This window comes from Gorilla gorilla, chromosome 14 (genome assembly GCF_029281585.2).
Source record: "Gorilla gorilla gorilla isolate KB3781 chromosome 14, NHGRI_mGorGor1-v2.1_pri, whole genome shotgun sequence".
Taxonomy (NCBI): Eukaryota; Metazoa; Chordata; class Mammalia; order Primates; family Hominidae; genus Gorilla; species Gorilla gorilla.
In genome coordinates this window covers 127,496,375-127,557,322 of record NC_073238.2, presented here as the reverse complement: position 1 = coordinate 127,557,322, position 60,948 = coordinate 127,496,375, and the positions used below count along the sequence as shown (strand labels likewise).

General features: G+C 47.4%; 1 long non-coding RNA gene across 1 annotated transcript; it reads right to left on the bottom strand.

Annotated features, from left to right (window-relative positions):
• Positions 1 to 1,054: 1,054 nt before the first annotated feature.
• Positions 1,055 to 38,386, bottom strand: LOC134757025 (uncharacterized). Its single transcript, XR_010130634.1, has 3 exons — positions 37,832 to 38,386; positions 5,960 to 6,421; positions 1,055 to 2,315 (listed from the first exon to the last, which is right to left on the bottom strand). It is a non-coding gene; the product is annotated as an uncharacterized lncRNA (long non-coding RNA).
• Positions 38,387 to 60,948: the final 22,562 nt, after the last annotated feature.

Sequence of the window (60,948 nt, the reverse complement as noted above, 5' to 3'; positions counted from 1 at the left end):
CCACAGGCCATTCTCTAACCTCCCTGGTCCCTTGGTCTGGAATCTTCTGCCCCACCCCATGTTTGGCCCCCTCTTAGTCATTCTCAGATGCCATCTCTCCCTATACCTGCCTGGGTTCCGGCTCGGTTATCATTAATCACTCCCCCACTTAGCATTCCTAATGGCACCACTTAGTAAAGCTTAGTTATTTTTCCACAGCAGTATTTCTCAACCCCGGTTACAGATTAAACTCACTTAGGGAATTTTTTTTTAACCAATAGCACTTCCCCAGGCTGGGCGTGGTGGCTCACGCCTGTACTTCCAGCACTTTGAGAAGCCAAGGTGAGACGATTAGGCAACATAGCAAGACCCCATCTCTACAAAAAAACACAAAAAAATAAAATTAGGTGGGCATGGTGGCCCACACCTGTAGTCCCAGCTACTCAGGAAGCTGAGGTAGGAGGATTGCTTGAGCCCGGGAGGTTGAGGCTGCAATGAGTTCTGATCATGCCACTGCACTGCAGCCTGGGTGACAGAGTGAGACTGTCTCAAATAATAATACTAATAAAATAGCACTTCCCAGGCAGTTTTTCTCCAGACACTTTGACTCAGTTGGTTTGGAGTGGGGTCCAAGCTTTTGTAAAAGCTCCCAGTGTAGCAGGTTTCTGACTCGTTCATCTCAATGTCTGTCTCCCACCTGAACGTGAACCTGTTGGATGATCAGTTATCATCAGTTATCAACCCTTCTCTCCTCAGGCATAGCGTGGCGCTCAGCAGATGCTGAAAGAATTAGTTAAACTGCTATTGTAGCTGATAAGCATTAACAAAATGAAGAGCATAAGGCGTGAGCACTCGCAGAGTGAAAAGTGCCTCGTGCAAGGCCGTCCATCCCGCATGATTCCTGTCACCGGGAAGGAGAGCTGTGGACAGTGAGGTCCTGCTCAAACACCCCCTGAGATCATCTGCCATGCTCTGCCAGGCCATTTGTCCTGGAACGTGACGTAGAACATTGTCTCCTGTTCCGGGAAAGGGCCACATAGACAACATGGCCCTCGAACGCCGAAGGAGCTGAGAAACCAAAGAATAAGCCAGACCAATGAAATCTGTCAGTAAAGGGTGTTTTATTGGGGGAACTTACAGACAGAAGCATGGTCTTGGGTGGCTAGAGGACAGGCAGGTCTCTGCCCCTGTCACCCCAGACCCAGGGCTTCTGTGCCGTAGGGAAGAGGTATAAGTGCTCCTTGCAAGACAACTAAAGGCAGCCCTTCAGAACGGGCAAGAGTGGTAGATGCGTCATGGCCCATAATTTGTGTGATCACATCAAGGCTGACATGTTCATACACTAGGGACAGGAAATCACATAGGAATTGGGAGGCGCTCAGGGGACTGGCGCCGGTCTGAATTCAGCATGGTGGATCAGCACCCAAGAGGAGTCACTACTGACTGGCCCCACATCTTCCTGTGCCCAGGAGGAGTTTGCGGGGCAGGGCCTCTGATTATTTTTGAAAATCTAGTTTAATTTGGTCATTACATTGGTGTCAAAACGGAATAAGTTAAATTTCATTGTACTTCTTAATAAAAAAATTTGAATGGCATGAGTGCCAATCTCAAAGCATAACAACATTTAATCTTCCAGACAATGCCGGTGTGAGCTCCGCTGAGAAAACTTTCACGGCATCTGGGGATTCCTGTGAGCTCCACTGTGAAAACTTTCACCGCATCCTGGGATTCCTGGACATGCCTGGGTTTAGTTGTCAGGGGATCTCATATTTGTTACTTTCACACCCATCCTGAGACACCATGAGTTTTTGAATTCTGCACCTTTGAGACTTTCGTCTCCTCTGTCACTTGAAGTCTTTTTCTTCTTAAAGTTTCTTCCTTCAGGTGTTCAGATGCAGGTCAGGAGCGAGACTGGATAAGCTGTGGTCTCCAGGTCTTTTCTCCTCGACAATGAGCGATCATTGGCTCCGTTTCACACCTAACAGTGGGTAATCATGCAAAGTGGTTGCTTGTCCCAAAGCGAGCCTAATCAGGATTAATTTTGCTTCTCAATGTCCCATTTGCTTTTTATTTATCAGTGAGAATACAGGAAAGGAAAGTATGCTAAGAATTCTTTTCTTATTTATTTTGTACACTCCCTTCTCCTTTGTTTTATTTCTCTAAAGGATCAATGATTTTAATTCCAGTTTTCTTCCAGAAAAAAACAACTAAGTTCTGTAGTGCTTAAAATTACCAATAAAGTAATGAAAGCAATTTGTTGGAATCATCTGTCTGAACAGTAACTTTAATATAGACTATTATAGCTCCTCTCTAACAGAGTAAAGATGATAGGGTATCTGAAATAAGAGGTGGATGATAATTAGAAATTTAGCATTATTCAAAGTAATTCGTACTTTGCTCAAGCAAGTTGCTTGGATATTACATAACATCACTTTAATGAATGTTCAATTTATAAAAACCAAACTTTTTACTTTTAAAGGTAAAACTAAACTGTTTACTTTCTACAAAACTGAAAACTCACCCCTTTGCTTTTTTTTTTTTTTTTTTTTTTTGAGAGAGTCTTGCTCTGTTCCCAGTATGGGGTGCAATGACGCGATCTCGGCTCACTGCAATCTCTGCCTCCCAGGTTCAAGCAATTTTCCTGCCTCGGCCTCCCGAGTAGCTGGGATTACAGGCACCCACCACCACACCTGGCTAATTTTTGTATTTTTAGTAGAGACAGGGTTTCACCGTGTTGGCCAGGCTGGTCTTGAATTCCTGACCTCGTGATCCACGTGCCTCGGCCTCCCAAAGTGCTGGGATTACAGCTGTGAGCCACCGCGCCTGGCCACCCCTTTACTTTTTTAAACAGAAAGATAAAATGGTTTCCCTTAAAATATTTTTCATCTATTGTAACTTGTAAGAATACTTAAATATTCTTAGATAACTGAAAATTATCTCAGTCTACTCAAAAAGCCAAAAAAGTATGAAAAAAAATGTAATGGTTTTGAATATATGCTGCTAAGTGAAGCCAGACTCAAGGGGCAAATATTGTAAGATTACACTGATATGAGATCCCCAGAGATATAAAATCCATAGAGACAGAAAGTATAATAGAATGGGGCTTGACAGGGGCTGGGGTAAGGGAGGATTGGACAGTAAGTATTTAATAGGCACAGAGTTTCAGTTTGGGATGATGTAAAAGTCATGGAATGGATGGTGGTGCTTGTACAACAATGTGAGTGTCTAATACTTCATGCCACTGAACTGTGCACTTAAAATGGTTAAAATGGCAAATTGTGTGTTATGTTTATTTTACCAAATTAAAAAAAAAAAAAACAAAAAATGCTGTTTTCAGAACCAGAGAGAACCTTTTTTTTTTTGAGACGGAGTCTTGCTGTGTTGCCCAGGCTGGGGTGCAGTGGCACAATCTGAGCTCACTGCAAGCTCCGTCTCCCAGGTTCACGCCATTCTCCTGCCTCAGCCTCCTGAGTAGCTGGGACTACAGGCGCCCGCCACCATGCCCGGCTCATTTTTTGTATTTTTAGTAGAGACGGGTTTCACTGTGTTAGCCGGGATGGTCTCGATCTCCTGACCTCGTGATCCACCTGCCTTGGCCTCCCAAAGTGCTAGGATTACAGGCGTGAGCCACTGCGCCCGGCCCAGAGATGACTTTTTATGTTAATGTTCAATTATTCTGAGTTCCACTTCAGAAGACAGAGCTCAAGAAGAAAGACTCCCAAAACCAGTCAGGAGTTCAAGACCAGCCTGATCAACATAGTGAAACCCCATCTATACTAAAAGTACACATATATATATTTTTTAGCCGGGTGTGGTGGCATGTGCCTGTAATCCCAGCTACTCAGGAGGCTAAGGCATGAGAATCGCTTTGAACCTGAGAGGCAGAGGTTGCAGTGAGCCGAGATTGCCCCACTGCACTCCAGCCTGGACGACAGAGTGAGACTCTGTCTCAAAAAAACAACAACAACAACAACAGCCAGTCACAGTAGCTCACATCTGAAATCCCAGCACTTTGCAAGGCCGAGGCAGGCAGATCACTTGAACCCAGGAATTCGAAACCAGCCTAGGCAGCATAGGAAGACCGTGGTCTCTACAAAAAATAAAAAATTAGGTGGGCGTGGTGGCTCACACCTGTGGCACCAGCCAGGAAGCAGGCTGAAGTGGGAGGATCACCTGAGCCTGGAAGGTTGAGGCTGCAGTGAGCTGTGATCACGCCACTACACTCCAGCCTGGGCCACAGAGCAAGACCCTGTCTCAAAACAACCACAAAAACAAAACAACATCAACGAGACCGATTTCTGCCTTAGTAACACACGTGAAGAAAAACTCTGATGCCGCCGTAGTTGTGTTGGCAGCCCACAACCTCACCACGTTGAATGTCGTGATACAGGCTGCACCGGTACATGCTTCAGCTTGGATAACTTTAAGGAGGAGACGGAAGCTGGCGCTGGAGACCTGGCCATGTGCCAGGAATCTCACACCCACCTTTGTGCACTTCTGTAAAAGGATGGCAACACGAGTGGTGGGCTCCACTGCTCCAGTTTTTCTGATGAGGAAACCTAAGTCCAAAATCCCACTGCTTGAAGACAGTGAAGACAGGAATCACCCCTGGGCCAGCTGGATCCTAAGGCCACCACAGGCTTGTGGCTGGATCACCTGTCCCCTAATCACGGCCATTCCCAGCCCGGTCCCTGCGGTCCGCTGGGCTGACCCACCTCAGGACAGCTGGGACCCACAGTGGGTGTTGTTGGTCTATGGCACACACCTGCTTCTCCCTCACTCCCCCACTTCCCTCCAAGGCCCATCTTGCTAAGATGGAACAAGAGGGAATTGAGAACATCAGCTGTGCACTCAGGGGAGGGCCCATTGCATCCTGCAGCAATGCCTCAGCCTGCCGAGGCCCCTGCTTGCCTGTCTGTAAACTGGGCACAATCATGCCACCTACTTCTTGGATCCACAGAAAAAGACTTTGCCTGAGGCCGGGCACTAGGGGCCACCTTCCCCAAGCGCACTCCTCTCACCCGTCCTGCTGGGTCTCCCTGGCTTTCCCCACCTTGTCCACGGAAGGCCCTGGCCCAGGTCCATATCTTCCTTCAGGTCCAGGGCGGGACACTCTCCTGCCCTGCTGCCCTCCTGTGGATGTGGAAAGCAGGATGGCAGTGGCTCCCGGCCTGGGTCCCAGGGCCCTGCATTTCCCCACCACTCAATGACTCCTGACGCCCACGAGCACTGGTCTTGCCTCCAGGGCACCTCTCCTGTGACCCTGGCCCACCCACCCTTTGCTGCAGTGAGCAGGGCAGATGCAGGAGGGGAGGAGGGCATCGCCCACCCCTGCTGTTCCTCCACACTTGGCAGCATCAGTCTGGCAAAAACGGAGAGAGGTTTAAGCAGGTCCGGGAGAGAGGCCTCCCCTTCCACGTGTCTCCGCCCTTGCCTTTTATTAAGCACTGCCGCGGCTCTCCATCCAGTGGAAGGTGTTGAGAGGCAGGGCTGGGTTGAGAAGTGCATGGACTGAGGACAAACGGGCTTGGGCTTGGTCCCACCTGAGATGCTGGCACCCTGTGGGAGAGGGGAGCCCGGCACCCACCTCACTGCCTTCAAGCATGAAACAGGAGTGATGGGCCTGGCCCAGGGTGATGAGGAGAGCCAGAAGGGCCGAGGCTCTGGAAGGTAAAGGGCTCTGTGGCACGTTTCCCCAGCTGGAGGGAAGATGGTCTGGTGGGTGTGGTTAGTATCAGGGGGCAGAGAGACCCCAGCTGAATGACAGAATCTGTATAAAGTGGCCGGCAGGCTGCCCAATGCACAGTCTGCTCAGCGAGGGTTTTTCCTTTCTGCTTGGTCCCCCAAATCGGATGTACAGAACCCGTATTCTCCTGGTCGCTGTAGTCCAGCGGCAGGTTCCTGATAGCTCACACCCCTGCTGAGGTTCCGCACAGTTTTCAAATTGCAGCCACAGCTCGGAGCCCTCCCCAGCCCCTACCTGGCAGCTGTAACTGCTTCTGTCTCCCTGAGGCACTCCTGTGACCTTTATAGGTCAGGCAACCTTGTGGCTGGTCCCATGACGCAGCCCGAGCTCGGATCAGCGGCTCATCACGGGATTCATCACAGGGGCCTCCCTCCAGACCTGCCAGGTCCATCTTCAGGTAAGAGGCCCAGGCACGTGTATCATTCAGAGGCTGACACCCTGGGTAAGAGTCTCTGCATTGAGCAACGCAGAGCCTCACCTCCGGTGAGTTCATCCTAACAAGGTCCCAGGATGCACGGATATTCAGGACCACCTGGAGATGGGCCTCAAACCTTGGTTCAGCTCTCACATCACTAGAGGCTGCTGCAGGAGGCTCCCGTCTTCTTTGTAGGTAATATTTCAATGGGTCAGAAACAGCCTTCTGATTGGGAATGGAAGAAGAAAGGCATCGAATGGTTGTTTTTCTTCTGTGTAATTCTACAAGGGTACACCAAGAGTTTATTTTCTGTATTACAATGAAACTTTGTAAAAACTTTACCTCTCCCTCTCCCTCTCCCCGGTCTCCCTCTCCCCCGTCTCCCTCTCCCCCGTCTCCCTCTCCCCCGTCTCCCTCTCCCCCGTCTCCGTTTCCCTGTCCCCCGTCTCCGTCTCCCTCTCCCTCTCCCTCCACGGTCTCCCTCTGATGCCGAGCCGAGGCTGGACTGTACTGCCGCCATCTTGGCTCACTGCAACCTCCCTGCCTGATTCTCCTGCCTCAGCCTGCTGAGTGCCTGCGATTACAGGCGCGCGCCGCCACGCCTGACTGGTTTTTGTATTTGTTGGTGGAGACGGGGTTTCGCCGTGTTGGCTGGGCTGGTCTCCAGCTCCTGACCGCGAGTGATCTGCTGCCTCGGCCTCCCGAGGTGCCGGGATTGCAGACGGAGTCTCGTTCACTCAGTGCTCAATGGTGCCCAGGCTGGAGTGCAGTGGCCTGATCTCGGCTCGCTACAACCTCCACCTCCCAGCCGCCTGCCTTGGCCTCCCAAAGTGCCGAGATTGCAGCCTCTGCCCGGCCGCCACCCCGCCTGGGAAGTGAGGAGCGTCTCTGCCTGGCTGCCCAGCGTCTGGGATGTGAGGAGCGTCTCAGCCGGGCCGCCCATCGTCTGGGATGTGGGGAGTGCCTCTGCCCGGCCGTGACCCCGTCTGGGAACTGAGGAGTGTCTCTGCCCCACCGCCACCCCGTCTGGGAGGTGAGGAGCTCCTCCGCCCGGCAGCCACCCCGTCCGGGAAGTGAGGAGCGTCTCCGCCCGGCAGCCACCCCGTCCGGGAGGGAGGTGGGGGGCCCCTCTGCCCGGCCGCCGCGTCTGGGAAGTGAGGAGCGTCTCCGCCCGGCAGCCACCCTGTCCAGGAGGTGGGGCGCAGCCCCCGCCCAGCCAGCCGCCCCGTCCGGGAGGTGAGGGGCACCTCTGCCCGGCCGCCGCGTCTGGGAAGTGAGGAGCCCCTCTGCCCGGCCGCCACCCCATCTGGGAGGTGTACGCAACAGCTCATTGAGAACGGGCCATGATGACGATGGCAGTTTTGTCGAATAGAAAAGGGGGAAACGTGGGGAAAAGAAAGAGAGATCAGATTGTTACTGTGTCTGTGTAGAAAGAAGTAGACATAGGAAACTCCATTTTGTTCTGTACTAAGAAAAATTCTTCTGCCTTGGGATGCTGTTAATCTATAACCTTACCCCCAACCCTGTGCTCTCTGAAACATGTGCTGTGTCCACTCAGGGGTAAATGGATTTAGGGCGGTGCAAGATGTGCTTTGTTAAACAGATGCTTGAAGGCAGCATGCTCGTTAAGAGCCATCACCACTCCCTAATCTCAAGTACCCAAGGACACAAACACTCTGCCTAGGAAAACCAGAGACCCTTGTTCACATGTTTATCTGCTGACCTTCCCTCCACTATTGTCCTGTAACCCTGCCAAATCCCCCTCTCCGAGAAACACCCAAGAATGATCAATAAATACTAAAAAATAAAAATAAAAATAAAAATTAAAATTAAAAAAAAACTTTATTTTAATTTTAGCCAAATAAATGCTTTTTTTTTTTTTTGGAGTTGGAGTCTTGCTCTGTCGCTCAGGCTGGAATGCAGTGGCGTGATCTTGACTCACTGCAACCTCTGCTTCCCGGGTTTAAGTGATTCTCCTGCCTCAGCCTCTAGAGTAGCTGGGATTACAGGCATGTGCCACCACACCCAGCTAATTTTTATATTTTTAGTAGAGACAGGGTTTCACCATGTTGTCAGGCTGGTCTCGAACTCCTGACCTCAGGTGATCCACACGCCTCGGGCTCTCAAAGTGCTGAGATTACAGGCATGAGCCAGTGCGCCTGGCTGCATTTGCATAGTTTTAAAAGAAAATGGTGCTACCCGGCCTGTAAGAATAACCCGATGTCCTTGTCATCACCTACTCCAGAGCCCCCTGCAGAGACAATCACTCATAGCTCTTTGCTCCTCTACCTTTATTGTGTCCAGATTTCCAAATTATGTGCTTATAGCACGATTTTGAAAATTTCAACAGCACCAGTTACATAGGAAGATAAATATTTAGCTCATTCGTGCTCCTACCTCTACCTCTCTCTACTGCACGTGTCCCCACAGAGGCCACACCGGTCTCCATTCAATCTCTGCCTGTGATGGTAACAAGATTACATGATCATAGCTGCATGTCGGTGCATGTGCTACAAGCCGCCCCTGTGTTGTTCATGCATTTTCACTGCATCTTCTTTCTTATACCACCTTTTTTCCTTGAAGATAATCATTGCCTCCATCTTTCATTTTCTTAGGTTTCTTTTTTTTCTTTTTTTTTGAGACAGAGTCTCACTTTGTTGTCTAGGCTGGAGTGCAGTGGCACAATCTCAGCTCACAGCAACCTCCACCTCCCTGGTTCAAACGATTCTCCTGCCTCAGCCTCCCAAGTAACTGGGATTACAGGGGCCCGCCACCATGCCTGGTTAATTTTTGTATTTTTAGTAGAGATGGGGTTTCACCATGTTGGCCAGGCTGGTCTCGAACTCCTAACCTCAAGTGATCCCCCTGCCTCGGCCTCCCAAAGTGCTGGGATTACATGTGTGAGCCACTGTGCTCGGCCTCATGTTCTTAGTTTTCTGTATAGTTTCTACTAGTTCACAGCCATACGCCCGTATTTGTCAGTGCAATTTGACTTTTTTTCTGCAGACATCCCTCCTGTCACCCTTTGGCATCCTGCTGCAATCTGACGGTGACTTTCTAAACTTGCTGCATACTTCTATACTCCGGTCACAGCCATACACTCGTATTTGTCAGTGCCATTCTATTTTTTTCTGGAGGCATCCCTCGTGTCACCCTTTGGCATCCTGCTGCAATCTGACGGTGACTTTCTAAACTTGCTGCGTACTTCTATACTCCGGTCACAGCCATACACTCATATTTGTCAGTGCCATTTTATTTTTTTCTGGAGACATCCCTCCTGTCACCCTTTGGCATCCTGCTGCAATCTGACGGTGACTTTCTAAACTTGCTGCATAGTTCTATACTCCGGTCACAGCCATACACTCATATTTGTCAGTGCCATTTTATTTTTTTCTGGAGACATCCCTCCTGTCACCCTTTGGCATCCTGCTGCAATCTGACGGTGACTTTCTAAACTTGCTGCATATTTCTATACTCCGGTCACAGCCATACACTCGTATTTTACAGTACCATTCTATTTTTTTCTGGAGACATCCCTCCTGTCACCCTTTGGCATCCTGCTGCAATCTGACGGTGACTTTCTAAACTTGCTGCGTACTTCTATACTCCGGTCACAGCCATACACTCGTATTTGTCAGTGCCATTCTATTTTTTTCTGGAGACATCCCTCCTGTCACCCTTTGGCATCCTGCTGCAATCGACAGTGACTTTGTAAACTTACTGCGGACTTCTATACTCCGGTCACAGCCATACACTCGTATTTGTCAGTGCCATTCTATTTTTTTCTGGAGACATCCCTCCTGTCACCCTTTGGCATCCTGCTGCAATCTGACGGTGACTTTCTAAACTTGCTGCGTACTTCTATACTCCGGTCACAGCCAGAGACTCGTATTTGTCAGTGCCATTCTATTTTTTTCTGGAGACATCCCTCCTGTCACCCTTTGGCATCCTGCTGCAATCGATGGTGAGTTTCTAAACTTACTGCGGACTTCTATACTCTGGCTACACTTCACAGGTATCAGGAATTCCCTCCACTTCTCTCATAAGCCCTTATTTTCTGCATTCCATGATGTCTTCCTCCTTGATTTATCAGTTTAATTTAGTGGACTGTATTCTCTAGTAGCTTCCTGGGAAAGGGTGCATGAAACATCAACAGTTAAAATATTTTTCTGACCTTATAGTGATGGATAATTTGGGTGGATATGTTAGTCACAGGTAGGAAATACTTGTCTTCAAAATGTTCAAAGTGAAACGTGGTGGTGGCATAGTGTTTAATCTTTCTAAATCCCAAAATTAAAACAGAACAAGTAGATAGCAAAACCAAAAACCTATGAATCACATTGACAACAAAATTAGATAACAAAGCATCCCCGTGAAGCTTTGCATTGGGGGTGTGAGTACAAGTGGGTGTGTGAGGAGATGTTGTGAGGGAGTCTTCAGAAGGACTAGACTTTGCATTTTACTAAATACAAGACTTTAAGAAAGCAAAACGCAGTATGAAAATTTCTTAAAATGATGTTTTACACAGAGAATTTCACTTTAACTAAAAGAACTTGTTTCAAATAGCAAGTAGATTAAGTTTAAACCAGTGCCTTTCCACTATAAATCATTTTCTGAAAGTTTTCTCCTGTTCTTCAATCTGAAATATAAAGGAAGGGAGGCTTGCCAGTTCTGGATAGAAATGCTCAATCTCTGGACTAGCTTAGCAGGAGGTAGTAAAATTATAGTGCTTGGGTTAGTGTGACATCTCACATGAAAAGCAAATGCCTGGAGAATCTCTGCACCATGGAGGCTACGGTGGGGAGTGCTTTCTTCAATCTACTTTCAGAAGCTGTAAGAAATGAGCTTTAGAGCAAACATCGTCAGCCAGAACCCAACACCCGGAGCAAACCCTACTGCAGTCTGTGCACCTGATGCGCCTTCAGGCTTTGAAGATAAAAATAAAAAGTCTTTTACCTCCTGTCCGATAAAATCAAACAATTAAAATGTCATTGAGTTCCATGTGCCCACTTTGAAATATTATTAATAATAATAACAGCATTTGCATTCATTTCTATCTTCAAGGGCTTTCCTAAACACCAATTTTTTCCAGCTCTTCAAGGGGAGCATCTGCTGAACAGGACGGGTGGAGTGATGGGAAGCAGGAGCAGGCCTGCGATCGCGGTGAGTACATCACATTGCGTGATAGGGAATGGGGAGTGTCTGTGGGAGACTGGCCAGAGGTCGTGTCTTTCACAGATGTAAGTGCGAGAGGGATTCTGGATGTGCTCTCAGTTTCGCAAGGCTCTTAATGAACTTCTTTGTCACCTGTTTGGGCTCTGATTTTCCATTGTTCAGAATTCCATATAAATTACAATGGAAAAATAAAAAAAATTAACTCTTGTTGTTGTTGTTATTCCTGAGGACTTGGAACTGTGACTGATGCGAGGCTGGTGAGGCCGTGTGAGCCGGGGTCAGCGGCGGCCAGGGCTGAGAACCTCTTGCCACTCCGTGAGCCCTAGCATGACAGGATGCCCCACCTTTCCCTTAAGCTTGCCTTTCTCCGCCTCCCTCCCTCCCCCCTTCCTTTCCTCCCACCTGCTCCCACCTCTCCCTGTCTGCCCATTTTCCTCCATTTATTGGCACTGGATGCCCACACCCAGGACACACTAGGAAGCTGCTGAGGGTGAGCAGGCCTCGTGACAATGTCATCAGATCAGCGTTTGCTTTAGAGGCAGGTGGGGAAGAAGAGGTACAAGATGTTTGTCTTGATCTCTGCTGTATGAGAATCGATACCACCAAGACTTCCTCAGCAGAAAGAAAATGTCAATAGCTTTGTGGCTTTCGGGCCCAAATGAGTATTAAGTGGCTGCTTATTTTTAAGGCTCATTTTTAAGGGACCATTTTTAAACCCTGTTGTTTGCTATAATACAATTATAAAATAATTTTACTTTTGTAAGCTTTACTGTAAAGAATCTGATCCTATTACCCAACTTAGGGTATATTGACTAGATTTGGTTGCTTTTTATAGCATGAAATACAAACTTCTCCAACTGGTCGTCACAGTCTATCATAATGTGGCCAACCTCTACATATTTACCCAGATTTCCTTCCTTTCTCAGCATTGCTGTCTCATCCCCCTGGAACACCTTCCTTCCGTGCTGGGCAAACTGCATCCACCCTGTAGACTCCGTGCTGCAGTGCTCCCCTTGTTCCTGAGCCGCTTCTGTCTCTGGGACTTCGGGAGGCACAGTTCTGATAGGGCTCACAATGTTCCCACCCCATGCTCGGGGGCTCCGTGCAGTCCCCTCTCCTTGGTGGGAATGGAGGCTGATGTTTCTACCCTGATCAGGCTACATTCTCTTGTAAATATGAAGGAATTCTGCAGTGGAATTAAGATCCCTAATCAGTCAATTTTGAGCTAGTCAAAGGGAAGGTTATCTTGGGTGGACCTGGATAAAAGATAGGGAAAGTTAGAGCGATTCGAGGCGGCAGAGATGTGCTCCTGTTGGCCTTGAGGGAGGAAACTGCCATGCTTTGTGGCGAGCCACATGAGAGGGAGCAGAGGGGCCTCTAGGAACTGAGAGCAGTTCCCAGCAGGCAGCAGCAGGAAACAGGGGCCTCAATCCCACAAGCACAAGGACCTGGATGCTGCCAACAGCCAGTAAGCTTGAAGGTGACCTTGACCTTCGGATGAGCACCTGGCCCCAGCAGCACCTTGACTTCAGCCTCGTGAGGCCCCGATCAGAGGACCCAGCTGGTCACATGCAGACTCTTGACCCATGGAAACGAAGAGTGAGAAACGTGTGTGGTTTTAAGCACCTAAACCTGGGATCATTTGCTATACAGCAAGAAGATACTAATACAGGGGCCGGGCGCGGTGACTCATGCCTGTAATCCCAGCACTTTGGGAGGCCAAGGCGGGGAAGATCACCTGAGCTCAGAAGTTTGAGACTAGCCTGCGCAACATGGTGAACCCCATTTGTACTAAAAATAGAAAAATTAGTTGGGCATGGTGGCAGGTGCCTGTAATCCCAGCTACTCCAGAGGCTGAGACAGGAGAATAGCTTGAACCCGGCAGGTGGAGGTTGCAGTGAGTCGAGATTGCGCCACTGCACTCCAGCCTGAGTGACAGAGCAAGACTCTGTCTCAAAAAAGAAGAAAGAAGAAGGAAGGAAGGAAGGAAACTCCATCTCAAAAAGGAGAAAGAAAGAAAAAAGCAAGAAAGAAAGAAGGAAAGAAAGTCCATCTCAAAAAGGAGAAAGAAAGAAAAAGAGAAAGAGAGAAAGGAAAGAGAGAGAAAGAAAGAAAAAGAAAGAAAAAGAAACTCCATCTCAAAAAGGAGAAAGAAAGAGAGAGAAAGGAAAGAAAGGGAGAAAGAAAGAAAGAAAGAAAGAAAGAAAGAGACTCCATCTCAAAAGAAAAAAAAAGAGAAAGAAACAGAGAGGTATCCTGTGGCACATGGTGTGGCCTTCTCTGCTAGAGAGAGGGCTAGAACTGTAATTCTCTGATGCTATGATGGCCTCTTGCACTGCTTTTGTGAATTCCTTCGGTGGAGGGACGTTCACATTGCCACCGTTTTTTGCAAAGCCCCACCCTGACAGTCATCCCTGTTGCAGGTGTGAGCCCCCCAGGCTGTGGGGCACTGGGACACGTCTTTTGGTGTCTTCCATGCCCTCCCTGTTCACCCCAGCTGCTCCCCTGACACGTCAACTGTGTATCACGTTCCCTCTGCCTGTGGAGGCTGGACTCAGCTTCCTCCTCTTGGTGGGGCCTGCTGGGGGATGTGGGATGGTTTCTGGGCTTCCATTTTTCCCAGCAGGCACCCATGCCTGCCTCTACAGCCTTGCTCTCCCTCCTGGAGGTGCCACTGTGCATGGCCTCAGATGGAGGATCGTTCCAACAGCCACTCGCCCCTTACTGCTTCAGGTGAGCGGCTTTCCCTCACGCACCCCTTCTTCGGCACCTGATACGGGAGGGGACCATTTGGTGTGGAACGGGCAAGGTATGGTCTTTGACTACAAGGAATGTGAGGAGAGAGGCTCCTCTTTCTGTTCCCTGGGACAGCCAGTGTGTGGTGTTGGACCAAAGTGCACGGATGTTATTCTTGGACCAGGGACCCAAAGGAATGTTTGCAGCTCAGACTCAGCCAGACTTGCCTGCAGCTCCGGCCCCTCCATCTCTCTCGGTAATTTTCGGAGCCATTTCTAATCCTGGCTTTCTGGCCTCCTTCAATTCTGTGAGCTCCTGTATCCTTTCAGTTAATTCCCTCTGACTCTTAGATAGCATGATTTGGCCGGGCGCAGTAGCTCACACCTGTAATCCCAGCACTTTGGGAGGCCAAGATGGGCAGATCACCTGAGGTCAGGAGTTTGAGACCAGCCTGGCCAACAAGATGAAACCCCATCTCTACTAAAAATACAAAAATCAGCTGGCGTGGTGGCAGGCGCCTGTAATCCCAGCTACTGGGGAGGTTGAGGCAGGAGAATCGTTTGAACCCAGGAGGCGGAGGTTGCAGTGAGCCAAGATTGCACCACTGCACTCCAGCGTGGGCGACAGAGTGAGACTCCGTCTCCATCAAAAAAAAAAAAAAAAAAAAAAAAAGCAATAGCATGATTTGTTTCAGTTGCTTATAACTGGGACCCCGATGGATTCAGCTCTCCAGTGATAATATATAACAGCCACCGCCACGTGTGTCTCATAAACATCTGTAGCATCCCTTGTGCACATAACGACTTGGACACGGGTCAGTGCCGCAGACCCGAGCCACACTGCTGGGGCTCAAGCACTGGGTTTGCACGTACCAGCTGTGAGGCATGGGAAAGCTAGAGGAGCCCGCGGCCCCTTGTCTGTGAAACAGGGACAATGACAGTCCTCGCCTCATTGGATGACGGTGGGATTGCATGAATTCATATACACAATGCTCTCGGAACTGTGTCAGAGGAGTGTTTGCTGTTATTTCTTCCTATTCTGTTTGACTATGGAAAATGATATTTTATTATTTCTCCAACTAAATTTTAAGAGGTTCTTTATTTTCATTCCCTCCAGTGCACCAAGCCTGGGCGGGGAGTACATGGTTCTGCACAGGTATCGGGGTCTGTGGCCTTGGTACCTCCCCAGCCAGAAGATCACATGCACCCCCGGATCTCACAGCCTCTTCAGGAGCGAGCCCCGGACAGCACTGTCAACAAGACGGGTGCTCTGTGGTTTCCCTGTTTTCTGTCAGAGAATGTTCTGGTTTCTGATGACTCCAACCTGCATGCAGATTACATCCCAGCAGGGAGTTGACGGCAACTGGAATCGTGCCAGCTTCACTTCCTACTGTGACCCGACAACGCTTGGCCTGCCCTCTAACCCTCTCCACTCCAAGGTCGTCTCTCAGCCTCAGTGGAGCAATCACGGCTTCTCCTCACAGCACAGGGCAACCTGGACCCGGTCTTGCGGCTCTCCTATCTGATCTGGGAACGAGGACTGTTAATCTATTAAGACTACGTTCAGGGGGCTGGGTGCAGTGGCTCACTCCTGTGATCCCAGCACTTTGGGAGGCCGAGGCGGGTGGATCACCTAAGGTCAGGAGTTCGAGACCAGCCTGGCCAACATGGTGAAACCCTGTATCTACCAAAAATACAAAATGAGCTGGGCATGGTGGTGCGTGCCTGTAATCTCAGCTACTTGGGAGGCTGAGGCAGGAGAATCGCTTGAACCCATGAAGCGGAGGTTGCAGTGAGCCTAGATCGTGCCACTACACTCCAGCCTGGGTGACAGAGCGAGACTCTGTCTCAAAAAAAAAAAAAAAAAGAAAAAACTTGGCAATGACAGCACGAGGGCCTTCTCTGACAGGAGCCTGGAAGGAGAGTGAATTACCCAAGAAATGCAGCAGAGGCCGGTGTAGAACAAGGGCACCCAGGCAGGAGCCAGGGTGACCCCATCCACTCTCATGTCACTGGGAGCTGGGACAGTGGTGGCGCTGTCTTCAAAGCAAGGTGAGCTGGACGGAGGCTGGGATCCTCAGGACTTCCAGCCTGGGCTGCTGGCCTTTGCACTGTCTGTATGAGCGTGGATTTCATGTTCTTCTCTTAGTTTGGTCACATTGTTTTGAGTCATGTCACTCTCACCTGAAACTACAGTTAATAATAAACTGACCTGTTCTCCACACCCAAACCGGTAACTTAGACTGCGTGAAATGGATTGTGTTTTCTGATCTCTCCTGTCATACAACTCGTATGGGCTGCAGACAAACGTGAATACATTATTAACAAACCAGCAGACTGCGTAGGGGAGAGCACAGATGGCTGCATATGTTAAGAGCTGGAGGCATTAATTATGCAGCATCCTCATCTTCTGGGGCTCACTCACATAATGACAGTACAAGTGTTTTTCCTGGTAAATTTACTGACATTCTGTAAGTAAAGTAAAGCTTCAGTGAGGATTTCTTAAATTCGAACCAATTTAACAAAATAAATACAACAAGTGAGGATTTTCTTTAAGGTTCTATTAAATGTTTTAATAAGCTTCCTTTTGGAAGGGGCCAATTAAATTAATTAATTACACCATGACATTAAAAAAAACCTGATAATAGTTCTGGCCAAGTAGAATTTTACTTTCTTTTTTTTTTTTTTTTTTTGACACGGAGTCTCACTCTGTCACCCAAGCTGCAGTGCAATGGCACGGTCTCCGGTTCAAGAGATTCTCCTGCCTCAGCCTCCTGAGTAGTTGGGATTACAGGAACCCACCACCACACCTGGCTAATTTTTGTATTTTTAGTAGAGATGGGGTTTCGCCATGTTAGTCAGGCTGGTATCGAACTCCTGGCCTCAGGTAATTGGCCTGCCTCAGCCTCCCAAAGTGCTGGGATTACAGGTGTGAGCCACCATGCCTGGCCTAGAATTTTACTTGGATAAAAATATAAAATGATCAAAGGGAAGTATCCTATCGAGTATATGGAAATATTAAAAGATTAATAACAGAGGGATCATAAACCAAATAAATAAGTTTAAGTGGCTAAGTTTGATGTACTTTATAAAGGTATAGAGAAGACACTGAAAAACATGGAAACTTCCTTTTCATAGATTGTGTGGTATACAATAACGACGGGCGAGGCATTGGCGAGTAACAACTTGAGTTCGTTTGTCTCTTCATCTGTCCCTTCTCACATCTTCTCACTCAACCCTGCCAGGCTCATCCCCTGTCCTGTGTGTGCCAGGCACAGCTCTTGGCCGAGTAAGGACGATGCAGGCCGGTGAGGGAGCCCCACCGTGGCCCCTGATCTTACAAAGGAGCCTGCGGCAACCCCCTGAGTTAGATGCTGGGGAAAAGTGACGGAGCCTCCTACGTGTGGCAGAGGCTTGAGACCCAGCCAGGAAGCGCTGGGAAGCCAATCCCCAGGAGAGTGACATCGGAACCGAGTTCTTAAAGAATTCATTGGGTTAATTACAGGTTAATTAGGGGAAGAGGAGAGGGACTGGATTTGTGAATTATTTATGTTCCGTAAGGAAGAATGACAGGGAAAACAGTGGCAACAACTTACATCTCTACATACCTGTTGGTTATGAGTGCAGACTGTTGGGTTTTTCCCTATTAATAAAATAAAATCAGTAAATATTTCACTAGATGTTTTGTGATAGACTTGGATTAAATGAAAAGTTAATGGGTTCTGATTTGTGTAAAATTAACCAATAGCTTTAGACCCCAATCATGAACTGGGGCTAACCCGGCTCAAAAAGAACAAGGAAAAGGTGGCATGCTTTCTCTTTTGATTTAGAAATCTCTGAATTTGCTGATAATGTGTATTACTCCTCTAAAAACATCTTCCAATATTAAATTTTATTTAAAAGTTACGTAACTTTTTTTTTTTTTTGAGACAGAATCTCACTCTGTCGCCCAGACTGGAGTGCAGTGGTGTGATCTCGGCTCACTGCAACCTCTGCCTCCCAGGTTCAAGTGATTCTCCTGCCTCAGCCTCCCAGGTAGCTGGGATTACGGGTGTTATGCACCACCATGCTGGACTAATTTTTGTATTTTTAGTAGAGACAGGGTTTTGCCATGTTGGCTGGGCTGATCTCAAACTCCTGACCTCAGGTGATCTGCCTCGGCCTCCCAAAGTGCTGGGATTACAGGTGTGAGCCACTGCACCTGGCCAAAGGTTGCATAAAATTTTAAGCATGTAAAAAATTAGAGGAAAAGTTCATCCATCATTATCAGCTCCTGGCCAACCCTGCTCCACTTCTACTGCGCCCACCCTGCCTCGGTCTGCACTGTTCTCATGAAATTTCAGACAGAGATAATTTCATTTCTTCATTTCCAGCATGGAGACCTTGCCTTTCTTTCTCTCTTTCTGTCTTTTGTTCTCTTCTTATTCTGTACTAACTGTTTTATCTAGAGCCTCCATTACAACATTAAATAGAAACAGGAGAGCAGACCTCCTCCTTCTGCTCCTGAGCTACAGGGAAAGCGTTCAGATTCTTGTCTATAACTGTGGCTTGTCTGTAGATGCCCCTTGCCGGGCTGAGGAAGTTCTCTTCTATTCCCAGTTTTCTAGGCGCTTTATTCTGAAGGGGTGTTGGATTTTCTCAAATGCTCTTTCTGTGCCTATTGAGATGACTACATGGTTTTTGTCCCGTACTCTTTGGAAGTGTTGTGTTACGTTGATTTTCGCGTATTGAACTGCCCTTGCATTCTTGAGATAAATCCCACTCGGCTGTGTTGTATAATGTTTTTTCGATGTTGCTGGATTGGGTTTGCCAGTATTTTTTTGAGGATTTTGCACTGATATTCAATGAGGATATTGGCCTGTAGTTTTCTCTTCCTTTGATCACAAGTCAGTCTGATTTTGGTGTTAGGATGATACTGATCTCACTGGATGAGTTAGAATGTGTTTCTTCCTCTTCTATTTTTCTTTCTTTCTTTCTTTTTGAAAGAATTTGTGAAGGTTGGTATTCTTCTTCTTCAAATGTTTGGTAGAATTTACAAGTTAAGCCATGTGGGCCTGGGCTTTTCTTTGCAGAAAAGTTTTAATTACTAATTAAACCTCTGTTTGTTCTTAGTCTACTTGATTTTCCATTTCTTTTTGAGTCTCTTTTAGCAGTTTCTGTTTTTCTAGGAACTGGCTCATTTTACCTAAGTTATCTAACTTGCTGGCAGAGAGGTCCATCTTCTGTTACTTCTGTTGTGTCCACAAAGTGAATGAAAAGATGGCCTCGTGCTTTCTGAGATGAGCCTCCTCTGTTCTCCATCACTGTGGTCTGGGCTTTCCTTTCCTTTGCTCTTAGTGTCTCTATCCTGCTTGATTTGCTTCTGATCTCAGCACTCTCCCCCCCAGAACAGAGCTCTGGACAGCTCTGGACATACACACATCCTCACGCACTCCCACACACACACACATAGACACAGACACATCCTTACACACTCACACACGGACACAGACACATTCTCACGCACTCCCACACACACACGGACACAGACATATCCTTACACACTCACACACGACACAGACACATCCTTACACACTCCCACACACTCACATGGACACACATATCCTTATGCACTCCCACATACTCACACATGGACACACACATCCTTACACTCCCACACACTCACATGCACACACACATCCTTACACACTCCCACACACTCACATGGACACACATATCCTTACGCACTCCCACACACTCACAATGGACACACACATCCTTACACACACACACTCATGAGTGCACTTGCACACAGGCCTGCATTCACTCACACACTTCCTCTCGCACCCACATACACAAGCTGCCTTGCTTTACTCAGCTGTCAGAGCTTTACTGAATCTGGAGAAGGAAACAGCAAGATAGAAAGGGGGTTGAGCCCAGTTTTCTCAGCAATTTCAAAGGGCAGGGAGACCACAGATGATACCTGGGTTACATCTGCCACAGGGAAGAACTGGAACATCGAATGGTGGGCATACGGGGAAAACTTACTTGGTAAAAGCTGAAAACTTATTTGGTAAAGGCTGAAAAAGAAACTATGTGGGACTTGTAATTATATTTTTAAGGATAAAGCACAACCCTTTTATTAGTGCCGTGATACTTGCTTCATCTGACCAGGACAGCTGGTAAACTGCAAACATCAGGAAGAAACATTAAACCTGGGAAGAAAGAATTGAGAAACATTCCTTCTCTTAACTCAGCAGTAGACACTGGAGGAGAATCACAGGGGGAGCCTGTGATGCAGAAGCCACCAGAAAAGCACCTGCTGCAGCAGAGGCAGGCTTGGCGAGGCTTCCAGAAGCGCTGAGCGCAGAGCACGGCCCCGTGCGGGAAAGGGAGCAGCCTGCAACTCAGCTCAACCTGGAGGGAGGTGGTGCACGTGCAGCTCTGCCAACGATGCAGCTTCACCAAGTTCCTGCAGGCCAAGGATGTGCAGGGTGGGGAGCACATCCGTGTTCACGTAAGCAGCACGCCCCTGACGACGCCCCAGCTGCGAGTGGCCAGAATGCATGCAGAACCACACCTGGCCGTTCCATGTGGGATGGAACTTCGCTCAGCCTTGTTATCAGGGAGAACCCACCAGATGTGGGATGCAACAGAGTGTCCTGTTTGTTAACTGCTGGGACGTCTTGAGCAACGATGATCAGGGTTCACTCCATCTGCCACAGGAGGAAGGTAGCTCCTCATTTGACTCTTCTAAGGCAGTGCTTCTCACGCTTCCACGTGCACAGAATCACCAGGAGATGTTGTGCAAAGACAGATTCCAATGCAGTGAGTCTGGGGCAGAGCCTGATATTCCGTGGTTCTAAAACATGTCTGGGTAATGCTGCTGCCACTGGAGTGGATGGTGCTGTGAGCAGCCAAGTCTAAGCTGTCTGGGATGAGATGAGCGTGCTGTTGGCCTGGGCTCACTGACCTGCGCCACCCTCTTTTCCTAGCTGAGGAGAAAGAAGAGAAAGGTGGGTGGGAAGTGGTTCCAACATTGGATTGTACTTTTCAAGGTGGGGACATTGACGAGATCGACTCATAGATATCCTATCACTTTCTCTTTGGTGGGTCCCACACTTGGGGCCCTATGAGACACTGCACGCTGCGGCAGCACATTCAAGGACACACCTTTTGTTTTCCTTCTCGCAGTAGTAATTCTCCACCCTCGGATGTCAGTCTTCTCAACAGAGGTGGTGGCATCTCCCGGGGGCATTTTGGAAACATACCGAGGCATTTCTGTTGTCAGTAGTCGAAGGGCATTTAGTGAGTGGCGCCAGGGATGCCGGCTATCGTTTAGGTGTCTTCAATGTCACCCAGGACTTTCATGCAGGAGCAGAGGCACCTTATAATTCTCTGAGTCTAGACCTTATCCAGTTTACATACACACACAAAGCTTTTTTTTTTTTTCTGAGACGGAGTTTCGCTCTTGTTGCCCAGGCCGGAGTGCAATGACGTGATCTTGGCTCACCACAACCTCCACCTCCCGGGTTCAAGTGATTCTCCTGCCTCAGCCTCCTGAGTAGCTGGGACTAGAGGCATGAGCCACCATGCCCAGCTAATTTTTTTTTTTTTTTTTGTATTTTTAGTAGAGACGGGGTTTCACCATGCTGGCCAGGCTGGTCTCGAACTCCTGACCTCGTGATCCACCTGCCTTAGCCTCCCAAAGTGCTGGGATTGCAGGCGTGAGCCATCGTGCCTGGCCTGCATTTGTTTTTTTGTTTAAGACGGAGTCTGGCTCTGTCGCCCAGACTGGAGTGCAGCGGCATGATTTTGCCTCACTGCAACCTCCACCTCCCAGGTTCAAGCAATTCTCCAGCCTCAGCCTCCTGAGTAGCTGGGATCACAGACGCACACCACCACGCCCAGCTACTTTTTATATTTTTAGTAGAGATGGGGTTTCACCATATTGGAGAGGCTGGTCTCGAACTCCTGACCTCAAGTGATCTGCCCGCCTTGGCCTCCCAAAGTGCTGGGATTACAGGCGTGAGCCACTGTGCCCGTCCTAAACAGAAAGCATTTTTGCATGACTTAAAAATGCAAACTATACAGAGTTTTAAAAAATTCTAGTATCCCTTTGTACCACTGTACCCTTTTTCTCCACTTCTTGCACAGTATTGCTTCTGAACTTAATCAAATTGTTCCTGTTTGCAGGCAACACAATCACTGATATATATCCCTGAGGACTCTACCAAAACACGAACTAATAAACACATTTAGTAAAGTTGCAGTATACAAAATTAACCTAAACAAATTAGTAATGCTTCTGTACACTAACAGCAAAGTATCTGAAAAAGAAATCAAGAAAACAATCCCATTCATAGCAGCTACTAAAAAAAAAAGATACCTAGGAATAAATGTAACCAAGGAGGTAAAAGATCTGTACACTGAAAACTATAAAACATTGATGAAAAACATTGAAGTTTACACAAATAAATGGAAAGATATCTTGTGTTCGTGGATTAGAAGAATTAATATTATTAAAATGTCCATACTACCCAAAGTGATATACAGATTCAATGCAATTCCTATGCCAATGACATTTTTCACAGAAAAAAAAATTCTGAAGTTCACATTCATAAAATACCCAGAATAGCCAAAGTGATCCTGCGTTAAATAAAAATAAAGCTGGAGGCATCACACTACCTGACTTTGAAACATACTACAAAGCTGTAGTAAACAAAATGGCATGATATTGGTATAAAAACAAACACTCAGACCAAAGATGCCTTTTCAATCAATGGTGCTGGGAAAATTGGATGTCCACAGGCCGAAGAATGAAACTGGACACCTATTTTTCACTATATACAAAAATCAACTCAAAATGGATTAAAGACTTAAATGTAAGACAGAAAACTATGAAATTATTAGAAGAAAACATAGAAGAAATACTTAATGACACTAGGCTAGACAAGGATTTTTTTGAATAAGACTCAAAAGCGCTGGGTGCAGTGGCTCACGCCTGTAATCCCAGCACTTTGGGAGGCCGAGGCAGGCAGATCATGTGGTCAGGAGATCGAGACCATCCTGGCTAACACGGTGAAACCCTGTCTCTACTAAAAATGCAAAAAATTAGCCGGGCGTGGTGGCACACACCTATAGTCCCAGCTACTTAGGAGGCTGAGGCAGGAAAATCGCTTGAACCCAGGAGACAGAGGTTGCAGTGAGCTGAGATCATGCCACTGCACTCCAGCCTAGGCAACAGAGTGAGACTCCATCTCAAAAAAAAAAAAAGAGAAAAAGACTCAAAAGCATAGGCAACAAAAGCAAAAATAGAGAATTTTGATTACATCAAACTAGAAAGTGTCTGTACAACAAAGGAAACAAGCAACAGAGTGAAGACAACATATATAATGGGAGAAGATATTTGCAAACGATCTATCTGACAAGTGATGAATATCCAGAATATATAAGGAGCTCGAACAACTGGACAGCAAAAAAAAAAAAAAATCAGATGTAAAAATGGGCAAAAGACCTTAACAGACATTTTTCAAAAGAAAACATATAAATGGCCAACATGCACGTGAAAAAATGCTCAACATTACTAATCATCAGGGAAATGCAAATCAAAATACGATAAGACATTACCTCATTCCTGTTAGAATGGCTATTATTGGAAAGACAAGAGATAATAAGTGTTGATGAGGATGTGGAGAAAAAGGAACCCTTGTGCACTGCTGGTGGGAATGTATAGCCATTATGGAAAACAGTATAGAGGTTCCTCAAAAAATTAAAAATAGAATTACCATATAATCCAGCAATCCCATTTCTGGGTATATATCTGAAGGGAATGAAATCAGTATGTCTAAGAGATGACTACTCTCCAGTGTTTATTGCAGCACTATTCACAAAAGCCAAGATATGGAATCAACCTAAGTATCCAACAACAGATGCATGGATAAAGAAAATGTGGTATATAAACACAATGGAGTACTATACAGCCATAAAAAAGAACAAAATCCTGTTATTTACAATAACATAGATGAACCTGGAGGACATTATGTTAAGTAAGCCAGACACAGAAAGCCAAATACCCCGTGTCTCACTCATCTGTGAAATCTAAAAATCCTGATCTCATAGAAGTAGAGAGTAGGATAGCAGTTACCAGGGGCTGGGGAGGGTGTTAGTAAGGGGAAAACAGGGAGAGATTGGTCAATCGGTACAAAGTTACAATTAGATCAAAAGTATAAATTCTGGTGTCCTATTGCATGGTAGGGTGAATATAATCAATAATAAGGTATTATATATTTCAAACTAGCTAGAAGACAGGATTTTGTATGTTCCCATCATAAAAAATCATAAGAATTTGAGGTCATAAATATGCTGATTACTCTGATTTGATCATTACACAATGTATACATGTATCAAAATATCATATTGTGTCTGCTCTGTTGATGGAGTAGCCACTCTTTAATTTCTTTATTAATAAACTTGCTTTCAATTAAAAAAATCATATTGCACCCCATAAATAAGTACAATTATTCTATCAATTAAAAATAAAAATAATGATTAGAAATCCAAAATAAATAAAAATCAAAACTACTACAGGTGACCTTGAACAACACGGGTTTGAACTGCATGTGTCCACTTACACACAGATTTTTTTCAATAAATGTATTGGAAGACTTTGGAGATTTGCAACAATTTGAAAAAACTTGCAGATAAAATGTGTAGCCTAGAAATATTTTAAAAATTAAGAAAAGGTTAGATATCTCATGAAGACATAAAATATATGTAGATACCAGTCCATTTTATTATTTACCAAAATAAAATATACACAAATGATTATAAAAAGTTAAAATTTATGAAAACGTATGCACACAAACACAGACTGTACATGGTGCCACTCACAGTTGAGAGAAATGTAAACCAATATGAAGATGCAGTGTGAGGCCGGGTGCGGTGGCTCACGCCTGTAATCCTGACACTTTGGAAGTCCGAGGGGAGTGGATCACCTGAGGCCAGGAGTTTGAGACCAGCCTGGCCAACATGGAGAAACCCCGTCTTTACTAAAAATGCAAAAATTAGCCAGGTGTGGTAGTGCACGCTTGTAATCCCAGCTACTTGGGAGGCTGAGGCAGGAGAATTGCTTGAACCCAGGAGGCAGAGGCTGCAGTGAGCCGAGATTGTGCCATTGCCCTCCAGCCTGGGCGACAGAGCAAGACTCATCTCAAAACAAAACAAAACAAAACAATAACAAAAAAAGATGCAGCGTGATGTCATAACTGCATAAAAATAACTGTAGTGAGTGTCGGGCGCGGTGGCTCACGCCTGTAATCCTAGCACTTTGGGAGGCAGAGGCGGGCGGATCACGAGGTCAGGAGATCGAGACCATCCTGGCTAACACAGTGAAACTCCGTCTCTTTTAAAAATACAAAAAAATTAGCCAGGCGTGGTGGAAGGCGCCTGTCGTCCCAGCTACTCCGGAGGCTGGGGCAGGAGAATGGTGTGAACCTGGGAGGTGGAGCTTGCAGTGAGCCAAGATCGCACCACTGCATTCCAACCTGGGTGACAGAGCGAGACTCCATGTCAAAAAAGATAATAATAATAGAATAAAAATTAACTGTAGTGAGTACTGTACTACTGCAAAGACTTTATAGCCACCTCCTGTAGCTGTCATGGTGAGCGTGAGCATCCTGAGGAATCCCTTAAAACTCTGTGTGACGCTAAGCATCTCCATGTGAACAGGTGTCTCTTCAGTAAATCGCGTTCGGTAGGAAAAAGTGACCTCTTGCAGTTCTCACGTATTTCTCGTGTTTGAATAGCACCATAGGGCCCACACGAAGTGCCACTGGTGATGCTGGAAGCGCCCCCAAAAAGCAGAAAAAGGTCACGACATAACAGAAAAAGTGGAAATGCTTGGTATGTACCGTAGATCGAGGTCTGCAGCTGTGGTTGCCGCTATTTCAGACAGACGATTCATCTTATAAAGAAAGTAAACTTACGGCATCCATAAGTGCAGTACAGTCCTATAAATGCATTTTCTCTTTCTTCTGAGTTTCTTAATAACATTTTCTTTTCTCTAGCTTACTTTATTGTAACAATGCAGTGTACAGTACATATAACATATGAAATATGTGTTAATTGACTTTCGGTCAGCAGGAAGCTATCAGTGGTTAAGTTTTTGGAGAGTCAAAAGTTACCTGGGAATTTCCGACCCCCAGGGAGGATCATCCCTGCCCCCGGAGAGCTTCGGGGATCCCTGTGATCTTTGGTTTATCTTGGCTTCTCTTTTCTGTTTCAGTCTGGGCACTACAGAGATTTTCAAAAACTGTCTGTGAGGGTAGATAACATGTATGAATTTATTTCAAGTTAGGGAAGCTGGTATTAACAACACGTGTTTGTCTGAAAGAGATGGCATGACTGTTCTGGAATCCTGTTTTCCTCTGCTGGCCACCACGTGCTGCCTAAGAGGCCTGGGAAGGGTCTGGGAGACAGGGAGGGGCAGGAGGTGGGGTAGGGAGTGAAGAGGGAGAGACAGGTTAGAAACACCATGCTTCCCCTCAGGCCTGTCACATGTGGACATAGTCACGTTTAGACAAAATATCACATATTCTGCTGCTGACAGGGAAAAACAACAATAAGTAAACAAAGTAGCACATAAATACAACTCATAGCATGTTCTCTCTTATTTCCGAGTACACAATGTATCGTCTCAAACTGGTGCACTGTCTCACAGGGGGTCCCAATATCTCCTCCATATTCCCGTTATGTGCTAGAGGGTTACACATGTGTATGCACACATATAATACAAACCTAGGTTTCTATGTGCCTTCCTTTCTTCCTGCCTTCCTCTCTGTCTGTCTGTCTCTCTCTCATTCTTGCCAATATGGCTGTGAGTCTCTAATTTTCACTTTATTTCCTGCAACTGACTCCAAGCCATTTCCTCAAGCTACGTGAAGAAACACCATTCAATGAAGGGAGAAGAAAGCCTGGAAACGTATCCTTTTTAAGTTTATTCTTTCAAACTCAGAGTTTTGAGGGAAAAAGCTAAGCTAAAAACACTGGCATTTGCAAATGAAACTTCTTCAGCTGCCTGCCAGAGCTGTAAATTATTTAACAAGTGAAATTAAATCTTCACACAGAAGCCCGGGGCTCTAATCACACAGCCAAGTTCGCTCAGCGTGTGAGCCCTGCGGGTGCACATTCCAAGACGCTGACAGCTGCAGACACCCCAGATGACGTGGGTTTGAGGCCTAGCCCCTAGGCGGGTGGGATGAATCTTAGCTGACTGCGGTGACCGGAAATTAGCAGTGCCGCCATTGGCAGGTGGCAGTGTCCCTCCAGCTGGTGAGATAGTCCAGGCCACTGCCCTGCGACTCGGGGGCTCCAGCAAAAGCCTGGGCTCTGGGCTCACTCCCACCTCCCTGGGACATTCCTGGTTTTAACACCGCAAGTCCCATCCTTCTGGGAACCCCTCAGTTTGGGACTAAGGGGAAGGCGGGTCCTTTGTGACCCTGGTGTCAGGTGTGTCTATGCACATGGCAGACAGACTCCTTAGGAGGGGGAGTCCCGTCCCTACCTCCTCCCCATGGGCTCTACCAGGAAGGAGGCCCCACCAGGAAAGAGGTCCCATCAGAAAGGAGGCCCCACCAGGAAGGAGGCCCCACCAGAAAGGAGGTCCCACCAGGAAGGAGGTCCCATCAGAAAGGAGGCCCCACCAGGAAGGAGGTCCCACCAGGAAGGAGGCCCCACCAGGAAGGAGGCCCCACCAGGAAGGAAGTCCCACGAGGAAGGAGGTCCCACGAGGAAGGAGGTCCCACCAGGAAGGAGGCCCCACCAGGAAGGAGGCCCCATCAGGAAGGAGGCCCCACCACATCAGGAAGGAGGTCCCATCAGAAAGGAGGCCCCACCAGGAAGGAGGCCCCACCAGGAAGGAGGCCCCATCAGGAAGGAGGCCCCACCACATCAGGAAGGAGACCCCACCACGAAGGAGGCCCCACCACGAAGGAGGCCCCAGGGCCTTGTCTTGGGTCTCTGTACTGGCTGCTTCAGAAGGACACCTGGTGCTGGCCACTACCTGGGTCTCAGCCCCAGACAGAATCCAGGAAGCAGAAGAATCAGGCGGAGGATATGTGTATGTGTGTGTGTGTGTGTGTGTGTGTGCACGCGTGTGTGCCCTGTGTGGGTCCCAGGCATGGAGAATGTGTGTGTGGGTGTGAGCCCTGAGTGGGGTCCCAGGCAGACTCCTTCCTGATAAGATGCCCGTAGCCACCCTCGGCCATCTCCACCCTCCATGTCCTTGTCTGTGTGATGAAGAGAATTGTATGGCCTTGAGTCCCACAGCGGCTCTGCCATCAGGGACAAAATCGGTGGAAAGTGCTCCTCAAGACGCCTGGAGCTCAGTAGGTGTTCAGTGACGTGCTGCCCCAGACACCTGGCGCTTAGTAGGTGTTCAGTGATCTCCGTCTGAACAATCCGCACAGCATTCACAGGGGAGCTCAGGGAAGGCTGCGGACCGGCCCCAGCCACCGGCAGCTCTGAATCTCACCTTTGAGTGGAGACGCATTTGCTCTTCCTGACCTTGACACGACCCGTTTGCCTTAAAGGAGAATTGAGAGGTAATTTCCTCCACTGTTGTCTGAGAGCACCAGCACTTTTTGGATTTGTAATTGAGTCCTACTTTATTTATTTATTTATTTGAGATGGAGTCTCACTCTGTCTCCCAGGCTGGAGTGCAGTGGTGCGATCTCGGCTCACTGCAACCTCCGCCTCCTGGGTTCAAGCAATTCTCCTGCCTCAGCCTCCTGAGTAGCTGGGATTACAGACAAGAGGGGGCCGCCATCTTGAAAATGATTGGCACAACTGCCTGCATCTATGTCTGCAGCTCAATTTCACAAGCTGCTCTTTGTTAGAAAGGAAAATGATTTGGGGCTGATTTTCATTAAAAGGAAAACCGTACCGAGGACTTCCACACCCTTACTATCTGCCTAATTTCTTAACTCCTGTATCAACAGTAGACTGTGAAAAAATTAATTTATTTAAAACATTTTTCTAAAATCAAAGGTTTTCTACACTAATTATAGTAAATTATTCTCAAAAAGGCCCAAAAGCATCAATGCCAGTGGAAATAACTTATTTGTTTTCCTACCATGTGCTGTATTTGAGGCTATGGGGTGGGCTGCTTGATCCATTTAGCCAACAGCAGTTTCCCTTTATTCATTGGCACTGAAATTATGCAGTTGTACTTTCTGCTTCTACCCACCCTAGCTTTATCTCAGATCTTGAGGTCAGCTCAGACACCGGGCTGGGGGTGTTTAGTAGTGATAAATAAATGCTTAGTAAACAAGCCACCCACATCAGGCCCCCTGGCAGGAGGCATCTGTCTCCTAGGTTCTTTGCTTTATTCCACTGCTATGGGATTCCCCCAAGGAGAAACTTCTCTCAGATGATTCTGACCTTTTCTTGTGGTGATTCCTCTCCCTCTCACCTCCTGTCCACCTGGAGCTAGGAGGGGTTTTGGCTGCAGGGAGGTATCAGGTCCTCCTATGCTACTAAAAAAAAAAAAAAAGCAGAGTTTGGGAGGCTGAGGCAGGCAGATCACCTGAGGTCAGGAGTTTGAGACCAGCCTGGCCAACATGGCGAAACCCTGTCTGTACTAAAAATACAAAAAATTAGATTAGCCGGGTGTGGTGGCGGGCACCTGTAATCCCAGCTACTTGGGAGGCTGAGGCAGGAGAATTGCTTGAACCCAGGAGGCGGAGATTGCAGTGAGCCGAGATCGCATTGCACTCCAGCCTGGGCAACAAGAGTGAAACTCCATCTCAAAAAAATAAATAAATAAAAATAAAAAACCCATATTGAATTATATCACTCTATCATATTCATCTCTCCAGTCTCCTTGTGATAGATGTCCATATTGTATTCATTTTTCGTTATTGCAAAATATGCCAGAGTGAACCTTTGTCCATACAGATCACCATTGTCTCAGCGTGAAGTCTTAAGTGGAATCTCCACCTTAAAAGTTTGCATCTTAATAGATGATTTTCATTTATAAAGTCAAATTTCTCCCCAAAAGATTCTACCAATTTATTCTCCCCCAGCAGCCAAGGAGAGTTCCTGATTCACCTCCCTGTCTCTCCAATGCTGAGGGCTAATCAAATAGGTGTGAAATATTTAATCACTGTTAGAATTGACATTTCTCAGATTCATCGTGAAGTTGGTCAATTGGCCATTTTGTTTATTTCTGGATGCATATTCAGACAGTTTTACTACTGTGGTTTTTTCTTTTGTAAAATGTGTTGCATCAGTAAATTAGCCTCTTGTCATATGTTTGCAAATTTTTTTTTGCAGTTTGATACTTGTCTTTTTCCTTGAAGTATTCTCTTTTTTCTTTATGCTAAGAAATGTTACTTTTTTTTTTTTTTCTTGAGACGGTGTCTCGCTGTTGCCCAGGGTGGAGTGCAATGACGTGATCTTGGCTCAGTGAAGCCTCCACTTCCTGGGTTCAAGCAATTCTCCTGCCTCAGCCTCCCAAGTACCTGGGATTATAGGCATGTGCCACCATGCCTGGCTAATTTTATATTTTTAGTAGAGATGGGGTTTCACCATGTTGGCCAGGCCAGTTTTGAGCTCAGGTGATACCCCGCCTTGGCCTCCCAAAGTGTTGGGATTACAGGTGTGAGCCACCCGCGCCCAGCTGAAACGTTAAGTTTTTGTAATAACATCACATTGTAATCAATCACATTGAGTACATCCAGGTCCTTGGTCCTGCAGTCCCCCAGCACTGCTATTTATAATAATCTTGAAGACAGCACCTTGCAGGGGTGTGAGGCCGGTGGGATTGCAAGCCAGGAGAGGAGACCCGTGTGCACGCCCTCATGCCACTCTAGACTGTACGGTTCAACCCACACGATCATCACTAGAGCTCTGTCTGCTTCTGGCCTTCCCTCTCCCTCAACCCCCAGTTGATTGTGCTCAAGTGCCTTCTTAATGTGTCTTGTAATTAGCCAATGTAAAAGAAAAAGCAAAGCAAATCACATTATCATTATCATTATTATTATTTTGAGACGGAGTCTCACTCTGTCGCCCAGGCTGGAGTGCAATGGTGCCATCTTGGCTCACTGCACCTCCGCCTCCTGAGTTCAAGTGATTCTCCTGCCTCAGCCTCCCGAGTAGCTGGGATTACAGGTGTCGCCACCATGCCTGGCTAATTTTTGTATTTTTAGTAGAGATGGGGTTTCGCCATGTTGGCCAGGCTGGTCTCAAACTCCTGACCTCAGGCAATCTGCTCACTTCGGCCTCCCAAAGTGCTGGGATTACAGGCTGAGCCACCACACTCGGCTGCATTTATATTCATTGAGGTAGTTTTCTTGTGATGACAGTATTAGCCTGCTTTTGGTATTGGGGTAATACTGACCTCATACAGTGAATCAGGAGGTGTTCCTCAGAAGTGGTCTTCTATTTTTTGGAAGAGTTAGTGAAGTTTTGGTATTACTTCTATCTGGGCCTGAGCTTTTCTTTGTAGGAAAATTTAAAATTACTAATTAAGTCTCTTTACTTGTTATAGGTGTATTCAGATTTTCTGTTTCTTCTTGAGTTCATTTCAGTAGCTTTTGTTATTATAAAAATTTCCATTTCCTCTTAGTTACCTACTTTATTGGCACACAGTTCTCCTAGCAATCCCCATCACATCCCTTTCTGTTTCTGTAAGGCTGGTCAACAGTGTCATCCACTCTTTCATTCCTGAATTTGGTAATTTGAAAAAGTCTGTGAATTCCTGACCCAGAGGGTCTAAACATGTGGGTCCAAGTCAGAACTGACCCCCACCAACGATATATCAAGTCAGACCTGACTCCCACCAATGATACGTCAAGTGGAACTACACGAAATTCTCCAGTTTCACCGGCAAAAATGGCTATTTCATATGGTTCAACATAAAACATTGAATTAGGTCCAACTTAATAAAATAAAAATGAGTTAAAAATTGCTTCATTAAACAGTGTTATTAGAAACTGATAATCTCCCTTTCCTGTTCCTCCTTTTCTTGCTCTTTCTGGTTTTCTCATTTTCTTTCTCTTCTGCAGCCAAGGAACTGTCTTGGGCCTCAGTTCTCTGCGTTTGTAATGGAAAGGGGGCTGGGTGCCAGGACTGTGTTGGGCCTCAGTTCTCTGCGTCCATAATGGAAAGGGGCTGAGTCCCGCTTGAGTGCAGCTTTCTGTCATCTCTGCAGACAGAGCAGGATTGCCTTGAAAGGTGTGAAAAGAAAATAAATCTTGGCACCCCTAAATCAGTAAGCTAAAGGGAAAAGTCAAACTGAGAACTGCTTAGGGCAAAGCTGCATCCCATTCTATTCCTTAAAAAGGAAGCTACTAAGATAAAAAAAAAAAAAAAAGAAAGGAAGAAAGAAAAAAAAAGTGACATACCTCCCTCATAAGGAATTTCCCTGTGGACAAAGGACAGACAGAACTCAAACCTGCCCTCCGCTCACTGACATAGATGCGTATCTGATGGCTGGAATTAGAAAGGCTGATCAGACACTCAAAAGAATGCAACCTTTTGTCTCTTACCTACCTATGACCTGGAAGCCCCCTCCCTGCTTCGAGTTGTCCCGCCTTTCTGGACGGAACCAACATACACCTCACACGTGTTGATTGATGTGTTATGTCTCCCTAAAATGTATAAAACCAAGCTGTGCCCCAACCACCTTGGGCACATGCCAGGACTTCCTGAGACTGAGTCACGGGCACTCATCCTTAACTTTGGCAAAATAAACTTTCTAAATTAACTGAGAGCTGTCTGTCTCAGATATCTGGGGTTCACAAAGGGCCCACAGTGTGCTGGTGTTGGCGAGTCGCTCTCTTTTCTGTCTCTCTCTGTCACTTGGATCTGACTCTCTCCTTTTTATTAGCATCTCTCTCTTCTAGTCTGAGTCCCTGTCCTCTCATGCCCAGGTACCCCAGGACTGAGGGACCATGAGAGCTGCTGAGACCTGCCAGTGGCCACGACAGCTGCAGGAGCAGGTGACCTCCGTCCGTGGCCGTCTCCTGGCAGGGGAGATGGCGCTGAGTGTTCCAGTTTCCCATCAAAGCCTGATGCTCTGCAGACTAGACACGGAATCTTTCCCATGGGAGCTCCCAAGCTCCCTTTTGTCCTGATAGAATTGCAGATCTTTAATTTTTGAAGCAGAACTTCTTTGGCCTGCCAGACTCTTAAAAGTTCTCTGTTTCTTAAAGGAGGATTTTATCTGTTCAATGTTATCAGACAGCTGGAAGGGAAACTGCAGGCCATCTAGGCATCTGGTGTTGGGCAGAAGTTGAATTTTCGTTTTGTTGACAGGAACATAGGACAAGAGGGTGTTTTGCACACAGCCAGCCTATTTTATTAGATAAAGTTCTCCATAAATGGTGATGATTTTTTCCATGTAGACTAAATGACTAAGGAGAGGAATTTCTCTTGGTCAGCTTTTTTTAAGTGCTTGTGATATTTTGTTGTTATTGTAGATCTCAAGTCCTTGAATAATTTGGAGTTTTTTTCTCTCCTTCTTATTTCAGTAAATTTACTTTCTCATTTTCTAAGTCAAACTTGATAAGCATCTTGTATATTATGCATTATTCATCAAGAGCTGGTTAAAGTAAGAAAATTTAAGTTAGCCACTTTCTCTAGAATTTCCACTTATAGTACAAATTTCCCTGTGGTCTCAATGTTGATGAGGCACATTCATGAATAAGACATGAGTATCAGGAGGGCATTTTGCAGCAGATTCATATTCATTTTTGCTCCTCTCATTCTCCTTGCACAATAGCTGTGCTTTTCTTGTACAGCACGTGAAGCCCGAGACCTCAGTGCAACAGAGAATCTTTTCAGTGGAAGAGGCTGCCTGATAATAAACCTCAAAGGCTGACGTCTTAAAGTGGGAGTTCATTTAAGGTTTTAAGTGGCAAAATGCCAGTCATTGTTCTTCTAAATTTTCTCAAGGCCTTATCTGCTTGACAAGTGTTAAAATCAGGTTTGCCAAGAGTGCACCATTTACACTGAGCCCCCGGGAAGTGCATGAGTGTTTTATGACGTTTGGGTCCCAGGGCCTCGGAGTGGGCAGAGCACAGGGTGAAACCTGGGTTTGTCGTGTGACCCAGCACCTCTGAGTCTCTGACCTACAGGATTCTCTTCTGCACATCACTCTACCTTCCTGGGTTTCTACTTGCTTTAAAATGGGAATTAACACACGGCTCCTCCCTCAAGGGTAGTGCCTTCTTTGCTTATAGGGCCTGGGATCACGCGGCAGTGCTTTGCATGCTTACACGCTCTGGAGTGATGGACTAGTTCACCAGGGCTTTAGATAGAGACTGTGGGCCCTTTGGGGAGCTGTTGTCATTGTTATTTTTGAGTTCTACCTTGAATCAGTCTTGCATTTCAAAGCTTTTAGAGAAACCCGTTTTGACTTGTTTGACAGGCATGAGGTTCTGGCTTTGCCCAGAGAAGATCTGTGTGGAAGCTTTAGCATAGCAGCGGCATTCACGGGCTTGGTCTTGTCCCCCGCTAAGCTGTACACCAGCCTTCTCTTGCAACCTCCACTCTCAAACAAACAGAAAAACAACCATTAAAATGCAGGGAGCTCGATGGACCAGCACGTGACTTAGGTAGGAACAATGGCAGAGCTAGAGGAAAAGGGAACGGGCATTGGTTCTGTGTGGTGAGAACAGACAGCTGGCCGTGAACTTCTAGAGAATCACCTAGGGTTGTCGGTGAGTTGACATTGTTAGTGTGAAAGTCGGTGCCCTGCAGGGAGACAGAATGGCAACCCCTCAGCCACCTGCGCAGGGGTCTCTTTATGGCACCTAGCACACAATTGGAATTCTGTCTCTAGACATCTCCAACCAGATGATGCAGAGAATGAGAACTATTTGGCTAACGGGTCCAAAGATGGTTCCATGACTCCGTTTGGGAAGAGGAGGCCATTGTGTCTCTCTGTGTAAGTGACGCTTCTCCCATGGTGGTCCCCGGTTGCTCCAGATCCAGTTAGAACTTGAGACTATGAGACCAACCCCTTCCTTTTATAGCTGGGGAAACTGAGGCCCAGGGAGAGTCAGTGACCCGAGGGCGCAAGGCTAGGTCACAGGAAAAGCCTCACCCACCCATATCAATGAGAACATGTTTCCTTCGCAATAGCATTCCAGCCAGGATATTTTTGTTTGCTTATTATTATTATTATTGAGACAGAGCCTCTCTCTGTTGCCCAGGCTGAAGTGCAATGGCACAATCTTGGCTCACTACAACCTCCGCCTCCCGGGTTCAAGCAATTCTCCTGCCTCAGCCTCCAGGGTAGCTGGGATTACAGGCGCCCGCCACCATGCCTGGCTAATTTTTGTATTTTTAATAGAGACAAGGTTTCACCATGTTGGCCAGGCTGGTCTCGAACTCCTGACCTCATGTGATCCACCTGCCTCGGCCTCCCAAAGTGCTGGGATTACAGGCGAGAGCCACCGCGCCCGGCCTGTTTGCTTATATTTTGTTAGTTGAAAAAATATTTCCATCATCTTGTGTTGGGAAGGTGTGCGGAGGCTGAGACCACCGAGGAGCACCCTTAAAGTACCATAGATGGTCCGAGTATCAGCATGACTTTTGTTTGGCTGAATGGAGCCCAGAAGCTGAGCTCAGAGGTAAATGGTTCACAACGAGGGAGAGAGAGGTCAATGCTTCACATAGAGACTGTGGGGATGAGGAAAAGGAGAGAACTTAGGAGGGGAACACAACTGCCCAGGAGGAATCAGGTTACCTTCTGCTGCATGAAGAGAGAGTGAGTCCCCTGCCCGTTAACTCTTCCGTACAAATTTCTCATTCCTGAGTGTGATACTGGATCTGCTTCTGGGAGCGGGGACGGGACCAGGGCTGGGTGTGGCCTCTAGGTGTGGGCAGAAGAGAACTAGGGCTGGCTCTGTCTAGTGCCTAGGTGGGAAACAGAAGGCCCCTGGGGACACGGCACCTAAAGGCCAAGAGTAGAAACCACCGCTGCAGTTCTTAGCGTCAGATGGAGGGGTCCCACCGTGGCAAGGACCCCACCCTGCCTTCGGAGAGAAGTGAGCATTTCTGAACCTCGCAGACGCTGTGCTGAAGTGGAGGCTGGCTACCCAGAGGCCACCTTGCCCCAGACCAAATGGCCTCTTGCGGAATTGCAGCAAGATGTAGGAACTGGGCGGTCTCGGGAGTGAGTGGGCGCGCGCCCAATTTTAGATCAGCGATGTCAGCCAGTGAAGTAGAGTCTCGGGTGCCTACGCGAGTTATCAATGTCAGTTATCAAATGACGGGACTCCCAGCACAAAGCCAAGAGAACCCAGTGTGTTCTCGGAGGTGCGCCGATGAGACAGCATCGCGTGGGAGGCAGCGCTGACCAATCCCAGCGGCGGCCCCGGGAAGGACCGGACTCAGCGCAGCTCTGTGTGGAGCTTCCCACACACCCAGGGCCCAGTACAGGGCTCGGCTCTTAGATGGTGCTTGAGAAATATGGATTGAATGGACGAATGAATGAATGGATGAGGCCAGGTGTGGTGGCTCACCCTGTAATCCCAGCACTTTGTGAGGCCGAGGCAGGTGGATCACGTGAGGTCAGGAGTTCGAGACCAGCCTGACTAACATGATGAAACCCCATCTCTACTAAAAATACAAAAATTAGCCAGGCGTGGTGGCACGTACCTGTAATCCCAGCTACTCGGGAGGCTGAGGGGGGAGAATTGCTTGAACCCGGGAGGCAGAGGTTGCAGTGAGCCGAGATCACGCTACTGCACTCCAGCCTGAGTGACAGAGTGAGACTCTGTCTCAAAAAAAAAAAAAAAAAAAAGAGTGAATGTAGGAAATGTTGCTTTCACTGGTCTTTTGGCCTAATATATAGTATTCTACATTCTACCTGCATAAACCAGGTAATGCAAGGAGCCCAAATTTGAATACTCACAGTACTTAAAACCTGAAACTAACAAAGGTTGGAAAAACAGAATGAGGCCCTCTTTCTCCTGCCTGGCCCGGCCCCAGGCTCCATGTGGTAGCCTCCCCCTCACCATCACCCTTGCTTTACAAACCCGCCCCTGCTGTGCTTTCCTGTGCTGCTGGCTTTATCTGAGCCCCCCAGGGCAGTCACCACCCTGCTTGGGCCCCTGCTGCTGCGCCTGTCAGGATCATCGGGAGATCCGTGAAACCTGAAGCTGGGCGCTCAGTACAGCTCCCGGCTGCAGGTAGGAGCTGACCGAAGGGTCTGTGTGCCCCCCGTGAGCCTTGACAACCTGGTCAGGAAAAGACCCGTCTCCATCTCCCACCCGTGGGTGGAACGAGGAAGGCTTTGTATGTGATGAGGAAAACAAAACAAAACAAAACAAAAAATGCCCATATCCCGAACTCTTCCTGTTGGCAAAATCCTTCCAGTGAGATTATTTTCACGAATTCAGTTGTTAAATCCGTAACTCGATCAGGTCTTTTAAGAATTAAGCAAGGAGGCGTGGCGTGGTGGCTCACGCCTGTAATCCCACTACTCTGCGAGGCTGAGGCAAGCGGATCATGAGGTCATGAGTTTGAGATAAGCCTGGCCAACATGGTGAAACCCTGTCTCTACTAAAAAATACAACAATTAGCCGGGTATGGTGGCACATGCCTGTAATCCCAGCTACTTAGGAGGCTGAGACAGGAGAATCACTGGAACTCAGGAGGTGGAGGTTGCAGTGAGCCAAGATCGTGCCATTGCGCTCCAGCCTGGGTGAAAGAGCGGAACTCCATCTCAAAACTACAACAACAACAAAAAAGAATTAAGCAAGGCCCCACCCAAGACATAGAACCTACCTCCTCCGGCCTCCTTGCCCAAGCTCGGTATGATTACAAACCAGGGCTTCTCTCTCGCATGGTTGCATCTCCAGCTCAGAAGCTCTGGCTGGACGTGTGAGACAGGTCCCTTCTCCGAAGAAGCGGAAACATGGACATGACACTGGCATTTCTGGTTTGGGCACCACGTGAGCAGACTGGCGTCTTCCCCCCGACGGTGTTCAAAACCCTGATGGTGTTGAAGCAAGGCCACCTAAACTCAGCCACGACTAAAACTCCACAGCTGAGCTTTCCAGCGTTTGTCGGTATCCTTGCTGTGTTTGCAAGGGTCATTGTTTAGATTCTCTCTGCTAAACCTGGGGATGGTCACTGTGTTGAGGGGAAAACAACTTCAGTCTGTTTTTGCTTTAAGCAGAGGTCTGCTTGGGTACTCTTGCCTGGGTTCCTACGAAGTGGACACACGAAGAAAGGTCCCGTTCTCTTTACTCCCCGACCCCCCAGTAGCACCCTGCTCCGAATTTGCAATAGCAGATGAAGGCCGGAGCTGCAGCCCCTTTCTCAGTTGTTTTTGATACTGAGGCATAAACAGGACGACATTCAAAAACTGAGGTGAGGGAATTAATTATTAAGCAGGCTACCACAATCAATACAATATTGCTGGTGTGTTTCCTTTTAGATATTTCTGGAGTTTGCTTTCAATATTTAATTCAACCCAAACTGGTAGGTCACCACCATATGTAGCTTGTATTATATGGTCACACACCACAGAAAGCTGAAGTTCTCGATGCAGAATTCAGGTTTGTTAGGCTGTGATTTTAAAAGGCTTACCCTTCCAGGGCAGGTTACAGTAAGAGACACTTCCACACACTCTTTTCTTGTCTGCCTTTTAAAAAACATAGTAGGGTTACTTCCTTTGCAAATTCTTCTTAAATTAACAATTTGTCAGAGTATTGGTTAAAGATTGTAAGAAATGGAATAATTAGTATCAAAGTGCAATGGCTGTGTTTCTCAGAATTAGTATGTGAACAACCAGATGAAAGTGGGGAGGAGGGAATATTTCCTTTTTAAATCACTTTAGGAGGCCGACGTGGGCAGATCACCTGAGGTCAGGAGTTTGAGACCAGCCTGGCCAACATGGTGAAACCCTGTCTCTACTAAAAATACAAAAATTAGCCAGCCGTGGTGACGGGCTCCTGTAGTCCCAGCTACTCAGGGGGCTGAGGCAGGAGAATCACTTCAACCTGGGAGGCAGTGGAGGTTGCAGTGAGCCGAGCCGGCACTATTGCACTCCAGCCTGGGTGACAGAGTGAGACTCCGTCTCAAAAAAAAAAAAAAAAAAAAAAAAGTCATCGAGTTATTTTGCTGAATTATTGAGTGAATTCGCCTCTTCCCTGGCCAGCATCTCCTTAGCAGGGAAAAGGGGGAGGTCTGGGATGAGGAATGATCGGGTTGTCTGATCAGGGGTGTCTGTTACCAGCAGTGCTTAGAAACAGACAGTTACGCCTTCCCATGTCTACATGGTCGCCTTGAGCACAATTGCTCAGAAAAGTGACATCAAAATGCCCACCGTTCCTTCAAAACCTGCAGATCAAAGCAGTTTTCTCAAATTCTCCTCTTGCATTCTGAGATATGATTTCTTCCTGCTGAGTAGCTGGTCCGACGCCTTCACCATTTTAGATGTTTCCTCCTGAGCTGAGACACTGTCCTGCTTTAAAACCTTCTTGGAAAGGACACCCTGGCCAGTCACTGACGCCTCCTGAGTTCATGTCCTAGGACTGCCGTAACAAAGTGTCACACGCTGCATAGTATACACAACAGAAGTGAGTTCTCTCACCGTTCTGGGGACCGAATGCCCAAGGTCAAGGTGTAGGCAGAAACATGCCCCCTTGGCAGGCTCTGGGGAAGACCCTTCACCCCTCTCCCAGCCCCTGCTGGCTGCCAGCCGTCCTCGCCGTCCTCGCCGTCCTCAGTGTCCTCGCCGTCCTCAGTGTCCTCGCCATCCTCGCCGTCCTCACCGTCCTCAGTGTCCTCGCCATCCTCGCCGTCCTCGCCGTCCTCGCCGTCCTCACCGTCCTCAGTGTCCTCGCCATCCTCCCCATCCTCGCCGTCCTCGCCATCCTCGCCGTCCTCCCCATCCTCGCCGTCCTCACCATCCTCGCCATCCTCGCCGTCCTCCCCATCCTCGCCGTCCTCACCATCCTCGCCATCCTCGCCGTCCTCCCCATCCTCGGTGTCCTCGCCATCCTCCCCGTCCTCGCCATCCTCACCGTCCTCGCCATCCTCGCCGTCCTCACCGTCCTCGCCATCCTCAGTGTCCTCGCCATCCTCCCCATCCTCGCCGTCCTCGCCATCCTCGCCGTCCTCCCCGTCCTCGGTGTCCTCGCCATCCTCCCCGTCCTCGCCGTCCTCACCGTCCTCGCCATCCTCGCCGTCCTCGCCATCCTCAGTGTCCTCGCCATCCTCGCCGTCCTCCCCATCCTCGGTGTCCTCGCCGTCCTCGCCGTCCTCGGTGTCCTCGCCATCCTCCCCGTCCTCGCCGTCCTCACCGTCCTCGCCATCCTCGCCGTCCTCGCCATCCTCGCCGTCCTCCCCGTCCTCGGTGTCCTCGCCATCCTCCCCGTCCTCGCCGTCCTCACCGTCCTCGCCATCCTCAGTGTCCTCGCCATCCTCGCCATCCTCAGTGTCCTCGCCGTCCTCGCCGTCCTCGCCGTCCTCACCATCCTCAGTGTCCTCGCCGTCCTCGCCGTCCTCACCATCCTCACCATCCTCGCCATCCTCGGTGTCCTCTGGTTGGTGGACACATCGCTCCAGCCTCTGCCTTGATCGTCACTTGCTGGTCTCCCCTGTGTGTGTGTGTGTGTGTGTGTGTGTGTGTGTGTGTGTGTGTCTGTGTTCAGCTTTCCTTCTTCTTTTTTTTTTTTGATATGGACTCTCGCTCTGTCACCCAGGCTGGAATGCGGTGGCACCATCTCAGCTCACTGCAACCTCCGCTTCCTGGGTTTAAGCCATTCTTGTGCCTCAGCCTCCTCAGTAGCTGGGATCACAGGTGCCTGCCACCACACCAGGCTAATTTTTGTATTTTTAGTAGAGATGGGATTTCACCATGTTGGCCAGGCTGGTCTCGAACTCCTTAACTCAGGTGATCCACCTGCCTCGGCCTCCCAAAGTGCTGGGATTACAGGCACTGCACCCGGCCCAATTTCCTTCCTTTAAGGACACTGGTGGTTGCATCCAAGCTCACCCTACTTCAGTGTGACCTCACCTTAACTTGATTCCACCCACAAAGACCCTATTTCCTTTTTTTTTTTTTTTTTTTGAGACGAAGTCTCGCTCTGTCACCAGGCTGGAGTGCAGTGGCGTGATCTCGGCTCACTGCAACCTCTGCTTCCCAGGTTCAAGTGATTCTCCTGCCTCAGCCTCCCGAGTAGCTGGGACTACAGGTGCAGGCCACCACACCCAGCTAATTTTTGTATTTTTAGTAAAGATGGGGTTTCACCATGTTGGCCAGGATGGTCTCCATCTCTTGACCTCATGATCCACCTGCATTGGCCTCCAAAGTTCTGGGATTACAGGTGTGAGCCGCTGCGCCCGGCCCACAAAGACCCGATTTCCAAATAAAGTCACATTCACAGCTTCTAGTGGACATGACCTTTTTGGGGGCCACTGACACTGCCATCTTTCCAGCCTGAAGCCAGAGGACAGGGATGGGATCCTGGGGGTACGAGGTGGGCTCAGGGCCCTGGCACAGCTCAGGGAGGAAAAGCTGATGCGTGCTCAGGGCTGTGGCCTCAGGCAGTGAGGGCCTAGGACCTGGGAGACTCTGGGAGCAGGGCAGGGAAGCCAGGAGAGAAACTCCATCCAATGGGCATCTGTTGCAGGTGCGTTCCTGGCTGCCTGCCCGTCTCACACTGGCCCTACATAGGAAGCTGGCAAACTCCAGACACTCTGGAGTCAACTAACATCTGAGTCAGGGTCAGATGCAGCAGCTGCCACTCCAGGGAGACTGGTGGATGGTCAGGCGACGGGGAGGCCACACTTGCTTGACGTCCAACTGGGCACTTCATTTCACAGCCTAACAGGGTTCCATTTTGCTAATTTTAAGTAGGATCACTTATTTTAAAGTAGAGACAGTGTTTACATTTTAGCCCCATGTCAGACTGTAGTGTGTTAATGAAAGGCAAATTCCAAAGTCCAATCCAGGGAGGGCACAGTAACATTTAAATAATTTACTAAAGTTTCTTGTGAGCAGGTGAACGTCTGTATGCAGTTCTCACAGAAGATGTATTGAGGAGGCATGAACATACTTTTGTTAAAATCCAATCAAATTTAAAGAGTAAATTATTTTTCTAGGTCAGGTATGGTGGCTCACGCCACCAACAGTTTGGGAGGCTGAGGTGGGTGGACCACCTGAGGTCAGGAGTTTGAGACCAGCCTGGCCAACATGGTGAAACCCTGTCTCTATTAAAAATACAAAAATTAGCTGGGTGTGGTGGTGGGTGCCTGTAATCCCAGCTACTTGGCAGGCTGAGGCAGGAGACTTGCTTGAACCTGGGAGGTGGAGGTCGCAGTGAGCCGAGATCATGCCATTGTACTCCAGCCTGGGTGACAGAGCGAGACTCCATCTCAAATAAATAAAATAAAATAAAATAAAATAAAATAAAATAAAATAAAATAAACTATTTTTCTCACTCATGGGAACCCAGTGAGGGAAAAATCTCTGACTTGGGAAATGACTGCGCTGCCGTCACAGCCCTGGAGATTTTCAGCTCCTACTAGTTATGTTCTTTTCCAGTTGTGTTAAGGGTCCAGAAGTCAAAAAATAACAAGGAAGCAGAATCATTCTAAAAGAACAACAGGCCAGGCATGGTGGCTCACGCCTGTAGTCCCAGCACTTTGAAGGCTGAGGTGGGCGGATCACAAGGTCAGGAGTTCGAGACCAGCCTGGCCAACATGGTGAAACGCTGTCTCTACTAAAAATACAAAAATTAACCAGGCGTGGTGGCAGGCACCCATAATCCCAGCTACTCTGGAGGCTGAGGCAAAAGAATTGCTTGAACCCAGGAGGTGGAGGTTGCTGTGAACCGAGATCGTGCTACTGCTGGGGGACAGAGTGAGACTCAGTCTCAAAAAAGAAAAAAAAAAAAAGAACAACAACAATGAACCTCTCCTATACAAGGTAGAAAAGTTACAGGAATCAGCGTTGAGCTTATCACTGTTTTCGTTGTTCCTCCAACCAGAACTAGCAGCTGATTCACAGCCACAGAGGGAAACGCGGTGTCTGTGTGCTCTGAGTTAAACCTGAAAATAATTTTTTGGTGGGATAACTGAGATCACACTTGTTTCAATAAGGGGAAAACGTACCCTGAAGAAAACTAGAGGGATAATTTGAGTCTTAGCTTCCGTAAACAGGTAAATTACCTCATAAACTTTGTTTCCATTTATCTGCTCTTTTTCCTTGTTTAAACTTACCTGAACAGGAGAGAGAAGAACCTTCAAATATTAAAAAATAAAAATAAAAACATGCTTTTGTATCCAACCCTAAAATTAAAACCAGCAGATGATTTTTAGTATCTAGGAAATACAGGGTATGAGATGAAGGCTAACAAGGAAGAAATCGGGTAAACCTGGAGCACTGGACCTTCTACAAGAAAACTGGCCTGGCCTCTGCAGAAAGAGGCCTGGCCTGGCCTCTGTGAAAAGAAACGGGGAGAAGGATTTGGGAGGATATTCTAGACTAAAAGAGGCAATAGAGGCCAGGCGTGGTGGCTCACGCCTGTAATCCCAGCACTTTGGGAGGCTGAGGTGGGTGGATCACTTGAGGTCATGAGTTTGAGACCATCCTGGCCAACATGGTGAAACCTCATCTCTACTAAAAACACAAAAAATTAGCTGAGCCTGGTGGCGGACACCTGTAATCCCAGCTACTCAGGAGACTGAGGCAGCAGAATTGCTTGAACCCGGGAGGCAGAGGTTGCAGTGAGCCAAGATGGCACCACTGCACTCCAGTCTGGGCAACAGAGTGCGACTATGTCTCAAATAAAATAAAATAAAACAAAATAAAATAAAATAAAATAAAATGAGGCAATAGAGACAGAAAAACAAAATACAGTGCATGAACTTTGACTGGTTCTGTAATACAAGGCATGTGGGGACAATGGGGACATTCTGAATTTGGACACGATAGGAGATGGTATTAAGGAATCGTTACTGACTTTCTTAGGTGTGAGAATGGTACTTTGACTGTGCAGGAGAACATCCTTGTTTTTCAGAGACATGTTGAGGTTGCCGAGGGTGAACCACATGAGGTCTCATGAAGTGGCCCAGCAAAAAAATAAAAAAATAGATAAATAAAAATAAAAATAAATAGTTAGGTGTAGGCAATGGGTTATTTTTCTCCAAACTTCCTCTAACGCTGGATTGCTCATGATGAAACATGAAAACAGAGAGTCTGACAAAGAAAACTATTAGCAGATGACTTCTTGGTACAGATGTTTCAGTAAAAGCCCAGCCTTTCCGAGTCACCTGTTGGTGGGTCTGGGAGCGCTGGACATGCCACCTACCTGGTGCTCAGAAGGGCCCTGATGTGGCCGTCGGAATCACGGATGCCCGCTGCTGTTCAGTGACAGCACTCAGGCACACGGGGACCATCCCTGACTTTCCTACCCATCTGTAATCCTTCTCCCTAATCTGGCATCTTACTTGTAAAGTGAAATCCACACGACTCTGGTTGCTCTTGGGCAGGGTTGTTTGTTGGTTTGGAGATGTTGCTGGAGCAGCCATGGGAGGCCAATGCCTCGGCCTTCCTGATAGGAAGGCTGCCTGGCCTAAAGTTTATTTGAAATACATGAAAGCAAGATGGGTTGGTGGACAGAGCATTGGACCTAGGGGCAGATGTGATAAAATGTCCATTGCTAGCATGTAGGAGTGGGTGGCGGGCAGGCGGCGGGTGGGCAGGTGCTCACTGAGCCATTCTGGCAGCTTTTCTATGTTTAAATTTTTCTTTAACAAAATATTGGGGGAAATATTAAGTGACAGAAGTGAGATTTGAACCAAGGCTCCAGGATCTGGGTTCTTGGCCACGGTACTCTGACGCCTCTCAGGCAGGGATGGGTTTGATGGAATTCATGCAGCAAAGGCATCATAGGCCTTCGTGCAAACTGAAAAGTGTATGGCCAGCCCTCCTCTCCAAGACGGGACTCAGAGGCAGGAAGTGCTTGCCCAAGGTCCAGGGGAAGGTTAGGGCCCCATCCCCGCCTTCCCATTGTAGGGCACGTGCACCGCTTAGGGCTGCCTTGACACCTCATGGAAACGATGAGCAAGGCACGGGGATGCTGTTCACCTCCTGCGTATGTGGGCCCCAGGACAGCCCCTCTGGTCATCAGTGGGCCTCTAAGCACAGGGGTGCCTTTTCTTCCAGCGCCCGAGGGGCTGGCCTGCTTTCACTCCCGTGTAGACGCCGTCCTCCTCCTTGCATTACGTTGCCAGCTCCTCTTTGAACACACGCGGTTTATCGAGCAGCACAGGAAACGTTTACCCCTGAGATTAAACATCTTCTGGCTTCACTTCTATTTTTAATGCCTCGGATTCATATAGCACTTTCCTTTGATGAGGTCAGCCCTTCACAGACATTGTCTAATGAATCCTCCTGGACTGGGGGCGTGATGGGCATCGTGAACCGAAGGCGATGGATGAAAAACAACAACCTCAAAGGAGTTGTGTGCAATTGCTGTGTAGACGAAGAGATGAGAGAGCAGTCATCGTGCCTGAAATAGAATCTTTATCTTCCAATTTCTCTTTCAGGGGCCTGGGAAACGGACACCTGCAGTGAGGACCAGGGTGTGGTGTGGAAGCAGGAGTGACGGCATCTCAGCACTGGAAGCAGACTTGGAGACTGGCTGCTGCCTCCGCATCTGACCCACAGGGAAGGTGATAAAGCTGGGCTGTGCCCAGGGTCACGAGGCTTATTAGCACAAATCTCCAGCCAGGGACTGGGCTGCGTAGCCTCAGAAACTCCACATTTCAATGATTGATATTTCATTTTCTAGGAACTGATTTTATTTTATTTTATTTATTTTTTAACAGAGTCTTGCTCTGTTGCCTAGGTTGGAGTGCAGTGGTGCAATCTTGGCTCACTGCAACCTCCACATCCCGGGTTTAAGCAATTCTCCTGCCTCAGCCTCCTGAGTAGCTGGGATTATAGGCATGCGCCACCATGCCCGGCTAATTTTTGTATTTTTAGTAGAGACAGGGTTTCATTTACCATGTTGCCCAGGCTGGTCTTGAATTCCTGACCTCAGGTGATCTGCTTGCCTCAGGTTCCCAAAGTGTTGGGATTATAGGCGTGAGCCATCGTGCCCAGCCATGAAGTAATTTTAAATTACACGCCTCATTCCTTGCTCAGGCCGTACAAGCCTTTCTTCACCCACAGCAATTCTGTCTTTCAAGGAAATTAACTTGTAAGATTTACCTCAAGCCTAGAGGCCTAGAAAAGTCTGTAAACTGGCATCCCTTTTAGGGGGACATTGGCACAGGCAGCTCAAGCTCTGGGGGCTCAGAACAAGCTGAGCCAAAGGACCCCGCCATGCGGGCCAGATCCCAAGAGCGCCACCTGGGGGCAGAGTGCACGGCCGTGCAGGTCCGGAACTGCTGACTGGGTGGGCGGCACCTGCGTTCCCCATCGTGCTGTGCCCAGGCCCGCGAACACCCAAAGGGAGAAACCCGCAATTCCAGTTGTTCCCAGGGTCCCTCAGCCTCTTTGGGACTTCAGGGAGCCAGGCAAAGAGGTCAGCTGATGAGTTTTTCTAGAAATTCCCTCAATGCTGTGGCTGGGTCTCCCTGAACATACAGCAAAGTTCACCACGCCCAGACTGGGGGACTTGAAGGATGTCTCCGGGCTGCGCAATGTAAGAAATTGCTATCACAGGTGTTTATGCAAAAAAAAAAAAAAAAAAAAAAGAAAGAAAAAAAAAGAAAAAAAAAGCGCTGCCACGTGGCATTGGTACTCAGTCCTCTAAACCAATATTCCCGATAAGATGTCTCATTTCATCTTTAGATTAAAAGAAAGGACAAGAGTTCCTGAGTAAGAAACTTCCTCAGGAAGGAGGTTTTCAGCCAAGCTTTTTGTCTGTTGTTTATGTGTCCATCCGTCTATTCATCCATGCATTTATTTATTTAATCTATTTATCTGTCCATCCTTATCTATTTTCAGGTAAACAAACTAAATTAATAATAGTCCTTCTTCACATAGTACAGTTTCATTCATTGGCCAATACGGTGAGCTACTAGTTTTATTTTGATAATGTGGATGGAGTGTCTATAACCCAAACAAAAGCCAGGATTTTGGCTGTAACCTACTTTAAACCACACAGCTCCACCTCATCCCATGCTCCCGCACCGTCCCCTAGCTCTTCATCCCCAGGTGACCATCATCCTAAATCCCATGTCCCTGCTTCCCCACTTTCACTTTTTAAAAAATAGTTTTGCACCCATAGGTATTCCTAAAAAGTGTGTTAATATAGACGTGCCTAACTTTACTAACGTGGTATTATGCTTTCTGTAGTGGTTTTAGACTACTTTTTGCCTTACTATTGCATTGCTGAGTTTTACCATGTTGTGTCTCACTGCAGTGCATTCATTCTGACAGCTGTGTAATCATCCACCGTGTGAACATAGTGCCAGAAACTGTGAAAGACTGAGATTTCACCACTTGTGAGCTAACACATCAGCCTGCCCGTTTCACAGATTCTGTAGGAGGCTTGAGATTCCGAGGTCAGAGACAAAAGCCTGTCACTCGTGGCACAGTCAGCACAGGCATCTGCATCTTTACGGCAGTTCCTCTTGTCTTCCAGTGCCATGGGGTACTGGAAGTGGATGGGCACAGGTGGGTGCCCCCACACAGAGCAGGTGCATTACAGAGAGAAACCCTGAGCTCAGAAGATACAAATCTTTTATCATAGGCAGGAAACATGCTTACCCTTTGCTCCAGAGAGAAATGATCTGTATCTTTCAAGGCTGTTTGCTATACAGTCATTCTGGAAAAGACAGCTTTGGACAAAGGCTGTTAGTGCCTTGCCTGCAAGACACGCAGCAATGTGAGAGACCTGTGGGGAATTCTCTCCCAATGTACATTACAGAATCTTCATGCTTTCAACATGGAGGTACTATGGCCAACAGAATAGAGGCATCTCTAAGATGGTAACTGTACTAAGCTTTATCAATCCACTTATATCTTAAAAGGAAATTAATTTATCAGATTTTTAGCCCCTGGAGAGGCAGATGAGTTACATTTCCAGATGGGGCACTGGGAGGGGAGGACTATGCGGGTGGAGTCACAGGACGTCGTGGCGTGAGAGGCTGCTGAGGGTGGTGACGGCATGCTACACTCACCTTCCCCTCCTGGGCAACTGGACGACTGTGGCCATGTGGCTGGTGGGACAGAAGCCACTGCCTACCTACATGGCCATAGCATCGAGCAGATGCTAGTTGATCTGACGACACTTTTATGCTCTGCTGATTCAGCAACAAAGCAAGAACAGAGGCTGAAGGGAACAGGAAAGAGGGGCCCTAGGGCTGTTGGAGCAGGGCAGGGTCTGGCACGGACACTAAGCTAAGAGACTTGGCATTTTCGAAACTCTCCCTTCTCTATAAAAAATCATCCCTCCCCTTAACAGTAAACTTGATGGAAGAGGTAGATCCACCAGGAACACCTCCTAGGCAGGGGCTGGATGTGTATATCCCTGGGGAAGTGGCTCTCAGCCCGGACTGTACCCTGTAATTACGTGGGGCGCAATAACCAAGTCCCATGCCCAGTACAAAATATGCCAGGTACTAAATAGGGGGTCATTGAATTGGTGCTTAACTGCGTTGTTGATGCTTCTACTCCAAACTGCAAAACAAAGACCCAGAGCAGAGCTTTGCAGCCGGCCTCGCCGCGTCACGTGGGAACTTGTCGGAAACACCATGGCAGGGCCACACCCCAGGCGATGGAATCAGAAACCTGAGGGTGGAGTCCCAGCCAGTTTGCTTTGAAAGCTTCCCAGGTGGGAAGCGTAGCTCCAGGGGAAAGACATGAAGACTCAGACCCTCATTTGCTATCCGTGTAGAATGTCGGCGGCCAGATCGTGCTGGGCAGGGCAGGGCAAGGGCACAGGGAAGGTCAAGGCGCACACACGATCGTCTGTTCGACCTCATCCTCGGCGCCCTCCAAGCCTGTCCTGTGCCAGAGTCAGCTTTGACCGTTTCTCTCTTCACCACTGCAATCAAATAAAATCTTCCTGGTTCCTGCAGAACCCACTTCGTTTCCACGGCGAGACGTTTTCTGCTGTGAGGTGGCAGCTGAAGCCCCCTGCAGCAGAGGTGGCCAGTGGGGCAGGCAGGGGTGCTACAGGATCCACCACGTACCCTAAGGTGGCCATCAGCTCGGGGATTCTGCACTATCATCCCTTCTGTGGTCGCCAGAAATATGTTACAGGACGGGGTCCCAATCCAGACCCCAAGAGAGGGTTCTCGGGTGGTGCGCGAGAAGGAATTCAGGGCGAGTCCACAGTGCAAAGTAAAAGCAAGTTTATTAAGAAAGCAAAGTGGTGAAAGTGCAGCTGCTCCATAGACAGCGGAGAACATTCCGGAAAGTAAGAGGAGGGACGCGTCCACCCTGGGAAAATGCTTCTTCATATGGGGAGATTGCTCTGCTACAAGGGTTTGTGATAAAGGATTAGCTTTCTTAATTACTATATTTTACAAGAATAGATATTATTCGCTTTAAAGCAAAGTTAGGAATGCCTTTGTTCTCCAGTTATGGGGATATCTGGACACTCTCAAGTCTGGGTCTGTTTAGTAAACATTATTAATTTGTTCCCTGAACCGTAAACATCTAGAGGCTCGGAATGCCTGACTTCCTAAGAATGCAGCCCAGCAAGGCCCAGCCTCATTTTCCAGCCCTCACTCAAGATGGAGTTGCTCTGGTTCGAACTCCTGTGACAGTGGCACTGCGTGAAGGAAACCCTGGCTTTGCAAAATCTCCGAGGAATTCTTCTCGGGGGCCTGGAGGCCGCTCTGGCGGCAGCTCCTTGGATCTGTCTGCCAGCGCCAAAGTGGGAAGGAGAATGGCCTGGGTCTCACACTCCTCCTTCCCTCCTGCCTGGCCTGTTCCGTGGGCTCCTGCGCCCACTCCTCCTCCCCGCGGCCATGGGCTCCTCCTGCGAAATCTTGCATGGCCTTGGCTGCCAGGTGGCAGAGTCGCTGCGCATGGGCGATGAAAGCAGACGGTGGCTCTATTGCCCTCCTCCCACCCATCTCCCATGTTTCTGCCACCTTTTTAAGGGTGATGCTGCTCGCTGGAGTAAAAACCGTCGACTGACAGAAGCACGTTGTGCTGTGGGGTGAAATAATGACACCTCGAGCCCTGCCTGTCGTGGACCTGATGGAAGCCAGGGCCTCGCCCTAGAGCAGACATGGGCCTCAGGAGGGTGGGTGTGTCTGTGGACGGAGTTCCCACCCGAGCCCTTGTCATGCACAGCCCCAGATTTGCCTTTGGCCTCCAGGTGCCACATGGGGACAAGCTGGGAACCAGGAAAGAAATGGGATAGTGCTCGGAAAACTGGTAGCTGGCAGTGGATAGCATGACCATGTGCCTGCCCTGCGTGTTACTCATACAAACCCCAGGACCCAGACAACCCCATGAGGTGCAGACAGTGAGGGCTGTTGGTGCAAAGCACAGGCAGAGCAGATCCTGGCTCCTGGGCTGCATGGTCTTGGGTGACTCTTGATGTCTCCGTGCTCCTGGCTCCTCCTCTGTAACACGGGAGTCAGTCATCGTGCACGTTCGCAGGGTCATCAAAAGAATGGCCTGTGTTGGGGCAGTGTCCTGGCCATGGTGCGCACCCGAGGGCATTGGCTGTCATCCCCATCCTCCCTGGAGGGGACGGGACCTGCAGATGAAGCCCTTGCTAGTCCTGCAGCCGGGATCGGCGGGGTCAATCTGCTCTCTGAGTTCCTCAGCCGCACTCCTTGGAGGAGGGAGCCTGGATTCTACAGCAGAGACAGGGAAGAATTGTGGTGTCTGTGGCCCCTGAATTCCTCGGGGTCCCCAGACCTGCACTCCCCCTGGACTTGTGACTCGAGGTGACCCGTTCTCCCGACTGGCCGAGCTCCCCTCATGAGGTTCTCTGTCCCTTGCAGCTGAAAGCATTCTGACGGACACAGCTGGTTTTCCCTGCACTCTAGCACAATCTTAAAATAAAAAGGGAAACCCAGTTCTTCCAATTCTGGATTGGCAACCAAGCTCATTTGCATGAGTAATTGACAAACTTTGAGCACTGGCTTGACAGAAACTGCTAGCAAGCAGCGCTGCAGAATAGAAATGGAAGCCGGCTGGTGAATGAAGACAGAAAAAGAACCCACTGGAAGGGGCAAATCATTTAGATGCTCAATTAAGGAAAACACAATATTCGATCTTTGAAAGAGATGTTGATTTTTCCATTGGAAAAACATCAGGGGCAGAATATAATTTGGAAGCAACCATAAGCAATAGTCAGTATCAGCTATAGATCAATTCCCATTTTGAAGATGCTATTTCTTGAGCAATTTTGCAATTAAAAATGTCACTCATGTTTTATTATAATTATCTGTAATGCCTCTAGGGCTTTCTTTTGTTCCTTTGAAGATTTTCAAATTCTGAAATAACTGGGTTTAGCCCAGAGTTCAGATAGCCTGAAATAACTTAAGTACCACCTAAATACTGGTTTTGAATGTTTTCCTCCGGCAGATCGCACACAGTTCTCTCTGACTGTTTCAGATAAGCCGAGGATTGGAGTCTGAACTCCATGAATCTCTGTCAGGGTGGGAGCACACGTGGCTGCAGGACGGGAGAATGTGAAGGAGTCTCCTGTTCTCAGAGCCTGTCTTTCTGTTTCTTTGACATCCAGGATACCTGGGCTATCAAGAATGGCATTGCTGACTCCTGCCTCCTCTAAGCCTGGGGTGGGGGTCTTGGGGTCCCAGAAGTCCTCTTTCTTTTCCTCCCTTCCTCTGACACCTGTGGGCAGAAAGTGGGAGCAAGGGACAGGCTGCCCTGCATGAGATGAGATCCACGCCTTGTGACTGCAGACCGTCTGCCCTGCGGGTCCTGCAATGGATTCAAGAAAGAGTTAGGGGAGGGGTCACAGGTGAGGGCTGTTGATGCTTGGTGCTCTGCTGGGTTGGAGAGAGTTGCAGTGGGTTGCGGGGGGGGGGGGGGGGGGGGTGCCCGCCCCACCCTAGAAGCCCCTGACTCTGGCTCTCTTCTTCTCACCAGAGGAATAGCTCCAATGCCATAAACGCATTCTGTATTATCATTAAAGCAAACACCGCACTGATGCCATCAAAGACAGGAAGGCTGAGGATTAAAAAACAAGAAAATTAAAAGCCATCTATGATCCTAGAATAGATCCTGTGCTGGGGGAAAGAGGACACTGAAGGACATTATCAGTCTGTGGTGAACCTGGAACACAGGCAGTAGATTAGATAAAAATATTTTATCAATGTGAAATTTACTGAAATTGATAGCTGTGCTGTGGTTATGTTAGAGAATGTCTTTGGTTTTAGGAAAGACACTAAAATATTTAGAAGGTAAATGTTCAGAGGCTAAATAAAGCATTTAGAGGCCACAACGTACACAATTTATTCTCAAATAACTTAGGGGAAAATATATATTTATATAGGATATTTTATTCCTTTTTATGTATATATTTACACATTTTATATACTATATATCAGATGAGAGAGCAAAACAAATGCTAAAGCAAATAGGGCAAAATGTTAACAGTAAATGAGTCAAGGAAAGGATTGGATATTCTTTCTACTTTTTTTGCAAATTTTCTATAAGGCTGCAAGTTTCTGAGCAAGAAGTTTCAAGGCTCTGGGCTGAATTGTGATCTATCAAGGAGCAACATCTGTCTAAGAGCCACACAGCTGCACTTTCTCCCTCATCTTTTCCTCCTAGTTCCATTTCTCGTGACCAAGGCACGGGTTTTCACCTTTCTGCCTCATTTGCGAAATTAATTTGAGATGTAATATTGTGAAATAACAAGAAATATATATTTGGTCTTTGTCCCCAGTTCCTGGCACAGAGCCCCTAATTCCTTGGAATTTCTGGGGTGATAGGAGCACCTTTTGTTCTAATGAGGTGATTCTTGGTGGCCTGTGGGAGGGGGGCTGGTCACCGGAAAAGACCGAGCCGTCATGAGAAGCCTGGAATTCTGAGCTCCAACCTCCCGGGGAGCTGGAGATGGAGCTCATAACTGATGACGCCCACGTGACGAGACCTTGGTGAAATCCTCAACTAGGAGGTTCGGAGAGCTTCCGATTTGGTGAGCACCCTCACATGCTTGCAGGTGGGGTTGTTGGGGGTGCACCCCAGCTCCTGCACTAGCGACTTTCTTCATCTGAGAGTTCATCCATAGTCTTTATAATACATCAGTGAACATAAGTGTTTCCCTGAGTGCTGTGAGCTGTCAGCAAACTATGAAACCTGAAGAGGGGTTTGTGGGAAACCCTAATATGCAGTTACATTGGACAGAAGTGGGACTCACTTGGGGACCCACTGCTTGAAACTGGTGTCTGAAGTGGAGGCAGTCTTGCAGGACTGAGCCCTCAACCCATGGGGTCCCACTAGCTCCAAGTAATACCATGACTGAGTTTTAGGACGTTGCATTGGTGTCTGGAGCACTGGAGGTTGGTTGATGTGGGTGAAAAACACCCCGTTTGGTTTCAATAGCATTCTGTAAGAGTAGAGAAAAACAGAATTTTTTTTTCCTCAGACATTATGAAATGTGTCTTTGTTTCTCTTAATTCTCTGCCTTGAAGTCTACTGAGACTGGGACAGCTGATAGTCCAGCGTTCTCACGCTAATTATTTGTATGGTGTATCCTTCGTCATCACTGGTTCTTAGCCCACTCTTTATATCTGAAGGGGAGCTCCTGAGGACAGCATACAGTGGGCTTTGCATTCTGAAGTCCACTCTGATAATGTTTGCCTTTTAATTAAAGTGTTTAATAATTAATATTTAAGGCTGGGTGTGGTGGTTCACGCCTGTAATCCCTGTACTTTTGGAGGCCGAGGTGGGCAGATTACCTGAGGTCAGGAGTTCAAGACCAGCCTGGCCAACATGGTGCAAATTCCATCTCTACTAAAAGTACAAAATTAGCCGGGTGTGATGGTGGGCACCTGTAGTCCCAGCTACTCGGGAGGCTGAGGCAGGAGAATCACTTGAACCCAGGAGGCAGATTGCAGTGACCTGAGATGGCGCCAATGCACTCCAGCCTAGGCAACAAAGCTAAATTCTGTCAAAAAAAAAAAAAAAAAAAAAGATATTATTCCACTCTCCTCTGGCCTTGTTGTTTCTGAAGAGGAGTTAGCTGTTCTTTGAATAATTGTTCCTCACTATATCACGTACAGAGCGAAGACGAGGTGAGGACACAGGGAGAAGACAGCTGTCTACAAACCAAGGGGAGAGGCCTCAGAAGAAACCAGTCCTGCTGGCACCTTGACCTTGGACTTCCAGGCTCTAGAACTGTGAGAAAGTAAATATCTATTGTTTAAGCCACACAGCCCGTGGTACTTTGTTATGGAAGCCCCAGCAAACTAACATACCGGGAAGCTGTTTCCTTTTCTTAAGTGTCAGTTTCCCTCTAGAATTTGTCTTCTTTTGAGTCATTCTTCAGGTAGTTGAATTTTTTTTTCTTTTTTCTTGAGACAGGGTCTCGCTCTATCACCCAGGTTGGAGTGCACTGGTACAGTCTCAGTTCGCTGCAACTTCCGTTTCCCAGGCTCAAGCGATCCTCCCACCTCACCCTCCCAAGTAGCTGGAACCACAGGCTTGTGCCACCATGCCTGGCTAATTTTTAATTTTTGGTGGAGATGGGGGTCTTGTCATGTTGCCCAGGCTGGTCTCGAACTCCTGAGCTCAAACAATCCCCCAGTCTCAGCCTCCCAAAGTGCTGAAATTGCAGGCACTGCGCCTGACCAGGTAGTTGATTTTTTTTTAAACTTTGTCTTGAGTTTATAATACTTTCTGCAGGAGGATTGGTTTGATAGGAGCTTACTTGGTCATCACTAGAGACAGATCTTCATAGCTTGTTTGTTTGTTTATTTATTTATTATTTTTTTGTGACAGAGTCTCACTCTGTCACCCAGGCTGGAGTGCAGTGGCGTGATAACAGCTCACTGCAACCTCTGCCTCCCAGGTTCAAGCAATTCTCGTGCCTCAGCCTCCCGAGTAGCTGGAATTACAGGTGTGCACCACCACGCCTGGCTAATTTTTGAATTTTTATTAAAGACAGGGTTTTGCCATGTTGGCCAGGCTGGTCTTGAACTCCTGACCTCAAGTGGTCCGCCCACCTCGGCCTCCCAGAGTGCTGGGATTACAGGCGTGAGCCACCATACCCAGCCCACAGTTTATTTTTGAATATTGACCTGTAGTCACCTTCATCTGTATTTAATTTTTTTACGTATAAAATAATTTTTTCCATGAGTAAACACAGTTTTATATCTTCATTTCCAATCCTTAATGTATTATTATTATTATTATTATTATTTGCTTTTGTTCTCTGTCTAGAACTCCTCCAGTTAAAAGGCGAGAGCGTAAGTGGTAACAGTAAACCTGCTTTCTGTTCCTGATCTCAGGGTAACACTGTTTACTGTTGTGTGATTAAGTAGAAAGCTTGTTATAGTTGTTCTGTAAATTATATTTTTCAGATTTAAAGTGTTGCCATATGAATTGCTGAGAACTTTGATCATGACTGGATGTTGAATTTTATGTTTTGTGCATCTTTGGAGATTGTCACACATTTTACTCCTGTGTTCTACTACTGTCCTGAGTTATATTGATGGATTTTCTAACATTGACTAATTTTGCATTCCTGGGATTAATTCTATTTGGTCATAATGTATCCTCATTTTAATTAGAAATACTACACATAGTTTGCTATTCTTTTTTTTTTTTTGAGTTGGAGTCTCTGTCACTCAGGCTGGAGGATGATCTCAGCTCACTGCAACCTCCGCCTCCCAGGTTCAAGTGATTCTCCTCAGCCTCCTGAGTAGCTGGAATTACAGGCATGCACCACCGTGCCCGGCTAATTTTTGTATTTTTAGTAGAGATGGGGTTTCACCATGTTGGTCAGGTTGGTCTCGAACTCCTGACCTTGTGATCCGCCCACCTCGGCCTCCCAAAGTGCTGGGATTACAGGTGTGAGTCACCGCACCCAGCCTGTTTGCTATTCTTAATGTGATTTTTGCATCTATGTTTATAAAGGATGTTGGTCTGTAAGTTTTACTTCTGGCAATGTGTTTAGAAGTTTGGTACGAAGGCTATCCTGGTTCCAAAAAGGAGTTGGTGCACTTTCCTCGTCTTTCTTCTGTCTCCATCAGCACATGTGAGACCGCCATGTTTCCTTAAAGTTGTGGAAGAATTCACTGGAGAGGCATATAGGTTTGGATTTTGTTTTGTGAAAAGTTCTAAAATTATGGATGCCAATTTCCTTAATAGAAAAAGCCTATTCAGATTTTCTATATCTTCTTGTCTCTGTTGGGGTAAATTGTGTTTTTCAAGGAATTTGTCCATTTCATCTAAGATGTCGAAGTACTTACATAAAACAGTTCAAAATATCCTTTTGTTGTTGTTGTATGTGTAAGAGCTGCGGTGATGTTTCATTTTTCATTTCTGATATTGGTAATCTGTGTAGTTTTTTAAATTTATGTTTATCAATCTTGCCAATTGTCTGGGGTTTTTGAAATTCTTCAAAGAAATAAGTTTTTACCTAGTTGGTTTTATTTTTTCCCACATCAATAGTTTCTGCTCTTATCATCACTTTTTTCATATTTTCTTATGTTTTATCTCCTTTCCCCTCTTAACTTTTTTTGAGATGGAGCCTTGCTCTGTCACCCAGGCTGGAGTGCAATGGTGCAATCTCAGCTCACGGCAACCTCCGCCTCCCAGGTTCAAGGGATTCTCCTGCATCAGCCTCCCGAGTAGCTGGGATTACAGGTGCCTGCTACCATGCCTGGCTAATTTTTGTATTTTTAGTAGAGACGTGGTTTCACCATCTTGGCCAGGCTGGTCTTGAACTCCTGATCTCTTGTGATCAGCCCGCCTTGGCCTCCCAAAGTACTGGAATGACAGGCGTGAACCCCCGCGCCCGGCCCTAACTTCTGAAGGTAGATACTTAGATACCTCTTAGGCTTTCTGCCTTCTTTAAAGTATGCATTTACATTTATGTAGTTTTTTTTAAGTCTGGCTTTAATTGCATGCCACAAGTTTCAACAAGCCTTATTTTTATTTTCATTTAGTTGAAACATTTTAAATTTCCAATATTTTTTTCTTAGCCATGAACAATTAAAATATTACTTAATTTCACAATATTTGGGGATTTTTATTTCATTTAAACCATGCAGTCTCAATTGGGCAGGGTTTAGTGGCGACATCATCACCGAAGTGGTAAAAATTCGTTATTCAGGGACCAAAAAAATCCTTCAGTATTACAACATTTTGCTCTCTGAAGCTCAACTTTGACAAAATCTTATCTGTTAGTATTTCATTTCTTTCATTAGAAATTTAATTTAATCTAAACTAATTAAATTAAGTGTAATTTTTATCCTTAGAGAGAATAATAATGAAAAAAGGATGGAGAAACACTGGCTTAAACCTACTAAGGTTAAAGAGTATATACTTCAGCCAGACGCAGTGGCTCACGCCTGTAATCCCAGCACTTTGGGAGGCCGAGGCGAGCAAGTCACCTGAGGTCAGGAGTTCAAGACCAGCCTGGCCAACATGGTGAAACCCGTCTCTACTAAAAATACAAAAATTAGCCAGGCACGGTGGCAGGCGCCTATAATCCCAGCTACTTGGGAGACTGAGGCAGGAGAATTTCTTGAACTGGGAAGCAGAGGTTGAAGTGAGCCGAGATAAGCCACTGCACTCCAGCCTGGGTGACAGAGTGTGACTCCGTCTCAGAAAAAAAAAAAAAAAAAAAAAAGAAAGAGTATCTACTTTGTGTCATTGCAGTGCTTTGAACCATGGCTTGCTTTAGAGCTGTTCAAAGGACCTTTAAAAGAATGTGTATTTCATAGTTATTGGGTACAATGTTCTATACTTGCTTACTTATGTTCCTGAGATTGTTTAAATCTGCCACACAATTAGTCTTTTTGGGGGAGGGGAGAAGGGAGGGGGTCAACGTGTTCCATCAGCCACCGGAAGAGGAATATTCCGTTTCCTCCTTATGCTCCTCGGCCACCGGAAGAGGAACGTTCCGTTTCCTCATTATGATGGTCAGTTGGTCCTATTCTCTTTTCGTGTCTTTCAATTGTGCTTTATAACTTTTGAGACTTTCTTATTGGCCACATGCAAATTTAGAAGAGCGGCAGCTCCCCTGTTAATTGGCACTTTTCTCATCACGCTCCACTTTATTTCTAGTAAATCTTCTTGCTTTAAGGGCTACTTGTCTGATATTGGAGTAGCTACACCAGCCTTCCTGTAGAGATGGTGTTTGCATCATGCATTTTTTCTCATCCTTTTATTTTTAGTACATAATTTTTATGGTATATTTCACCTTCTAGGAAACACTTAGTTGTTATGGTTTGGGTTTTTTTTGTTGTCGTTGTCCCAACTGTTAATCTTTATTTTTTAAATCAGTATAGTTAGCTATTTTACATTCTGTGTAATTATAGAAGCTGTTGGGTTTAAATCTATCAGTTTACTATTTGCTTACTACTTTTCACATTTCCTCTGCCATCCCCTTTTCTCTTTTATTGATTACCTTTTTATTAATAACTTTTTTTTTTTTTTGAGATGGAGTCTTGCTCTGTCGCCCAGGATGGAGTGCAGTGGTGTGATTTCAGCTCACTGCAACCTCTGCCTCCCAGGTTCAAGCGATTCTCCCACCTCAGCCTCCCGAGTAGCTGGGATTACAGGCATGTACACCACCACACCTGGCTAATTTTTGTCGTTTTTAGTAGAGACGGGGTTTCATCATGTTGGCCAGGCTGGTCTCGAACTCCTGACCACAGGTGACCGCCTGCCTCAGCCTCCCAAAGTGCTGGGACTACAGGCGTGAGCCACGGTGCCCAGCTCTTAAGAAATTTTTATCACACATTTCTTCCCAGTAGTTTATTAGTTAGACATTCTTTTGCTATTTTTAGTGGTCAGCCTACAGTTTACGGCATGTATCCTTGACTTATTAAACTCTAATAGAAGTGAGAGAGCACCTTTACCCCTTCTGAGGCAATGCAAGGGCCCTAGAGCTCTTTTCCCCATAGAACACCCCACGCGGACCTACATGATATCAGATTCATGAATTTTAATTTTCTGTATGTTTAAAAATAAATAAAGAATTGTTAATTTTATACAATTATTTTTATTTAGATTCACTATACAGTTATTAGGTTCATTATACAATTATTTTTATTTAGATTCTGCTAGGTGACAGTCACAGCAGCACCAGGGGCTTTGAGGGAACCCACCCAGCTTACAGGCATGAGGCTCCTCAGAGGGAGGCAGCCCTGAGCGAGGCTGGGGCAGTGCTGGTGAATACGGGTCACTGGAAGCTGTTGATTTATTCCTTTATCACTGGGATTCTATTTGGGATCATTTTCCCTCTGCAGCAAATACTCCCTTTAGTGTTTCTTTCATGTGCATCTGACGGTGGCCAATTCAATCAGTTTTTGCTTAGTTGAAAAAAGCAATGAAGCAAAATTCCACTGAGCATGGTGGCTCACACCTGTCGTCCCAGCACTTTGGGAGGCCAAGGCAGGAAGCTGCTTGAGGCCAGGAGTTTTCAACCAGCCTGGGCAATACAGCAAGACCCCATCTCTAAAAAAAAATTTTTTTTTTTTTTAATTAGCTGGGCATGGTAGTGTGTGACTGTGGTCCCAGCTTCTCAAGAGGCTGAGGTGGGAGGATTGCTTGAGTCCAGGAGGTCGAGGCTGCAATGAGCTGTGATCGTGCCACTGCACTCCAGCCTTGGTGACAGAACAAGACCCTGTCTCTCTCTCTCTCTCTCTCTCACACACACACACACACACACACACACACACACACAACTTCCAGGGACCCGGATTCACCAGCAATGCCCCAGCCTCGCTCAGAGCTGCCTCCCTCTGAGGAGCCTCATGCCTCTAAGCTGGGTGGGTTCTCTCAACGCCCCTTTTGCTGCTGTGACTGCCCATCACCTAGCAGAGCAGCCTCCCTCCTACACAGAGCGGAGGCGACTGTAGTGCAGACAGCTGCGTCTTCCCAGGTGATCAATATGTGCACAGCCCGCTGTTCCCTCAGTGGAGACGCCACATCAGGGTCGGGCGCTGTGGGCAGAACCGGGAGCAGAATGGGTGACAGGGAGCCCCTGTGTGGGCCTGCACCCACCTCCCCCCAACCCCTGCTGTGCCATCACCGGCCCAGAAGGCACCAGTGCTGAGAGGGGCCTGCTGACACCCACAGCTCATTCTGTCTTCCTGGTCAGCTTGGTACGATTGGGCTGCTATAAGCAAATGTCATTGATGGTGTAATTTATAGACAAGAATGTGTTGCTTGGATCTGAAGGCTGGCGAGTTCAAGACCAAGGTGCCGGCAGATTCACAGACCGTGTCTCCTGCAGAGCCCTCGAGTGGCAGGTGGGCACCCCAAGCCCCTGGCACATCTTTTCTAGAGATGCTAATCTGGCCGGGCACAGTGGCTCACGCCTGTAATCCCAGCACTTTGGAGGCCAAGGTGAGCAGATCACCTGAGGTCAAGACATCGAGACCAGCCTGGCCAACATGTTGAAACCCCATCTCTACTAAAAATACAAAACAATTAGCTGGGCATCATGGCAAGTGCCTGTAATCCCAGCTACTCAGGAGACTGAGGCAGGTGAATCACTTGAACCCAGGAGGCAGAGGTTGCAGTGAGCCAAGATGGCACCATTGCACTCCTGCCTGAGTGACAGAGTGAGACTCTGTCTCAAAAAAAAAAAAAAAAAAAAAAAAAAAAAAGATGCTAATCCTATGCATGAGGGTGGAGCCTCCCAGAGACCCCACCTCCTGGTACCACCCCCTGAGGGGTCAGGATTTCCACATATACATTTGAGGGAGGCACACACATCATATTGTAACCCGGGGCTAAGTTCCTTCTCTGG